A 72,089-nucleotide genomic window follows, 5' to 3' on the forward strand; every position below is an offset into this window, starting at 1 on the left:
AATTTATTTGTTCAAAAAATATATTAAAATTAAACTTTGAATAAAAACAAAGAAGAAACCATTTATAACAATTCTCAAGAACTTATTGAAAATAAAAATTAGGGGATAAGTATTGTTTTGGTCCCTAATATTAAGAGTTAGAATTGAAACCGTCCCCAACATAATTTTTGATTTAGAATCATCCTTAACGTTTTTTTTCTGTATTAAAATCATCCTTTTAATTTTTTCTGGACAAAAATTCCCTCCACTACCATCAGCACCTTTACCTCCACCACCAGCAGTAGCTTTACCTCCACCACCCCCACCAACACATTTACCTCCACCACCAAGAAAAACAAAATCAATAAAATCAACACAAATTCAACAAATTCAGAAATAAAAAATTCAACAAATCAACACAAATTCAACAACCAAATCAACACACAACAACAATAAAATTAGAAAATAATAAATCAAAATCAGAAGTAGAGGCAGTCACAGAAGTAGAAGCAGAAACTCAAGCAGAAGCAACTGCAGAAGAAGAAGAAACAGATGCAGAAGCCGAAGCAGAAGAAGAAGCAGAAGAAGAAGTAGATTCAGAAGAAGAAGCAGATGCAGAACCACCGGTGCTTGGCCACCCATCACCAGCGGCGACGACGGAGCGTGCGAGGACCAGCGACGCACTCCACCCTCGGATCCCTCTCTCTCCTCGGCCACCTATCACCCGCGGACCGGTGACGGAGCGTGCGCGGACCAGCTCAGTCTCGGATCCCTCTCTCTCTCTCCTTCGCGCGCCGCCCTCTGTGCGTCGGGCTCCTCTTCCCGGCGACGCACTCTACGGCGGCAGAAACATGCATGAACGGTCCTTCCTTCCACCGGTGCTCCTTCTCTCTTTCCCCTCTTCTCTTCTCCCCCATCGCAGCCCCTCTCCTTTCTTCTTTCTTTCGGTGATGGCGACGGCAGCTCCAAGCTTCGCCGACGCCATCCCTTCCCCCTCCCCTTCCCCTTCCCTTTCCCCCTCTTCCTTTCCCCTTTCCCCTCTCCCTCCCCTCCACCCTTTGCGTTTCCTTTCGGCCCCCACCCCAAAACGTGTTTCCTCCCCCCCCAAATGCGTTCTTTTCTTTTTTAAAAAAAGTATATTTTTTTATTAAAGTAGGGGTATTTTAGGAATAAAATTAAAACTTTTATTAAAAAAGGACGATTTAAATACGAAAAAAAAATGTTAAGGATGATTCTAAATAAAAAATTACGTTTGGGGACGGTTTCGATTCTGACCCCAACATTAGGGACCAAAACAATACTTATCCCTAAAAATTGGTTAAGAATTAAAATATCTTATTATCTAAAATTCACTAAGGACTAATTTAAATAATTTACTTTAGAGGTATTCACGCGTCAAGTTGATTCAAATTTAAGGTGAAATGAGAATCAAACTAACTAAATTATAATTGGCTCGGTTTTGCATTTTTTTATATGTATACCTGAACCAAACCAAACCATTAAGAACGGATTGGTTCGCTTTGAGTAATTGGGTACCCAGTGAAATAGGAATTTAGAAAAAAATTGAAAAAAGGAGTTTTTTTTCAAATTCTATAAATATAGTAAACATGTAGTATCAATAAACAACTCGATAATGTTATAACAATAACAAAATACCCATAATAATTCAAACACATTAAAAACTACAAATAAAAGTGCAACAACAATAAGTCTTCAAAAGCTTCACTCCATAATTCTTCATTCCATCAACCAAGTATATTCAAGAGAAGAGTTGTGACCTTCAAAAAATCAGCCTATAATTAGCCAATGCCAACATATAAATTGATTAATTAAAAGTAATTTAGTAAACAAATCATTAGTAAAAAAATGTTAACCTTAAATTGTTCTAAACAATATAAACTCCAACAGCTTCATTAGATATTGATAAAACTAAAAACTCTACAATCACAAGAATTAAATTATAATTAAAAACTCAACAATAACAACAATACATAATGATTTTAAAAAATATAAGTAAAAAATAGTTACCTAATTCAAGTTATTTTTTTTCCTCAAGTTCTTTCTTTAATCATGCATCTTCTCTCGAGCCCTCAACCAATTTTGTGTGCAAATTAGAGACTCAACAGTAGAATAACTCAAAGAGCCTCTAAATGGGTCAAGCACACGACCACTAGTAGTAAATGTTGACTCAGGAGACACGGTAAAGACAGAAATAGCTAACAAATCCCTAGTCATGTGAGAAAGAGCATAATACTTTATAGATTTCATTTTTCATCAACGCACAATGTCAAAACTGAGAATGTTATCCTCCACATTATCTTCCATGTATCTTTCAACTCATTCCTTTTGACCTTATCTTATTTTTTTAATCCTTCAATTTAAACTCATCCTCATAGCCATCTTCGATCTCTTTCTCATTTGTATTTTTACCACCAAGGCCATGATTATGAGAGGCAATGCTACTAGAGTTGAAACTACTAGAAGAACTACCATCCGGAAGGAAATATATCATGGAGTAATACTCAAATAGCTTATGAATGATGTCCTTCAACTTATAACGAGAATCAAGAAAAACAACCATAAAAAAGTAATTTATGCTATCATTCTCTCAATATTTGTCGAATTTCACTTTCATTCGTGTAGCCATTTTTGGCAAACCAACATCATTACTCTTTCTCTACTTATTCAAAGTTTTTTGAATGTCATACAATTTATTGAAAAAATTATTAAATGTAATATTCAAAGAACTGGAGAAAGAAAGAGTAGCATCATAAAATATCTTCAAAAACTTCATAAACACAGGTGCCATTTTTCAATCATTAGCATCAAGAGATCTTCTTTCAAACTCAAGCACCAACAAATAGAAGGAGTCTTGATAATTAAACCGACTAAAAGCTGACTCAAACTTTTCAGTAGCATTTATCATCAAATAAGTGAAGTTCCACCCAATAGGCACATCTAACACTACCATAGCCTTATAAGTTATATTTGCCTCTTGAACACACATCTTAAAGTCATACAATCTCTAGCAATTGTGATATGTGAGAAAACTCTAAACTTAGGTCGTGCTTCACTCATAAACTCTATAAAGTTTTGAGCTTTGACAAATTTAAAATGAAGTCATCAACAATTATCATCTTCGTAAGGGCAAGATGAGTTTGCTCTTGATTAAAATCAACAAGCTTCATACTAAAAACATTAGGGTCGTCCTCAAATTGGCTCCTAAGTGAAATGGTCTTTTGCCCCTTTTCAACTTGCTTATGAAAATTTTTAGTGCAAATTCTCAAATATTTATGCACATTTGTGGCACCATGACTAGCATTATCGCATGCATATTTTTTTTACAATAGTTACAAGTGACTTCATTAGGAGAACTTTTAGAAAAATGAGCCCAAACACCGCTAAATGTCCAGTTGGATTTACGTTTTACCTCTTTTGGAGGCTTAGCAGTAGCTCTAGTAGCTTCAGTATGTGTTTGTAATTGTGCATTAGGTTTTGATGGAGGATTTAAGGCAGGCAGTAGTGGGGGAGTTGGACTCTATGAAGTTCCACCAGAAATACCATCATGAATGGAAGTGAGAGTGACTGCACTTGGAGAAGATGTGCTTCCAACAACAATGTCACTAACAAGATTAGTGTTTGCCATTTTTTAAACTACAAAAAAGCATAACAAAACTGTCAAAACATCAACCACTCAGAATTTTTACACATTTTACAAGAACTTAGAATTTGTCATTAACATGGATTTCAACAAGAATTCTAAACTCAGAATTTTAAAACAAATGAATTGAACAAAAAATTTAATAGATATTAAAAAGAACAGCCTCCAATTCTTATAACGAACCAATTAACAGAGTATATAAAAAAAAATTAACAACACTTAACCCTAAAAAAATGGATTCTTACTTAACTGAAGAAGACTATCACCATAGATCGGAGGAGAATGACGTTGTTGACAACTGGACGATGCTGTTGATGACTACACAATGCATGCTGGAGATGATGACATCTCTGCCTTGAGAAGGTGACACTGACACACCCTCGACTGGACGACACACGTTGTCATGCTGGAGAGGACGTCGCTGCTGAAGAGGACGATGTTGCTGTAGTGTTGTGAGTGACACGACGATGTTGCTATAGCCTTCCTTAAGTGAGTTAGTGATTGTCATAAATGAGGGAGTAAGCTTGCCTTCAACCTTCAGCCACCGCTGTAAGCGAGTGATTCCATACTCGCCATTAGTGACAAAGGTGAGTAAGGGTGTGAAGAGGCTTTGACCTCTGCTAGGGTTTTCTTGAATTTTGATTTCGGTGGTAGGGAATGGGGAGAGAAAATAATAATACAATGGGTGGGGGTGGCTATTGTGTTTGGTACTTTGGTTTTAAAGTTAGGTATTTCAGCAAAAATAATATATATTTTTTAACTTTATACTTTTTATTTAATGAAAAGGGGTTCAGGTCTACGGGTTGGTTTGGATTCCATTCCCCCAGAATCATTACCTAGACCAATTATGATCGAGTGCATCGAGTTGAGTCTAATTATACTCGATTAGCTACTGGTTCTAAAACTAATTTAATCGGATCCACTACAAAAACAAAGGTCTATGGTCATGGTTAGCTAGTAAAAAGGGTGACTGTAGGTCTATAGTCACAGTTTTTGACCTATGGTCACGGTTTTTCCACTGTGGCCAATTTTGTTGTATCCATAGGTCTATGGTCATAATTTTTTTTATCTCTAGTCATGGTTTTTATGGTCACGGTTACAGTGCTTAAATTCTGATATTTTAGGCCACGTTTTTTTACCGTGACCATAGCCTAATCTATGGTCGCCGTTTTGTAAAACCGTGACCACAGCTTATCTATGGTCACCCTATTTTAAATGTGTGACCATAGATTAGGCTATCGTCACCCTTTTGTAAAGTCGTGACTATAGGCTGATTTATGGTCATGGTTTTAACGTAATCATAGCTTACTTTTAGTCACCCTATTTTAAAACTGTGACCATAGCTCACTCTTTGGTCACCCTTTTGAAAAATCGTGACTATAACCTTATTTATAGTCATGGTAAAATACTGTGACCATAGCTTATCTATGGTCACCCTATTTTAAAGTCGTGACTATAGCTTATTCTATGGTCACTCCTTTAAAATGTCTCGTAAAAACTGAAATTTGGTTAGTTGCAATGAAAATGGATTGTGACTTAAAGCAAGCTTTAACTAAAATGTTAGTGATTTGAACACTGGATTTTTTTGCTTTAGGGAAGTCTTTGTCTGATAATTATGACTATTCAGTTCTGTTCCGTTCTGTTCTGTTCTGACATTTGTTGCTTAAGTTTGAAGATATTGTGTGTTTGTTTCTTGATCCTCACTTCTGTTTCCCTTCTTTTTTTGGTTTAATGCATTCGGTTGCTTTTCGTTGCATACTTTGTCTTTTGAATATATTCTCTGCTCTCTCTTTAACTGAATGGTTCTATTTTAAGTTTTTTGAAACCACAAATTGCTTTGTCCTTCTTTGTTATTTTGTGTTCTTTCTAATTGGAATTTAGTTAACTAACTAAGCACCTTTTTCTCTTCTTGTTTAATTTAAAATGTTCTCTTTTCTATTGTTCAGTTAATCATTACTTTTTTCGAGGGTGGTAATTCAATTTGAAGATAAACATTCTGTTCAAAACAGTAGGGACCAGATTAAAAGCTTTTAAATTTCTAATGCTAACATTATGGGATTGCTAATGCTAATGCTAACATTATGGGATTGCATGTCCCATTTTGTTTCATATCTGGTTCTCCCGTTGGCCTCTTCGTCTCTTTGTTTCTCTGTCCCTCTTTGTCTTTTTTCTTTTCTGCTTTGCAGCTCTAATTTTCTACAATTGTTGCTTCACATATTCTTGTTTACTGTGGCATTAATGAAAGAAGTTCTCCATCTAATACCTTACTCTCAATAATACGAGATTTCCTGGTTGACAAAAAAAAATTATTTTTTTAATGCACTGTGGTTTTTAGTTTCTAGTTTTTTCTGTTTAGTCAATCTTATTTGTAACTAAAGAGGTTGACCTTTCTTTATTCCTTGTAATTCTTATGGCTTGACTTCGTGGATCTTGCATGTCTTCTTTTGGTTGTCTAATCTTTCTTGGTTATTCTTAAGATTCCATATATAAAATTGATCATGTTTTGAACAAAGTGAGCATATCATGGCTGATGTATGTTGCTGGTTATTATGCTCACAATTTATGAAAGTCTCAGTCTTGAAATTGATTACATCTTTTTTATGTTTTGCCCCTTTAAAATCTTTTTTAATGAGTTGAAAGTAATTTATTTGTAGTTGTTGATAACAGCTTTTAATTATGCAATGTAGGATTCAATCGCAAATGGAATCCCTTTGGAAGATTTTGGACATGGTCATCCTGATCCTAATCTAACGTGAGTTTAGCTCTTTATTTTATAAAATTGTCTTTTCACCCGAGATAAATATATTTGATGGATTGTTCATTGGACAGATATGCAAAGGATCTTGTCAACATTTTGTATGCTAAAAATGGTCCTGATTTTGGAGCTCCATTACTATAAATATATCTTAAAATTTTTAGAATTCTGAAAAACAATGTTGACCGTTTAGAATGGTAATGTCTACGTGTTCTCCAAGAAAAGAAAAATTGTTGTGTATCTTGTGTTTACAGGGCTGTTTTAGCTTGGCTTTTTATTATTACGCACCGCAACAAAGACAAGAAGGCAGGGGAGAAACTGATCTCTGTGGCTGATGTTGTGAAGGAACATTGGGCAACTTATGGAAGAAATTTCTTTTCTAGATATGAATATGAGGTAGGTGTCATCATGGCTGCAATTGAAGTTTCATTTGTAACATGATCTTGGTATTTCAGCTTTATATTTTGATTTTCTTAGTAAAATGAGCATGGTTAAGTGTAATGGTTTATTTTACAAATCCATCTCCTTCATGTAGGAATGTGAATCTGAAGGTGCCAATAAAATGGTAGCATACCTACGAGAGACTGCATCAAAGAGCAAGATTGGTGATAAGTTCTAATGATAATTTTGATAGTTCTAATGATCTCCTAAGTTCTAATGATGAACTTATTTTGTCCTAATTCAATTATTAGTTTTGTTAAAGTATTGTAATTTTTTAATTACAATTTTAGCATGTAAATAATTCATGTAAATCAATAAAAAATCAATTTTTTATACTTTCTAATTTTGTCCTTTTGTTTAATTTGACAAAGGAATAGGCCACGCTTTCAAAAGATTTTAACTGGCAAGCCACGCTTTTGAAGTGTGATTGTATGTGCTTTATCGATACGCTTTGAAAGTGTACTAAAAACCAACCTAATCGGCACACTTCAAAAGCGTGGCGATATGGCCACGCTTTTTAAGCGTGGCAAGAGTGAAAGCGTGCCAGTAGAAAAAGCATGCCGGTAGATCCACAAAAGTGTGGCGATGAGCAACCGGCACGCTGGCAGATGTGACCCTTTCAAAAGCGTGCCGATAGCTCAAAAAGTGTGGCAAAAAGCTATTGGCACGCTTTTTTTTCACTTTTCGGCACGCTTTTAAAGCGTGGCAGAAAGCTTATTTTCTTGTAGTGCCCTTTTGAAAAATCGTGACCATAGCTTATCTACGGTCACCCTATTTTAAAACCGCAACCATAACTTATTCTATTTTCTTATATTTATTTATTTTTAAAGCATAATCACATTCCAAAATTATTATAATCATAAAATAAGTCTAAAAAGAAAAAATCCAAGAAATATAAATCATAAAATTTACATTATAAGCTAGATATGTTTAGTCCAAACAACACAAATTAAAATAGTGCGTAATTTATCCATTACATGTAATACCGAGTAGAGCCTCTTAAAAAAAGTACAAAAGACATGAAAATATTACATTTAGAAAACTAAAGTATATATGAGACCCATCCCATCCCATCTCATATTTCTATGAAAAATAATATTTTCTTCACATCAAGTCCTCCTGCTAGCAAAAGAAATAAACATGTTAGAATGGAATAAAAATGTTTTCGATGACACAGTACAGTTGAGTAATGAATATGTGACGCGTGTTTAGTAAGTCAATCAACATTAGAAAGGACTATATTAATAAGTCAATCAACAATAGAAAGGTACCCATAAAAAAATTTCAATGACAATTAAGGGAAAAAAGGTGATGCTAATCACAATCAACAACACATCTAAATGAAAGTTCCAAGACAAAACTATCAAAGAGTTTTGAACATCATGCATCGTATAATCCCACAAACTAGGCTATTTTACTCATATGATTGTAAAGGCACTCATTCAGACAACGCAATATAAATAATGCCAAATCAACTTTAAGATTAAACTCAGTATACATATTCTGTAAAGAATGATTGACAACCCACCATCAATTCATTCATACCAACTAGTCAACTACAAACGTAATCAATAAGTACTCAGCTAGCATTAACTTGCATACACATGAAACTTTGATTTGTTTTTTATTTATGAATGATAATTATAAGTTTATAGAAATAAAACTTTGATTTGCTTTTTATTTATGAATTATGATTTTTTAAATTAAATTAAGAAGCTTATCTACAATTTAATAGTTTTTAATCTTTTTTATTTTTTAATATTGATGTTTATGTAACTTACGATACGCGTACAGAAATTAAACTTCTCGATATAAGATATGTATCTTGATCACATTGTTCTATTTTTCTGCATATTTTTAAATTTGGAACTCTCTTTAATTTCTTAAATTATTATGACAACATCTAGAATATATCAGAACTACAATAAAAAAATATGGCAGCAAGTGCTTGATGAGCGGATAATTTGTACGCTTTTTGGCATTGTTTTTAGTATGTTTTTAGTATGATCTAGTTAGTTTTTAGTATATTTTTATTAGTTTTTAGTTAAAATTCACTTTTCTGGACTTTACTATGAGTTTGTGTGTTTTTCTGTGATTTCAGGTATTTTCTGGCTGAAATTGAGGGACCTGAGCAAAAATCTGATTCAGAGACCAAAAAGGACTGCAGATGCTGTTGGATTCTGACCTCCCTGCACTCGAAGTGGATTTTCTGGAGCTACACGATGCATGGTTGATCGCCTGACAACCGAGCGCTCGCCTGACAACCGAGCCAGCCATTCCGTGAGATCAGAGTCTTCGTGGTATAGGCTAGAACTGATGGCGGCATTCAAGAGAATCCGGAAGGTCTAACCTTGTCTGTGGTATTCTGAGTAGGATTCAATGATTGAATGACTGTGACGTGCTTCAAACTCTTGAGGGCGGGGCGTTAGTGACAGACGCAAAAGAATCACTGGATTCTATTCCGGCCTGATTGAGAACCGACAGATGGATAGCCGTGCCGTGACAGGGTGCGTTGAACATTTCCACTGAGAGGATGGGAGGTAGCCACTGACAACGGTGAAACCCTTGCTTAAGCTTGCCATGGAAAGGAGGAAGAAGGATTGGATGAAGACAGTAGGAAAGCAGAGAGACGGAAGGGAAGGCATCTTCATACGCTTATCTGAAAGTCCTACCAATGAATTACATAAGTATCTCTATCTTTATCTTTATGTTTTATGCGTTTATCACCATACCCATTTGAGTTTGCCTGACTAAGATTTACAAGGTGACCATAGCTTGCTTCATACCAACAATCTCTGTGGGATCGACCCTTACTCACGTAAGGTTTATTACTTGGACGACCCAGTACACTTGCTGGTTAGTTGTGCGAAGTTGTGTTTATGCCATGGTATTGAACACCAAGTTTTTGGATTCATCACCGGGGATTATTTGTGTTGTGAAAAGTATTGATCACAATTTCGCGCTACCAAGTTTTTGGCGCCGTTGCCGGGGATTTTTGAGTTTGGACAACTGACGGTTCATCTTGTTGCTTAGATTAGGTATTTTTTTTTCTTCAGAGTTCTTAAGAATGAATTCTAGAGTTTCATGATGATCTGTTGAAATCTGGCTGGCTGTGAAGCCATGTCTAATTTCATTGGACCGAGGTTTCAACTTATCATCACAAGAGCTTGTTGATTTCTATCAATCTTGCTTTTGGAGCAATGATCTGCTAAGGCTTGGCTGGCCATTGGCCATGTCTAGTGTTTTGGACCGAAGCTTTCCTTGAAAGCTTGGCTGGCTGTGAAACCATGTCTAATTCCTGGACCGGAGTCTTAGACTAGCATTGCACTGATTCCTGGAATTCTCATTAAGAACTTTGATACCTTTTTCTACTTAATTTTCGAAAAAGCACAAAAAAAAATTTTACAAAGTCATAAAATCCAAAAATATTTCTTGTTTGAGTCTAGTGTTTCATTTTAAGTTTGGTGTCAATTGCATACATTCATTCATGTGTCTTAAGGATCTTCAAGTAATTCTTGATGATTTCTTACTCTGATCTTTGAATTCTTTTGACTTGAGTGTTTATGTGTCTCATATGCATTCTCATTAGTGTCAGTAGTATACAAACTGCTAAGTTTGGTATCTTGCATGCATTGTTATTTGATTCTTGTTGCACTTTGATTATTCCTTATTATTAAAAATCCAAAAATATTTTTAATTTGTGTCTTTTCAAGTCAATAATACAGAGAATTGAAGATTCAGAACATACTGCAGAGGAATTGCACAGAAAAGCTGGGCGTTCAAAACGCCCAGTGAAGAAGGACAGACTGGCGTTTAAACGCCAGCCAGGGTACCTGGTTGGGCGTTTAACGCCCAAAAGGGTAGTATTTTGGGCGTTAAACGCCAGAATGTGCACCATTCTGGGCGTTTAACGCCAGGATGGCACAAGAGGGAAGATTTTGTTTTCAATGCAAATTTTTTTCAAGTTTTCAAAGTTTTTCAAGATCAAATCCTTTTCAAATCATATCTTTTCAATCATATGTTTTCAAAATCAATTTCTTTCTATTTTTAAAAATACTTGCTATCAATTAATGATTTGATTCAACATTTCAAGTATGTTGCCTTTTCTGTTGAGAAAGGTTTAATGCTTGAATCATATCTTTTCTTGTTAGCCAAGTTTTTAATTTTCAAAATCAAATCTTTTTAAAATGTTTTTCAAATCATATCTTCTCAATCACATCTTTTTAAAACCAATCATATCTTCTTAACCACATCTTTTTCAAAATAATTTTCAATCAAATCTTTTTGATTTCTAATTTCAAAATCTTTTTCAAAAATCACTTGATTTCTTTTCCACTCTTGGTTTTCGAAAATCAATTTAGTGTTTTTCAAAATGTTTTCAAAATCTTTTACTTGATTTTCGAAAATTACTTCCCCTCTTCTCACATCCTTCTATTCATGGACTAACAATATTCCTTAATGCAAAATTCGAACTCATTCTTCTTTGATAAGTTCGAATTTTCTACTTCTACCTTCCATTTTTCTTTTCCTCTGACACCTAAAGGAATCTCTATACTGTGACATAGAGGATTCCACATTTTCTTGTTCCCTTCTCTTTCTTATGAGCAGGAGAAAGGACAAAAGCATTCTTGTTGAGGCTGATCCTGAACCTGAAAGGACCTTGAAGCGAAAGCTAAGAGAAGCCAAGGCACAACTCCCTGTAGAGGACCTAACCGAATTCTTCAAAGAAGAAGAACACATGGAAGCCGAAAACAACAATAATGCCAACAATGCAAGGAAGGTGCTGGGTGACTTTACTGCACCTACTCCCGACTTCTATGGGAGAAGCATCTCTATCCCTGCCATTGGAGCAAACAACTTTGAGCTTAAGCCTCAATTAGTTTCTCTAATGCAACAGAATTGCAAGTTCCATGGACTTCCATTGGAAGATCCTCATCAGTTTTTAGCTGAATTCTTGCAAATCTGTGACACAGTCAAGACTAATGGGGTTGACCCTGAGGTCTACAGACTTATGCTATTCCCTTTTGCTGTAAGAGACAGAGCTAGGACAGGGTTGGACTCACAACCTAAAGAAAGCCTGGACTCTTGGGAAAAGCTAGTCAATGCCTTCTTGGCAAAGTTCTTTCCACCTCAAAAATTGAGTAAGCTTAGAGTGGAAGTCCAAACCTTAAGACAGAAGGAAGGAGAATCCCTCTATGAAGCTTGGGAAAGATACAAACAATTAATCAGAAAGTGTCCTTCTGATATGCTTTCTGAATGGAGCATCATAGGTATTTTCTATGATGGTCTCTCTGAACTATCCAAGATGTCTTTGGATAGCTCTGCTGGAGGATCTCTTCATCTGAAGAAGACGCCTACAGAAGCTCAAGAGCTGATTGAAATGGTTGCAAATAACCAATTCATGTACACTTCTGAAAGAAATCCTGTGAACAATGGGACTAGTCAGAAGAAAGGAGTTCTTGAGATTGACACTCTGAATGCCATATTGGCTCAGAACAAAATATTGACTCAACAAGTCAATATGATTTCTCAAAGTCTGTCTGGAATGCAAAATGCACCAAGCAGTACTAAGGAGGCTTCCTCTGAGGAAGAAGCTTATGATCCTGAGAACCCTTCAATGGAAGAGGTGAATTACATGGGAGAACCCTATGGAAACACCTATAACCCTTCATGGAGAAATCATCCAAATCTCTCATGGAAGGATCAATAGAGACCTCAACAAGGTTTCAACAACAATAATGGTGGAAGAAACAGGTTTAGCAATAGCAAGCCTTTTCCATCATCTTCTCAGCAACAGACAGAGAGTTCTAAGCAGGATAACTCTGACTTAGCAACCATGGTCTCTGATCTAATCAAAACCACTCAAAGTTTCATGACTGAAACAAGGTCCTCCATTAGAAATTTGGAGGGACAAGTGGGACAGCTGAGCAAGAAAATTACTGAACTCCCTCCTAGTACTCTTCCAAGCAATACAGAAGAAAATCCAAAAGGAGAGTGCAAGGCCATCAACATGGCCGAATTTTGGGAGGAAGGAGAGGAAGTGAACGCCACTGAGGAAGACCTCAATGGACGTCCACTGGCCTCCAATGAGTTCCCCAATGAGGAACCATGGGAATCTGAGGCTCAAAATGAGACCATAGAGATTCCATTGGACTTACTTCTGCCATTCATGAGCTCTAATGAGTATTCTTCCTCTGAAGAGGATGAGTATGTCACTGAAGAGCAAGTTGCTAAATACCTTGGAGCTATCATGAAGCTAAATGACAAGTTATTTGGAAATGAGACTTCGGAGGATGAACCTCCTTTGCTCACCAAAGAACTGGATGACTTGTCTAGGCAGAAACTGCCTCAAAAGAGACAGGATCCTGGGAAGTTTTCAATACCTTGTACCATAGGCACCATGACCTTCAACAAGGCCTTGTGTGACTTAGGGTCAAGTGTAAACCTCATGCCTCTCTCTGTAATGGAGAAGTTAGGGATCTCTGAGGTGCAAGCTGCAAAAATCTCACTAGAGATGGCAGATAATTCAAGAAAACAAGCCTATGGACTTGTAGAGGATGTTCTGGTTAAAGTTGAAGACCATTACATCCCTACTGATTTCATAGTCCTAGAGACTGGGAAGTGCATGGATGAATCCATCATCCTTGGCAGACCCTTCCTAGCCACAGCAAGGGCTGTGATTGATGTTGATAGAGGAGAGTTGCTCATTCAAGTGAACGAAGAATCCTTGGTGTTTAAGGCTCAAGGATATCCCTCTGTCATCATGGAGAGGAAGCATGAAGAGCTTCTCTCAAAACAGAGCCAAACAGAGCCCCCACAGTCAAACTCTAAGTTTGGTGTTGGGAGGCCACAACCAACTTCTAAGTTTGGTGTTGAAACCCCACATTCAAACTCTAAGTTTGGTGTTGGGAGGTTCCAACATTCGCTCTGAGCATTTCTGAGGCTCCATGAGAGTCTTCTGTCAAGCTAATGACACTAAAGAAGCGCTTGTTGGGAGGCAACCCAATGTTTTATAATTAACTATTTTCTTTTGTTATTTTATGTCTTTTGTAGGTTGATGATCATGAGAAGTCACAAAATCAATGAGAAAAGCAAAAACAGAATGAAAAACAGAAAGAAAAACAGCACACCCTGGAGGAAGAACCCACTGGCGTTTAAACGCCAGTGAAGCTAGCTGTTGGGCGTTTAACGCCCAGTCTGGCACCATTCTGGGCGTTTAACGCCAGAAAGGGGCACCAGACTGGCGTTAAACGCCAGAAAAGGGCAAGAAGCTGGCGTTAAACGCCAGAAATGGGCACCAGCCCGGCGTTTAATGCCAGAAATGGCTAAAAACGCAATTTTGCTTGCCATTTGGTGCAGGGATGACTTTTCCTTGACACCTCAGGATCTGTGGACCCCACAGGATCCCCACCTACCCCACCACTCTCTCTCTTCTTCACCCATTCACCAATCACCTCAACACCTCTTCCCCAAAAACCCTTCCCCTATCAAATCCCATCTTTCTCTTCACCACTCACATCCATCCTTCATAAAACCCCACCTACCTCACCATTCAAATTCAAACCACTTTCCCACCTAAACCCACCCTCACTTGACCGAACCTTACCCTTCCCCCTCTCCTATATAAACCCATTTTCACTCCTTCATTTTCACACAACCTACACACCACTTCTTCCCATTCTTGGCCGAAAACAATAGCCATTCCCATCTCCTTCATTTCTTCTTCTTCTACTCTCTTCTTTCTTCTTTTGCTCGAGGACGAGCAAACATTTTCAGTTTGGTGTGGTAAAAGCATTGCTTTTTGTTTTTCCATAACCATTTATGGCATCCAAGGCTAGAGAAACCTCTAGAAAGAGGAAAGGGAAGGCAAAAGCTTCCACCTCCGAGTCATGAGAGATGGAGAGATTCATCTCAAGGGTGCATCAAGACCACTTCTATGAAGTTGTGGCCTTGAAGAAGGTGATCCCCGAGGTCCCTTTTTCACTCAAAAAGGGTGAATATCCGGAGATCCGACATGAGATTCGAAGAAGAGGTTGGAAAGTTCTTACCAACCCCATTCAACAAGTTGGAATCTTAATGGTTCAAGAGTTCTATGCCAATGCATGGATCACCAAGAACCATGATCAAAGTGTGAACCCGGATCCAAAGAATTATCTTACTATGGTTCGGGGGAAATACTTGGATTTTAGTCCGGAAAGTGTAAGGTTGGCATTCAATTTGCCCAAGATGCAAGGAGATGAACACCCTTACACTAGAAGGGTCAACTTTGATCAAAGGTTGGACCAAGTCCTCACAGTCATATGTGAAGAGGGCGCCCAATGGAAGAGAGATTCAAGAGGGAAGCCGGTTCAATTGAGAAGGCATGACCTCAAACCCGTGGCTAGAGGATGGTTGGAGTTTATCCAACGCTCAATCATCCCCACTAGCAATCGGTTCGAAGTTACCATAGACTGGGCTATCATGATTCATAGCATCATGATTGGAGAAGGAATAGAAGTTCATGAGGTTATAGCTCAAGAGCTTTATAAGGTGGCGGACAAGTCTTCTACCTTGGCAAGGTTAGCCTTCCCTCATCTCATTTGTCACCTCTGTTATTTGGTTGGAGTTGACATAGAGGGAGACATCCCTATTGATGAGGACAAGCCCATCACTAAGAAGAGGATGGAGCACACAAGAGACCCCACTCATCATGAGATCCCTGAGATACCTCAAGGGATGCACTTTCCTCCACAAAACTATTGGGAGCAACTAAACACCTCCCTAGGAGAATTGAGTTCCAACATGGGACAACTAAGGGTGGAGCATCAAGAACACTCCATCATCCTCCATGAAATTAGAGAAGATCAAAGAATCATGAGAGAGGAGCAACAAAGACAAGGAAGAGACATTGAGGAGCTCAAGCACTCCATAGGATCTTCAAGAGGAAGAAAGAGCCGCCATCACTAAGGTGGACCCGTTCCTTAATTTCCTTGTTCTTTATTTTTCTGTTTTTTTTTTTCGAAAATTAATGCTTATGTTTGTTCATGTTTGTGTCTTGTGATCATTAGTGTCTTAGTGTCTATGCCTTAAAGTTATGAATGTCCTATGAATCCATCACCTTTCTTGAATGAAAAATGTGCTTAATTTGAAAAAGAAAAGAATTGCATGAATTTTGAATTTTATAACAGTTTAATTTTCTTGATGTGGTGGCAATGCTTTTGTTTTCTGAATGTATGCCTAAACAGTGCATATGTCTTTTGAATTTGTGGTTCATGAATGTTGGCTCTTGAAAGAATGATGAAAAAGGAGACATGTTACTGAGGATCTGAAAAATCATAAAAATGATTCTTGAAGAAAGAAAAAGCAATGAAAAAAAAGCAGTGAATACAAAAAAAAAAAAAGAGAAAAGAAAAACGAAAAAAAAAAGAAGAAAGAAAAAGAAAGAAATAAAGTTGTGATCCAAGGCAAAAAGAGTGTGCTTAAGAACCCTGGACACCTCTAATTGGGGACTCTAGCAAAGCTGAGTCACAATCTGAAAAGGTTCACCCAATTATGTGTCTGTGGCATGTATGTATCCGGTGGTAATACTGGAAGACAGAGTGCTTTGGGCCACGGCCAAGACTCAATAAATAGCTATGTTCAAGAATCATCATACTTAACTAGGAGAATCAATAACACTATCTGGATTCTAAGTTCCTAAAGAAGCCAATCATTCTGAATTTCAAAGGATAGAGTGAGATGCCAAAACTATTCAGAGGCAAAAAGCTAAAAGCCCCGCTCATCTAATTAATACTGATCTTCATAGATGTTTTTGGAATTCATTGCATATTCTCTTCTTTTTATCTTATTTGATTTTCAGTTGCTTGAGGACAAGCAACAATTTAAGTTTGGTGTTGTGATGAGCGGATAATTTGTACGCTTTTTGGCATTGTTTTTAGTATGATCTAGTTAGTTTTTAGTATATTTTTATTAGTTTTTAGTTAAAATTCACTTTTCTGGACTTTACTATGAGTTTGTGTGTTTTTCTGTGATTTCAGGTATTTTCTGGCTGAAATTGAGGGACCTGAGCAAAAATCTGATTCAGAGACCAAAAAGGACTGCAGATGCTATTGGATTCTGACCTCCCTGCACTCGAAGTGGATTTTCTGGAGCTACAGAAGCCCAATTGGCGCGCTCTCAACGGCGTTGGAAAGTAGACATCCTGGTCTTTCCAGCAATATATGATAGTCCATACTTTGCCCAAGATTTGATGGCCCAAACCGGCGTTCAAAGTCACCCTCAGAAATCCCAGCGTTAAACGCCGGAACTGGCACCAAAATGGGAGTTAAACGCCCAAACTGGCATGAAAGCTGGCGTTTAACTCCAAGAGGAGTCTCTACACGAAAATACTTCAATGCTCAGCCCAAGCACACACCAAGTGGGCCCGGAAGTGGATTTTTATGTCATTTACTCATCTCTGTACACCCTAGGCTACTAGTTCTCTATAAGTAGGACCTTTTACTATTGTATTTTCATCTTTGGATTATTTTAGATCCTTTGATCATCTTTGGACATCTAGTTCTTAGATCAGATCTTGGTTCTTCTGGTTCCCTCTTTGGGGCCGAAGCCAATGATCACACTATCACTTATGTATTTTCAACGGTGGAGTTTCTACACACCATAGATTAAGGTGTGGAGCTCTGCTGTACCTCGAGTATTAATGCAATTACTATTGTTCTTCTATTCAATTCCGCTTGTTCTTATTCTAAGATATCACTTGTTCTTCAACTTGATGAATGTGATGATCCGTGACACTCATCATCATTCTCACCTATGAACGTGTGACTGACAACCACCTCCGTTCTACCTTCGATTGGGTGAATATCTCTTGGATTCCTGATACACGATGCATGGTTGATCGCCTGACAACCGAGCGCTCGCCTGACAACCGAGCGCTCGCCTGACAACCGAGCCAGCCATTCCGTGAGATCAGAGTCTTCGTGGTATAGGCTAGAACTGATGGCGGCATTCAAGAGAATCCGGAAGGTCTAACCTTGTCTGTGGTATTCTGAGTAGGATTCAATGATTGAATGACTGTGACGTGCTTCAAACTCCTGAGGGCGGGGCGTTAGTGACAGACACAAAAGAATCACTGGATTCTATTCCGGCCTGATTGAGAACCGACAGATGGATAGCTGTGCCGTGACAGGGTGCGTTGAACATTTCCACTGAGAGGATGGGAGGTAGCCACTGACAACGGTGAAACCCTTGCTTAAGCTTGCCATGGAAAGGAGGAAGAAGGATTGGATGAAGACAGTAGGAAAGCAGAGAGATGGAAGGGAAGGCATCTTCATACGCTTATCTGAAAGTCCTACCAATAAATTACATAAGTATCTCTATCTTTATCTTTATGTTTTATGCGTTTATCACCATACCCATTTGAGTTTGCCTGACTAAGATTTACAAGGTGACCATAGCTTGCTTCATACCAACAATCTCTGTGGGATCGACCCTTACTCGCGTAAGGTTTATTACTTGGACGACCCAGTACACTTGCTGGTTAGTTGTGCGAAGTTGTGTTTATGCCATGGTATTGAACACCAAGTTTTTGGATTCATCACCGGGGATTATTTATGTTGTGAAAAGTATTGATCACAATTTCGCGCTACCAGTGCTCAAAATGGAGATATATGTATTAATATACAAAGCATATCTATTTTATAGCTAATTGATAGATACATATTCACATTAATTAACCATCATAAACTAGTGAGATCACACAAATTTTAGAATTAGATCATTACAAAAATAAAATATTATATTCTTGGTTATATAGTGAACATTAGTTTACTTTAATCTCTACAAGCACTACAATATTTTTGGTCTAAGGTAACCCTTATTTGAAGCAACATTTAAAAAAGTTACTTTAGATAAAAAAAATACAATATTTTTTAAGAGTTGCCTTTGAATAAGACAAAGATAACAAATTTATTGGTCACCCACAAAAATTGTTGTCTTTAATATCTAAAGCAACACTTAAAAACTATTACAATATAAAACATTTAAGGCAATATTTTTAAATAAAAATATAATATTTTATAAGAGTTATAAAAAAATTAAATAAATAACTTTTATAAAATGTTACCTAAAATCATTCATAGCTAAACATTTTAGAGGGAAACTTTTCATCCTATTCTCCCCAATATTTACTTTCCAATCAAATAACTTAGAAAAAAAAAAGACCTTTAGTTTTCCTTAAATCATTTCTTCTAGTGCGTACTTCAGTAAGTTCATCACTATACCCAGCACCCACCATAAGCCCTAACTTTTCTAATCAACATAAAAGAGGACACAAACGGCAGCAGGAGGTCCCGACGTTCAACTTCTAGTTTCGTTCACGGTGCTGTTGGCGACGGGGCGGTGCTCCTTTTCAAAGGCGTCGGCGCAGTGCTCTCCTTCGCGGTCATCGTCTCCATGGATGCTACTCCACGGCTTCTCCTCCCTTGTCTCGGCTCCAAGTACGTGGTCACCTTCGAGAAACCCTTCTCGTTCTTTCTCTTCTTCCCCTGTCTCACTTCCTCCTCTTCGCAACTTCACTCTCTCCGATCAACGCTTCTGTCATCGTAGCTCACCAAGTAATTAGTTTTCTTCTTGTGCTCTCTATTTTACCTATTTGATTTTCTCTTCCGTTTAATTCAATCGTTCAATCGATTCCAACTAGTGTCTCTGTAGTGGTGCCCATTGGAAAAAAAAACTTATATGAATTAGATCTTTGTACTCACAAATTAGGAGAAGCTGTATTTGATGATAGATATGATGCAGAAGAATGGTTATTTTAATTAATAGATAGAAAATTGCAGAAGCATGGTTCCCATGGATTCAAAGGGTTTTGTAGGCAAACTATTATTATTGGTGTTATCTGATGATCACTACTAATTTCATTTGATTATTGCTATCTTTATATGTTGTTAATTCTTGTTTCTTTTTAATTACATGTCACAAAAAAATATCAGTTATTAATTATTAGAGTGAAATTCGGGTTCTAATTTAATTCTTTGTTGTGGACTATTGATGATAATTATTCTTAGAAATTATTCTTTTTTAATTTGTAGCTATGCAGGATTTGTTTCTTTTGATGTTTATATAGAGACTATATTAATTGGAAGCAATTAAGATGCCACTACTAGAAATAAGGTTTTTTCGAACGAAAATTTCAAATGAATTTTAATCCGTCTAAATGACTTTTTCATTTCGGACAAATTTGAGACAAATGTTGAACAATTTTTAGTGGAGACATTGAAATAATGTATTCTGTCCTAAATTTGTCTAAATTTTGTCCCAAATTTTGGCGCCAAATTTTTTTTAGATGGCGCCAAAAATTTCATACAGATTAGCAACAAATTTTGGACAAAAACTATAATTCGTCCGTATTCCATCTGAATATGCGCAATAACTTCAGACAAATTTAGGACGCATTTTGAAAAATATTAATTCTATCCCAAATTTGTCTATAATTAGTCTTAAATGCTTTTACTATAACTAACCCTTCGAAGGAGACAAAATTTTTTCCCACAAATTTGGGACGAAAATAGCATCATTTGTAAATTTCGTTTGAAAGTTCATCAATTTTCAAACAGATTTCAAATATTTATTGAAAACTTTTAAAATTTAGTATAAAAATATTATTTATATTTTAAATTAGTCTATGATTTGTCCCAAATATTTTTACTATTCTAAAATAAAGTTTCTTTTTCCTAAAATAACCTTAATTATATATAACTTATAAAAAGGTACGGTTTTTGTTTGCACCTTTCAATTCCAAAATCTCTTTATCAAAATATGAAATAATCATCATACCAATTAACATCTTATTTATTATTATACATATTTTTAAAAATTGGATTAATAGATATGTTAGCTCTTATTTATGCAGGCTTTTTTTATATAAATAAATATATAAAATATATTAATTCCCATAATACGCATGCAGAAAGCTTTACAAAAATGTGCAAGGAATTGTTCGCAAAGCACCCGCGAAATGAATTTAGTCGTCATCTCAGGAGGGGTGCACGCCAATTGGAACTTCTGGTGAGAAAGCCATTTTGTGCCTGATGCCAATGAAATGGGTACTTCTGGTGGGGCTACCATGAAATTTAGTTGGTTTATTTTTTAAATATATTTTTTAATATTTTAAAAAATAAAATTATATTTCATTAAATGTATGCTTTTGATTATTTAATTGTTTATTAAATTTATAATTTATTTTTATATAATATCAAATATGAAATAAATTACAATCTTAAAATAATTAATTGAATCATAATAGATGAACCATTAACATAAAAGACTAGTAAATTAATCTATTATTCATCATAACTCTTTTAATTCAGGTAGTACGTACTCAGTACTAAATAAAAAAAAATTTAACAATTATACTTATTCATTCCAAAATTTTAGAACTATAAATTTTAGAACTAAATTGACTATATTTTTATTAGTTTTTTTTCCTATCATTGTATATTATATTTGACTTTTTTTAGTTAAACTTGGGAGACTCTATCTTCTTATTTTTTTTATATACTCTATCTTTTTATTTTTTTATTCTTTTATTTTTATTATATTTAATATTAAATTTCTTATTACAAATTGTTATATACCATCTTATATTTAATTTTGATTTTTTTTAGTTACATCATATTATTTTTTAATTTATTCTTTTAATTATTTACGTTATAATCATTCAAAATTTAATTTTTTAACAAATTTAAGATAAAGTGTATCTAAAAGAATTACATATATAAAAATCTTAAAAATAAATTAGAAGAGTTCTAGGGGTCCAACAAATTTTGTGATTTGTAGCCATCAATTAGCTATCATGTAGTGTTTTTAATGGTGTGAGATTACATCTAATGGTGAAGAATTACTCATTTTTCTTTTGATGGTTAAATGCTGACCAAATTATAATAAAAGTGCTGCCCCTAGACTTTCTCAATAAATTATATCCAATCTTCTAAAAAATAGTCAAAATAAAATATAAAAAAAATTACGTAAAATAAAAAAGTCATATACTTTTTCATAACATTAAGGTATATTAAAAATTTAAAAAAATACAAATAAATACATTTTTAGTGGACTTTTTCATACTATTGATTTTGATCTTTATCCTCATTGTTTTCGTCGTCGTCGTCGTCGTCCTCGTTCTCATCCTCATCCATGTCTTCGTCCTCATCCCCAAGTAGCTCATCATCATCATCATCATTATCATCATCATCATCATCATTATCTTCTTCTTCTTCTTCTTCTTCTTCTTCTTCTTCTTCTTCTTCTTCTTCTTCTTCTTCTTCATATCTTATACTATTGGTATCCAGTAAATCAACAATAATGTCAATATCATTTGAGATATGATTGTTAGATTGATTTGTGCCATCTTCTTGATATGCAAAATCCTCCGTTGTTTCAATCTCAATCTCACCTCTTGCTTTAGTCTTGAATACAAACCACCATTTTGCTTTTTCTTTGGTGTTGCTCATTGGATGAGGTGCAAAATATACTTGAATTGCTTTATGTGCAATGATAAACGGATCATATTTACCATATCGTCGATTCTTTTGAATCTGTATGATTCCATACTCTTTGTTTACTTTTGTTCCTTTGCCGATCGTGGGATCAAACCATTCACATTTAAATAGTACAACTCTTTTTAGTGGTAGCCCAGTATACTCAACTTGAATAATTTATCAAGCTGACCGTAGAAATCATTTTCATATTCACCATAACCTGTGCCTTTGACACATATTCCATAATTATGAGTTGACTTTCCACTCGAGTGAGATCTTGTGTGAAACTTGAAGCCATTGACTTTGTAGATAGGCCAACATTTAACAATTCTCAAAGGACCCCATGCCAAAGAATGAATATTCGAATCTGTCACATTATTTAAAGGATCATGAACCTGTATTAAATAAGAACCAATAATTTAGAATATAATATATCATCTACCAAAAAATGTGTGTACAATAAGATTATCAAATCATATTGACTTACATAATTTTTAAATCATTCTGCAAAATCCGCTTCAATAAATTGATCAACTTGTTCATCACTTAAAGTAATATGATCTTGGCGTATGAAGTCTACAAAGATCCTATAGTACATAAATTTCAAATAAATTAAAATTATTAATATCAGAAAATATTATTAATAGTAAGAATATATATAGGAAGATAAATACTCACTCAATATATGGCTTAATTTCATCACAGTTTATCAGTATATGATTCATGGCTGCATTGAATTCTTTGTCATCTAAATAACGAGTTTTGCATTCACCAGCCAAACAACCAGGCAAATTAAAAATAGACAAATTTTGCTCAATTGAATCATCACTTTCATCATTTTGCTTTGCATCAATGCTAGTTTGGTTAAAATAGTACTCACAAAAGTGAGAAATTTCCTCAACTAGGTATGATTCAACGATAGATCCTTCAACATGTGCTTTGTTCTTGACCTTTTTCTTAAGATGATGGAGAAACCTATCATGAAAAAATTCATAACAAAAATCAAATAACAAATAATTTGCTTCATAAAACAGTAAAAAGAAATTTGAGAATAAATATAGAGGTGTGACTAAAGTACCTCTCAAAAGGATACATCCATCTATATTGCACAGGACCACCGATCAATGCTTCAAATGGCAAATGAATAGGTAGATGTTCCATTGAGTCAAAAAATCCAGGAGGAAAAATACGTTCTAATTTGCATAGCACAATTGGAATATTTTCTTCAAGCTTATTAAGAACATCTTCTCGTAATGATGTTGAGCATAAATCTCGAAAAAATTGAATTAACTCTGTTATTGGCTTCCATATCTGCTTTGGAAATGAACTAAAAGTGATTGGGAGTAAACGTTCCATAAATATATGACAATCATGAGTTTTCATTCCATATAATTTTCCCTCTTTCATGTCAACACATCTCCCTAAATTTGAAACATATCCATCAAGCATCCTTAACTCTTTCACCCATTCACATATTGCCCTCTTTTGCTAGAGGGTAAATGTGTAGTTTGCTTTGGGTTTTATAATTTTACCTCCACTTTGTTCTGGCAGTTCTAAACTTTTTCGCTTGCAGTATAATGACAGATCCATTCTAGCCTTTGCATTATCTTTAGTCTTCTCTTTGATGTCCATGACAGTATTGAATATATTATCAAATACATTCTTCTCAATATGCATTACATCAAGGTTATGACGAATTAAATTATGATGCCAATAAGGCAAATCCCAAAATATGCTTCTTTTGGTCCAATTATGCAGACTTCCATATCCTTCTATCTCAAGTTGCTCAACATCACTTATCTTATCATAATTCTGAACTATATCCCATATTTGCTCTCCAGTCAATCTCGGCGGAGGTTCTGATCTCTCAATTCTATTCTTATAGAATGCATCCTTGTTTCTTCTAAACATGTGATTATCAGGCAAGAATTGTCTGTGGCAATCAAACCATGATGGCATCCCCTCATTTTTTAATTGGAATGCCTTTGTTCGTTCCATACAGTATGGGCATGCTAACCTGCCTGCTGTCATCCATCCAGACAACATTCCATATGCAGGAAAATCATTAATAGTCCACAACAATGCAGCTCGCATTATAAAATTTGACTTCGAATGAATATCATAAGTTAAAATGCCATCTTTCCATAGTAGTTTTAGCTCAGCAATCAATGGCTGCAGGTATACATCAATCCTAGTTTTGGGATTACGAGGACCAGGGATAATCATGGATAAAAACATGTAAGGAGTTTTCATGCACATAGAAGGAGGTAGGTTATAAGGAGTGACAATTATTGGCCAACATGAATATTGTTTACCAGATTGACCAAAAGGGGTGAATCCATCAGCACATAATCCTAGTCTGACATTGCGTGGTTCTTGAGAAAATTGTGGATATTTTCTATCAAAATATTTCCATGCTTTTGAATTCGATGGATGCTCAAGAATTCCTTTAAACTCGTGATCAAAATGCCATCGCATGTGAGGTGCTGTGTTCATTGAAGCATAAAGTCTTCTTAAATGAGGTATAAGCGGTAAATATTGCATTCGTTTCAAAGACACTTGTTTACCCTTTTTACCTATCTTATACCTTGGAGAATGACAAAATTTACATTCCTTTCTTGGTATATCATCCTCATTGTAATACAGCATACAACCATTAATGCAACAATCAATTTTATTACTTTTCATGCCAAGTTTCGATACTAGCTTCTTTGCTTCATAAAAATTGGAGACAAGTAAGTTATCCTTCGACATCACTTCTTTCATAGCTTTCACGAAATCATCAAAGATTTGTTGAGATACATTCCCTTTAGCTTTTATACTCAACATTTTAACTGCCATTGATAATTCTGAATGATCAATACATCCCTCAAATAATGGGCGCTGAGCAGACTGTAATAAATCATAAAATTTTTTAGCTTCTGCATTCGGAAGCTCCTCCATGTGTTCTTCAAATTGACTCATAAATTCTGGTCCAACAGCATCAACCACCATAGATTCATACGAATTTCTTATTGGCACATTAGCATGCAGAGAAGAACATGTACCTTCTTGATTATCATGATCTACATTCTGTTGCAAAGGACTCTCTCCATGTGAATCCCAACACCAGTATCTTGGCATGAATCCATATTTATATAAATCTAGTGAAACCTCATCCGGAGTTGAGAAAATCTTATTTTTATGTTTGTTGCAAGGACATCTAAGTACACCGCCTTCAAGTACAAATTGAGGTTGTTTTGTAACTGTATCAATAAATTGTCGAACACCATTGATAAATTCCTGTCGTAATCCTCCTCGGTTTGGCAAATTTCTATTGTACATCCACTTTTGATGATCTGAAATTTTCATATCTACATATAAAGCATATTCAAATTTTCATAATCAATAATTTTTTTTATATAAATTAACAATGATGTTGCCAAGCGTTTAAATAAAGTGGCCGACACTAAACAATTTTTGGGAGTTTCATAAGCATATAAAAATATATGTTCTTGTAATTATACAGGATTACATTATTTTTTGGATTATTTTTTAATATTATTATATATTTTAAGGGATTTGGTAAACAAATATCTGAAAAATATTGTTAGAAAACACAAAATAAAAGAAATTAAGATTATATATTATATACACACAAAAATTTGACTTTTGATTTCTTATAGCATTTATAACCAAACCATATAATAATTTTGATCTATGAAAACTTTCATATATGTTTCCTTTTGTTTGCAAAATATATATCTTATAATACGCTAGCATGCATACTAGTTAAGTTCTAATTATTCTTCATATGAAAACTCAGATGAATGACAGCGCATAATAGTAACTGATAACATTAGACATGTATTTAGTTGGTTTTAGGTTTGAATTGGTTTTGTTTTGCATTGTACGTGAGAAATGGATCAGTAACTGTTGATGAATGGTGAGTAACAGACATCAACTTTATAGAATAATGATTTAAGTTGAATTGTTTTTCTTTTAATGCAAATGGTTGTACTATAGTTGTGTAGGTTTACTATTATTATTATAGCAATAAATATGAACACACATGAATCTTTCCAAAGATTTGTGACCACTTGATGATAGTGATAGAGTACATGCACCAGCAAATAGGACAAACATGCCTTCCTATGCAAAAACCAAACAGAACCCATAAGTGCATTACAAGTCTAATCTAATGCCTTGGTGCTGTGTGTGTATGTGTTTTGTATAGATAATATACTTTTTATAATGTTATCCAATTCCAAATCCACTAATTTGATTTACATATATCTTCATGACTTTATGCATTTATTCATGTAATTGCTTTTTCTATCACTCTTTAACAATTTCTCCACTAATTCTGATTCATGTAATTGCTTTTTCTATGATAAAAACTGAAAAGTGCTAATGACCTACTATTATTTTGGTTGATGGATACTTCTCTTTTCTATGTTCTAACTATAATAAAGCTTTTAATTTGTTTACATTGTTAAGGAACTACACAGTTAACAACATAATTTTAATTTTACATTTTACCTAAAAGTAATATAATCTGTCACATTGAAAGTAAATTCTAACTATAGAGGAATTTTATTTATTTAATTATTATACTGCTTGGAATCTTGTGATATATACCTTCACCTGAGTTACCATTATGTTCCCTGCTGAATTTATCATTTGTTTTGGTTTTAATCATGACATGAATTGGTATTTCGCATTTGTATTTGTGTTTGTATGTGAAGTAATGGAGGCAGCAATTAACCGTAGTTTTAGTGTGTTTTAGAACTATTTATAGTGTCTAATTTGAAGCACTTTCTCTGCTTCTCTGTGTCTCATGTCTTAAAAGTGGTTTTAAAAGTGGATTTTTTGTTAAAAAATCTGGTTTGGTAATTGGATTTTTAAAAACTAGTTTTAAAACTAGATTTTTGATTGAAAAAATTGGTTTTAAAATTGGATTTTCAAAAACTGGTTTTAAATTTGGATTTTTTGTTAAAAAATCAGGTTTTAAAACTAGTTTTTCAAAAAAAAAAAACAAAAATTAAATACTCATATAGTTTTTTTTTTGTTGAAACACATGGCTACTTCTATTAGTCAATAGAATGACTTATGTCACTCTTTTTTCTGTGGTCAAAGCCCTATAAGTACTTACTTTTGCTTAAAAATTTATGTCTTCACAAAAACATGGTCAGGAATTTAATATCTTTAGAATATACACACCTAAAAAAGCATTAGAATTCAGGTGTATAACTTTTAAAGTTAAAGTGATTAATTTATTTTTAATGTAAAGTAAAAAATTATTAATTTTTGTAATTAGCTGAGTTAACAAGTTCATATAGAATCGATTGTTATTTTTCAATTGATTGTTCTATGGCATTTGATTGAGTTAAATTATTTATAAAGAATAATGTAAATTTGATACTTTACTCTTTTATAGAGAAAGATTGCTTCAGAGGAGTTTAAGAAACATTGGTGGACATTCTAGAACTTGAAGATTGCAATTTGTTGAGCCATGACTCTGTAAGTTTTTCTATCTTGCTTATACTTGTAGGTTTTCATATGTATATTATGACCTTTGTGTAGTTTTTTTTTCATGTTGAATGTCTTTTGACATTTAGTCTACCTTTAGATAAGCAATATAATTATTTCTTAATTTTAATAATAATATTGTTGTGTGCCTTTTTGATGGATTTATGTACTTAATATGCATGAATATTATTATTTGCATGCTTGGTTAAATAGTAGTAACAATATATTAATAATTAGGTTTTTGCAAGACATAGAAAAGGATTGGATGAGTTTACCGAGAGATAAAGTTGAATTTAGTAACGGTGTCAATGACTTCTTAGACTTTGCTTACTTTATCAGAAGCCCGCAAGGAGAGGAAATTTTATGCCCTTGTGCAAAGTGTTGTAATTTCTTGTGGCACAAAAGACAAAAAATACATTTGATTGCCTTCGGATTTGTTAATGATTATACGAGATGGATTCATCATGGGAAAAGCGTAGTTGGCATGGATGTTGATAGCGATAGCAATAGTGATATTGATAGTGAGATTGAGACTAACTCGTATGACGACATGGACGCCTTATTGAACGATAGATTTAGGGATGTGGCACAAGCGAAAAGGATAAAAGAAGGTATGAATGAAGAAGCAAAGAAATTCTATAACTTGGTTGAAGAGGCTAGCAAAGAACTATACCCCGGTTGAAAGGGATTTTCTACGTTATCTTTCACCATCCAATTATACTTGTTAAAGTGTCAACATGGGTGGAGTAATGCCTCTTTTACTTCTCTCTTAGAGTTGCTAAAAGAGGCTGTTCCTAATTTAAATATTCCTACAACTTTCAATAAAGCCAAGACTATGGTGAGAGACTTAGGTCTTGACTATAAGAAGATTGACGCATGTCCAAACGATTGCATGTTGTATTGGAAAGAGCATGAGAATGACACATTTTGTCATGAATGTGGCACTTCTCGTTGGATTGTGCATCCTGTAGTTGAAGCTGATATTTTGCCTTCAAAAAAATCTCACAATGTTGCTGTAAAGATGTTGTGACACTTTCCCCTAATTCCCAAGCTTCAAAGACTATTCATGGCTCAGAAACAGCTAAAAGCATGAGGTGGCATGACGAAGAACGCAGAAAAGATGAGAAGTTAAGGCATCCCACTGACGGCCAGTCATGAAAGGACTTTGACAATCGTCATACAAATTTTGCTCTCGATCCTCGTAATGTAGAGACTTGGCTTGTCAAGTGATGGATTCAATCCATATCGAACAATGAGCATATCTCATAACACGCCTGTTGTTTTAATGGCTTATAATTTGCCGCCATGGATGTCTATGAAACAGGAATACTTTATGTTGTCGTTGTTAATCCCTGGACCAAAGTCACCAGAAAATGATATAGACATTTACTTGCAACCTTTGATTGAGGAGTTAAAGGAGTTGTGGGAGGTCGGGGTGGAAACATATGATGCATCAAAAAATGAAACATTCCCAATGTATGCAACTCTCCTGTGGATAATAAGTGATTTTCCAGCATACGCAATGCTATCTGGTTGGAGTACAAAAGGGAAGCTAGCTTGCCCTTGTTGTAACCATGGGACTTGTTCTAACTATCTTACATATAGTCACAAGATGTGCTACATGGGTCATCGTGCCTTTTTGCCTGAGGATCATCCATGGAGAGCTAACAAGAGATCTTTCAATGGAAAAGTAGAACATAGGCAAGCTCCACCATTATTGTCGGGTACTGAAGCTTTAAGTCAGTTGGAGTATGTGGATAATTCATTTGGGAAACTAAAACCAAAGAAAGATGGTCCATGGAAGAAGAGGTCAATATTCTTTGATTTACCTTATTGGCAGTATAACACATCACGACACAATCTAGATGTGATGCATATAGAAAAGAACATAGTTGATAGTATTCTTGGATCTCTCTTGGATATTTCTGGCAAGACAAAAGATCACACAAATGCTCGATATAACTTGCAAGAAATGGGCATTCGAAAGAACCTTCACCCCAAGAAAACAAATGGTAGCAAAAAGGTGAAGCTGGAAAAGGCATGCTACTCAATGACCAATGCTGAAAAGTTAATTTTTTGTGACGTCTTGAAGACAGCAAAGTTGCCAGATGGCTCTGCTTCAAATATTTCTCGGTGTGTGAACCTTTTAGAGAGAAGAATATCTGGTTATAAGACTCATGATGCTCATTTCATGCTTCACTATTTGTTACAAATTCCTATCAAAGGAATACTTCCAGATCAAGTTGTAGTTCCTTTGATTCGACTTGGCTCATTTTTTCATCAATTGTGTCAAAAGTCTATCACATTACAAGAGATAGATCAATTAGAAGAGGATATTATCACAATATTATACCAATTAGAGAGGATCTTTCCTCCTTCTTTCTTCGACATAATGATTCATTTGCCTATTCATTTGGCTAATGAAGTGAGATTGGGAGGCCCAGTTCAATTTCGGTGGATGTATCCTCCAGAAAGATACATGTGTATTTTGAAGTCCTATGTTCGAAACAGAAGTCGTCCTGAAGGATCTATTGCAGAGGCATATTTGGTTGAAGAATGTTTGACATTTTGCTCGCGTTACTTACATTCTGGTGTTCAAACAAAATTGAATAGACAACCCAAAAATAATGATGAACCTAATAATTCTATGATGGAAACTATAGATGCATTTTCGAATCTATTTCCAAAAAGAGGCGTTCCTTTGGGTGAAAAGAAAGGTGAACCTTTTTTCCTTGACGACAATTCTCGAGAGCAAGTTCATAGCTACATATTATTGAATTGTCACAAAATAGACGACTATGTTAGGTAAATCATACTAATTCTACTATATTTTGGTATTTTAATTAGAAATTTTGATAGGTCTATTTTATACTTACAAATATTATACTTTTAGGTTTTAGTGAGCATGAGACTTATCAACAAGGAACAAGATGGATGAGAGCTAAAAACTATAGCAAAAACTTTCCTACATGGTTTAAAACACGTGCCTTGCGGCATCATGTTCCAAATTGGATAAAAGAGCTCTCTAGAGGACCAACCCAATGTGCAAAAATATATTCTGGTTACTTTATCAACGGATATATATTTCACACTAGGCAACGTGAGGTAAGACGGAAGACACAAAATAGTGGTGTTACTTTAGTTGCATTGACGACAAGCTTTGCAAGCACAAAGGATGAAAATCCAATTCATGAAAATATTTCTTATTATGGTAGAGTGAATGACATCATTGAGTTGGACTACTATGAAAATTTTAAGGTTACATTGTTCAAATGTGATTGGTATGAGGCTAGGGAGGATGCTTATGGCTCGACATATGTGCATTTTAACAAAAAGTGCTATCAGGAAGAGCCTTTGTATTGGCATGTCAAGTGCACCAATGCTTCTATGTGCAAAATGCATTTGATAAAAATAAACATTATGTAATGAAGACTGTTCCAAGGGACCTATTTAGCATAAGTGATCAAGTTGACATTGATGCTGAAGATACTTATGAAAATGAGCCATTTGATAATTCGACGGTTCCTTCTATACCTAATGATGATGGTGAAGTAGACTTGATAAGGAATGATTTGAATGAAGTTCTCGTCGATGTTGCAAAAGAAGTCTATTTTTCCCAAGAGTATAACACAGGATTGGATGAAGAATATGATTCCGAAGACTTTTGAGTGACTTGTTTCCCTCTTTTATGGTATATAAGTCAGATTTATTACTTTATGTTAGCAGTTTTGAACTTGATTTCTTGAACATTTTGTGATATAGAATTTGGCAATTGTTTGTTATGGTTCACTACTTGATTTACTCCTCATTTTGTTTTGCATATTTGTGGTTCTCTTGTAACCTCTTTCCCTTATTAGATGCGTATGAAATTGTATTTTATGGTTGTTTTATATTTTTATACAGCAACTTAATGGAAAACGGAGCAACTTCAAAGAGGAAAAAGCTGGTAAAAAAGTATCAAGCTCATGCAAAAGTTAAAGAATTTGAAATGAAGGAAATTTTATTGTTTTAGATGCTATTTTATGGCTGTCATGGATGCTATTTTCTTTGCTATTTTATGGTTATCGTGATTGTTGTTATAGTATCTACTTTGTGGCTGTTTTATGGCTGTTTCATGGCTGTTTTGTGGCTGATTTAGTTGCTATTTTATGGCTGATTTAGTTACTGTTTTATGGCTATGTTATGCCTATTTTATGGCTGTCATGGCAGCTATTTTATGGCTATTTTATGGCTGTCATGGATTGTTATTTTAATTGCTATTTTATGGTTATTTTATGGCTATCGTGGTTGTTGTTTTAGTATCTACTTTATGGCTGTTTTATGGGTGTCATGGTTGCTGTTTTATGGCTATTTTATGGTTGCTTACTGACTGATTTAATTGTTGTTCTATGCCTATTTTATGCCTGTGTTATGGCTATCATGGACTGCTAATTTATGGCTATTTTATGGCTATCATAGTTACTATTTTATGGCTATTTCATGGCTGCTTTATGACTGATTTAGTTGCTGTTCTATGCCTATTTTATGCCTGTTTTATGGCTATCATGGACTGCTATTTTATGGCTGTTTGTGTTTATAGGATAAACTTGATGATCTCTAAGATGCTAGAGAAACTCTTACTAATGCATTTCAAAAAATTTTTGGTAAAGAGAATCCAGGAAGAGTACGATATTTTGGAAGAACTGTTACAAAAGCTTCTCTTAAAAAAAATAAAGAAATAGATGAAATAAAAAAAAGTGAAGAGAAGGTAACAGCTTTAAAAACTGAATTAGATGACCATAAGCAATGACTGCAAGGATTGGAAGATATTGTGAAACTTATGCTGCAACAAATTTCTCCTAGTATGAATGTTGATGAAGCGCTTTCTCTCTTGCGATCTAAGCAATCGTCTGCAAATAGTGCACAAGATCCAATTTAGTTCCTCGGCATTCTCCTCCATCGACTCATATTCCAAATCATGATTAGGTATATGTGTGCTAAATTGTTGTAACACTTGAGTATACATGTTATTGTATAGCTAATGTTTTGACTATAATTTTTTTTTCATTTAAATTTGACTGCACCTTTCTTATTGTTGGATGAAGTTTTCTGAAGACATAAAGGCAATTCTTGGCGCAATGGTGAAGCACCAAGTCTTTTTGGTTTCAAGTCGAAAACTTAGTTTCTTTTTTGTTTAAGTTCATCATCAGAAAAACATGTATTTTGCTTACTTATGTTTATTATTTATTTGACTTAGTAATTTGGCAAGTATGTTAATTGGCACTTGGTAGACCTTTCTATATATATGCAATATATATTATTAGCTTATTCAAATGTGAGTGTTATATATCCTTTAAATGTCATATAAATATAACAAAGGTAAAAAATATATTGTTTTAGATATTAAAAAAGAGAATCTAAGAGAAACTCAATAAGGTGTTGCTTTAGGTATTAAAAAAAGACAACTGCAAATACACTTACATAAGTGTTGCATTAGGTCTATAAAAAAGGCAATTTAAAAAAATCTGGACAAGTGTTGCTTTAGGTATATGAAAAAGGCAACTTAAAAATATTTGGCCACGGGTTGCTTTAGGTATATGAAAAAACAACTAGAAAAAGTTTGCACAAGTGTTGCTTTAGGTATATGAAAAGGCAACTTAAAAGACTCAGTACAAATGTTGCTTTATGTATTAGAAAATACAACTCGTAAAAAGTGTTGCCATAACGTCTCATCTCAAGCGTTGTGTTTGGGTGCTCTAAGGCAATCCTTTTGCGGAGTTGCTTTATTTGTAGAAAAGGCAACGTTTATTGAAGGTTGCCCTAAAAAGGGTTCCCTTTAATGCACAAAAACGTTGCCTTAGACCAAAGGTAATGGCCGTATAACCAACCCCCAAAAAGCGTTGCTTTTTGTCGAAAAGTTTTGCCTTTTATCAAAGGCAACACTTTTCCTTATCATAGGCAACATTTTTAAAGGGTTGCCTCAACCCGAATTTGTTGTAGTGAAGTAACAAGTTATTATATATAAAATTATTGGTTATATAGTCGAAAGAATTATACTGTTCAGTGATGTTGTCCAGCAACAAAATTTAACTCAATATTCAATAATGTTATCCAGCAACAAGAAACTAAAACTCCGTGATATGTTGAGCAACAGTTTAACATATGACAACAAATTCATCTCAGTCATAATTTATAACAACAAATTCAACTATGAAAATTTTCAAATCTCTAGATTCAGCAAAACAAAATTAGCTAAATCATAATTTTAGCAACAAACTCAACTTTCAACAACAAATTCAAGATATACTAATGATTTACAGTAATGAAATTGAAAGAGAAATAATAGAGCTGAAACTCACCTCAACTCAATGATACCACATGCATTAATCAAGGACTGTCTTGCAAGTCCATTGATATTCTTGGTGTCGCGGTAGTAAGGTTTTAGAAGTTTGTGAATAGGATGGAGCACACTATGATGTCTGTATGTTGCAATGATAAATGGCTCTATTGTAGCATGAGTATTCAACCTTTAATTGATTACATAAAAAGAAAAAAAATTAGGAATGACTACTCAAATAAGAATATTAATTAGTGAAAGTTGGAAAAAGAAAAAGAGAGTTATACCAGTGGCTCATGAGTTGATGATAGCATGAGTCATTGACAACGAGATAAACCTTGGCAAGAAGCCAAATAGTACCTTTAGCACTTTATTTAGCAGGCAAGACAACTATGCTAACAGCACCAAATATGTCCCCACCAGGATGTGGCACACTTAATTCAATGGCCAATGGTGTCAATATTCCATCATTTTTCAGCAATAATTTAACATATGACAATAAATTCATCTTAATCATAATTTGCAACAACAAATTTAACTATGATAATTTTCAAATTCCTATTATTCAGTAAAACAAAATTAGCTAAATCATAATTTTAGCAACAAACTCAACTTTCAACAACAAATTCAAGATGTACTAATGATTTAAAGAAATAAAATTGAAAGAGAAATAACAAGGCCGAAGCTGAAACTCACTTGCCCAACAACAACAAGAGTTTCGGAGCGAGAATAACTTATTGTAACAAAGAAGACTGATAGAATGGAGCAGCATCTCCGATATCACGGCTCCCTCCGGTGACTACCCAAACAGCGGCGATGGCGAGGGAGCAATAGCGACGAGATGCACTATCGGCGGTAACTCCTCCCTTGGGACACTGGCATACGTTCTCTTCTCCCTCTCTTCTTCAATGGCGACGCGACGACGACACTGGACGACGACGGTGATCTTGAGGGCAGCACCGACGTGCAACGATCCTTCCAGCGGCGGCGTGGATTGTTGCAGCCCCCTCTCTCTCGCGCGTTTGGCTCGACGGCGTCCCTCTCTCTCAACGTCTCCTCTATCGCCTTCTCGGTTTTGACAATGACAACGGCACCCATCCCCGCCGACGCTGTCACTTCCCTCTCTTCCTCTCCCTACTCCCTCTTTTTCTATTTTCTTTCTTTCTTTCTTTCTTTCTAACCGTAAGTAAGGTGTAAGGTGGCAAAGGTGAGTGACGGATAGGGTTGTGGGGGTTAATCTGTGTTTTGAATTTTAAGGTTAGGGTTTGATAATTTTAATTAAATTAGGATATAGAGAATTAATTTAAGATCTAATTTAATCATATAAAAATTATTTTAAAAATATTATTTAATTATTAATTTGCTAATTAATTTTTAATCAAGTATTTTAATTTAAAATTTTAATAATTAAATTAAATTATATAAATTTTTTATTAGTTTTCAATTATTAAAATTTTTAAATTTTAAATATATGAAATACCTAAAATCATAAAAAATATATAAGAACCTTAATTAATTTAAATTCAAATTATCAAAACCCGGTTTAGTTACAAAAATATTCTTGAATAGTAATTAGGATTACGGTTAGGATTAGGACTAGAGTAGTGTAGAAATTTTAATAAAATTAGAAGGAAGAATAGTAATTAAAAATCAACCATAATTTACTTAAACTATTTTAAAAATATAACATTTATTTGTCAACTTACTAATTAGTTTTATGTTTTAAACAATTTTTCAATTTAAAGTTAATAGTATTCTACTTAATTTTTTACTTACAAAAGTAGATTTAAAATTTTAATATTTAAAGTAAATTATATAAAATTCTCATTAGTTATTATTAAAATTTTTAAATTTTAAATATATAAAACCTAAAATCATAAAAAATATATAAAAATCTTAATTAATTTAAATTCAAATGATCTAAACCTGATTTAGTTATAAAAATATTCTTGAATAGTAATTAGGGTTAGGGTTAGGATTAGGACTAAGATAGTGTAAAAATTTTAATAAAATTAGAAGATAGAAGAGTAATTAAAAATCAACAATAATTTACTTATATTATTTTAAAAATATAATATTTATTTATCAACTTACTAATTAGTTTTAAATTTTAAATAATTTTTTAATTTAAAATTAATAGTATTCTACTTAATCTTTTATTTATAAAAGTAGATTTAAAATTTTAATATTTAAAATAAATTATAAAAATACTCAAAATCATAAAAAATATATAAGAAACTTAATTAATTTAAATTCAAATGATCAAAATTTGATTTAGTTACAAAAATATTCTTAAATAATAATTAGGGTTAGGGTTAGGACTTGGGTAGTGTAAAAAGTTTAATAAAATTAGAAAGTAGAATAATAATTGAAATCAACCATAATTTACTTAAATTATTTTAAAAATATAATATTTATTTGTCAACTTATTAATTAATTTTAAAATTTAAATATTTTTTAATTTAAAGTTAATAGTATTCTATTTAATTTTTTATTTATAAAATTAGATTTAAAATTTTAATATTTAAAGTAAATGATATAAAATTCTCATTAGTTTTTAACTATTAAAATTTTTAAATTTTAAATATATGAAATACCCAAAATCATATAAAAATCTTAATTAATTTAAACTCAAATAATTGAAACTTAATTTAGTTAAAAAAAAGTTCTTGAATAATAATTAGGATTAGAGTTAGGATTATGATTAGAATAGTGTGAAAATTTTAATAAAATTAAAAGGTAGAATAATAATTAAAAATTAATCATAATTTATTTAAATTATTTTAAAAATATAATATGTATTTATCAACTTACTAATTTGTTTTAAGTTTTAAATAATTTTTTAAATTTAAAGTATTTCACTTAATTTTTTATTTATAAAATTAAATTTTAAATTTTAATATTTAAATTAAATCATATAAAATTCACATTAGTTTTCAATTATTAAAACTTTTAAATTTTAAATATATGAAATATTGAAAATCATAAAATATATATAAGAATCTTAATTAATTTAAACTCAAATGATCAAAACCTGATTTAGTTAAAAAAATTACTCTAAAAAACTGTAACTATAAATCCCTTTTAAGTCACTCTTTTGTAAAATCGTGACCATAAATCTTTTTAAGTCAGCCACTAAAATTGTGACTATAGACCTCTTTAGGTTACTCTCTAAAATCGTGACCATAAATCCTTTTAGGTCGTCTTTTTTTTTTGAAAAACTATGATCATAGACCCTTTTAGGTCACCCTCCAAAACCGTGATCATAAATACTTTTAGGTCACTCTCCAAAACCATGACCATAGACTCCTTTAAGTCAACCATCAAAACCGTGACCATAGACCCTTATAGGTCACCCTCCAAAACCGTGACCATAGATACCTTTAAGTCACCCCCTAAAACTGTGACCATAGACCCTTTTAGGTCACCCTCCAAAACTGTGACTATAGACTCCTTTAGGCCCCCTTAAACCGTGACCATAGACCTATTTTAGGTCACCCTTTTGAAAAGCCGTGACCATAGACCCTTTTAGGTCACCCACTAAAACCATGATCATATATACCTTTAGGTTACCCCACAAAACTGTGATTATAGACCCTTTTAGGTCATTTTTTTTTTTTGAAAAACTGTGACTACAGACCCTTTTAGGTCACTCCTAAAACCGTGACTATAGACCTCTTTAGGTCACTCCCCAAAATCATGACCATAGACTCTTTTAGAACATTCTTTTTTTGAAAAAATGTGACCATAGACTCTTTTTTATCACGGTAAAAAATCGTGATCATAGATTTCTTTAGGCTACTTTCTAAAATCGTGATTATAGACTCTTTTAAGTCATTTTTTTAAAAATTGTGACCATAGAGTATCTATAGTCACCATTTTTTTTAAAAACCGTGACAAAAAAAATTGTGACCATAAACCCAAAATGTTGTAGTAATCGGATGGATTATTCGAACTCGTAAATACCCTAGTTTACTATATTATTTAATATAATAGGTGTAGGTGTTGAATATTATAACTTATATACAGGACAACATCATCAATTATTTATATCTATTTATATCTAACTAATTCACATAATCATAATAAAAAGAATACATATGGTTCCTTAAAGAAACAGAGAAGGGGGAGAGGAGAAAGGGGGTGTTTAGAGAAACAAAGAATATTGAAGTAATAATTCAAATCAAAGTATCAAAGCATTATCCTTAATTACACCACCACCTTTTGAACATTCTTATAGGAATATTGTCTAGCAAAGAAGACAAACAGAAACAAATTCAATGTGGTCATAACCGCCAACATCCAATAGAATTTGTCCAAGCGACTATTGTTCAAGTCCTTACCAAACCAACTCTTTCCAATCTTGCTTGTCACATGATCAACAATTGTAATGATCAAACTACTAAGAAAACTTCCAGCTCCAATTACACTAAGATAAAGTGCTATCCCTAAGCTTCTCATTGAATCCGGAACTTGGTCATAGAAATATTCTTGCAACCCTACAAGTGTAAAACCGTCACCAAAACCAACAATTAGAAATTGTGGAACCAACCAAGACACATTCATTTTAAGGTGAACCATTTTAAGTCTCTTTCTTTCAACCAATGCTGCTACCACCATTGAAATGATTGAAAAGAGCATTCCGGTACCGATCCTCTGAAGGATGTTCATTCCTCTTTCGTTTGCCGTCAGCTTTTTTAGCAACGGTACAAGGATCTGGTCATAAATTGCGACGGAAAGTATCATTCCGGTGGCGGTAAGGGCGAAAATTGAAGCTGGAGGGATCTCAAAGTTATTGCTTATTTTTCTATCCATGATTGCACCTTGTTTGATAAAGAAAGTGGTTGTTTGTGCCATGCATATTCCAAATGGTAAAGTGAATACCCAAATAGGTATCATGTTGATAATAAGCTTCACCTCTTCAACCTTGGTTACAGTAGCAAGCTTCCAAGGACTCTGTTTCTTTGCTATGTTTCCATCATCATCACTTTCAAGGATAGCTGCCTTGTCAAGAAATCTGAAATACATGCATACTAATATTTTAATTATTATAAATTATAGATGACGAATAATTTAACATCCTCAAAATACTTCTAAACATCTTAGATAATAAATGCAGTAAAAGATTAGATACGTTCAATGTTTCTACCGAATCAACATGTTCCTTTTCTTTTGTGAAAGAAAAATGAAAGTGATGTTATTAGTTAAAAAAATGTTGGTCATCTAGACTATATTATCTGTAAAAAGTGGTATTAAGAGAGAAATAATCAATATATGAAATATACTATATGGGAAATAAAATTTTAACACCAACAAAAGATAATAGATAATTCTAGTTAATAGTTAAAATAGTCCATTAAAAATTACCTGTTCATCAATTCGGTCATCAAAAAATTAAATATCTTGAATTTGTTCTTGAAAGATATAATATTAAATTATATTGGTCCTTTTGTTAGTTAGACGATGACGTACCTTACAAAATTTATGGCATGTATCATCATCTAACTTATAAAAGGATGACCAATTTAATTCACAGCAGCATCTTTCCGACACTAGTTCAAAACTGGTGTACACTTGATCTTTTAGAAAAAAAATTTTGACTATTAACCCTAATTAATTCTTAGTTATATTATACTAGTACTATACATACTTGAGTTTTTCTGTGTGGCATAGAAATCTTCCATTGCAACTCTGAAAATTAGAAGCTTCATATAGTTCACTAGGATTGGAAGGATATGGAAGCTTTCTTTTGGAAATGGCTGCAACTAGAACTTGAAACATTGGTGTCAAGGGGCTCCCACTTGGTACCCTATAACGATAAGATTTTCTTCCCAACAAGAATATGATCAATGAAAAGGCCATAACCCCTATGAGGATGATATCAGCAACTCCCCAATTAACATGATCTTGTACATAAACAATTAGGGTTACTCCTAGAATGACTCCACTACAAACACCACAACTCCACCAATTAAAGAATGACATTTTCTTCCTCCTTTCAGAAACATGATCATCATCAAATTGATCAGCTCCAAAGCTTTGTAAAGAAGGTTTATGCCCTCCAGTTCCAAAGGATATTAAGTACATGGCTATGAAGAACACTACTTCATGTACCCTCCTAGCTTTGGTGCATGTGTTATTAATGTTATGATGATCACATGGCCTTAATGCTGGCAAGAACCATGATAGAGAAAGAAGAACCAAACCCTGTATTTTCATAAGAAACTAATGATAGCTGTTTTTAGATTTGTGTAAATTTTGCATATTTTTTATCAAAAAAATTTTGATATAATAATGCTACAAAATTACTTGTCCCAAAATCTTAAACTAATAAAAAGACTTACATGAATAAATATATCTCTAACAACACTAATTAAGCTAACATGCATGTGTATAATCAAACAATATAAGAGAGACAAATGCAATACTTAAAAACAGAGGAGTAACATTTGTAATATTCAAAGACTCAGGGGAAGACTCTTTAATTTTCTCAATTTAAATGATTAGAAATATCTTGGATTAATGTGATAATTAACGAAACAAAACTCGCTTATACTTCAATAGAGGAATCTTAGAACTTTTTGAGTATAGCTAATGTTCTAATTCTTTTCAATTACCATGAGATAAACAATGGATGATATAATGATAGTAATGTAGCGACTGAAATATGCATCAGCTATGAATCCTCCCAACAACGGCATCAATGTGGTGACACCAATCCAATAGTTCACATTTTTAGCTGCCATTTTTAGGTCTTGATGAATAATCTTTGTAAGATAAAGGACCAAGCTGGTTGCTACTCCAAAGTAGCTTAACCTCTCACTAAATTCAAACACTACAAACGAACAAGCATAAAACTAAGTGTTACATGGCTACCAATAAGGGTATAAATATATAATATCTATACATACACCGGATATACAAGCATGTAGATTAACTACCAAAAATGAACAAAAAGGTACGGTTTACTATTATAATGAAAAAGTAACTAAATAAAAAGCATAATTTTAATAATGTTTAAGCAAACGCATATAAAATTATTATTATTATTATTATTATTATTATTATTATTATTATTATTATTATTATTATTATTATTATTATTATTATTATAAAAGTTATATTTAAATAATTTTCTTTAGTTACAATTAAGGGCGGCGGAGGGCCACAGCTCACTACATCTACCCGTTTAACATGATAAAAAGGATAAATTACTTAAATAAACTAATTGAGGGTAAAAATTATCAAATTATTCTAAATAAAAAAGATAATATTTTTGTTTTTTTATTTTTTTTTATATGAGTGAATATTCAATTCCGTCTTTGATAATTTATTTGAAAGAATATCAGATTTTTAAATAAAAAATATATTTTTTTTATCTTTGATATTTAATTTTGTGAAATTGGTTAACCTCTTTGTTAATAATCTCTTTTCAAAACATATTTATATGACACGTTAATTGTTAATATATCTTTTATTTGATTTTTATAAATAAAAATAATTTAAAAATTACTAATATTTTTTAGTTTTATACAATAAATTTAGCTAATTTAGCTAATGTATTTAAAAAAGGTATACTAAACGGCCTTGATAATTATCTTTAAAAGACAACAAGACTCCCAACAAAAAAGAATTTGTTAATCTTAATTAGTTCTTAATAGATAAATTAATAGTTTAACATGACATATAGGCTTATTCTGTTAATACAAAGAGAAAATATTGACAGAGGGACTAATCAGTCTCATAAAAATAAAAATCAGGGATCAAAAAAATTTTTTTATTGAGAACTTCGTTGTCTTTTGAAGTAATTGTCAGGAGCATTTAAGATTTTTCTCTTTTTATATAAATCACGAGTTTATTATAAGTTTTCAAAAAATTATATAAAACCATATAAATACCACAATTCATGTACTGATAGTGTGCAGTGGCCAAATTCTCCTTTTGAGCATAAATTATGGCATCAACCTGGGTTTTATGTCAAGAAAGAGTAAAATATGAAAGATTCTCATGATTTGTGTACGAGACCAAAAACCAAAGGAAAACCCATGATTTTACGTGAAAAAAAAACTATGTTGGAGAGTGAAATTAGCAATAATACATTTATCTAACATTCACTAATTATACAAGTATGAAATTAGTAACCGTATATTTATCTAACATTCACTGATTATACAAATATAAAATTAGTAATAATATATTTATTTAAATTTTTAATTTAAAAAATATGAATACGTTAATTGAAAAAAAATATAAGTATGTTCATTTAAAATTTTTAATTTAAAAAACACTATTACATTAATTTAAAATAATACAAATATATTTATTTAAAATTTTTAATTTAAAAAAATACGAATACATCAATTTAAACTAATACAAGTATATTTATTTAAAATTATAGAATTGCTTATGTGGCAGAAAATATAAATAAAGAGGTTAAAAATATCAAAAAAAAATTATTACTGTCTTGACTATAATAAATATCATGATAATATAAACTTTTATGCAGAAAAAACTTGTATTAGAATTATTTTTAAATAAAAACATATAAATAAATATATTTATATTAGTTTAAATTAACGGTGTTTTTTAAATTAAAAATTTAGATAAACATATTTGTATTATTTTATTTTTAATTTTAAAAAAATCTTTCTAATAAGCAAGCCCACACCAAAAAGCGGAGCGAGATGCATTTTAGGATCGCATATTATATTGCCGTCTTAATAATGACAAATTAGGTGGAAAAAGGTCAGCTGACTTAACAAAAACTTATAGTTTGATCTGTTATAAAATAGTAATAAGCTTAGATTTTTATAAAAGTGTTATTATTATGTTAATAAGTTAGGTTAAGGTTTACTAATTAATTTTATTGATCTGTTAAGTCTGTCTGGACTTATTAATACATAATTATATATATAAATAATTATTTTTATTAATAAAATTATGAGATATTTTAAATTTATTATATTTAATTATAAATAATTTTATATATTTTAAATATTTTAAAATTTAAAATTTTTTATAAATATTAAATATGATATATTATATATAAATATTTTTATTAAAAATAATTTTTTTTAAATGATATTTTTATTTTTATAAAAAAAAATTATCAGATCTTTTAATAAATTTCAGGCCAGATTAAATTGAATAACAGGCCAAACTCAAACCAATTGACTACATAATAGGCTAAAAATAAAATCTGACCTGACCTAATCTATTTCCACCTTATGTGTGTGGTGAGACAATTAGAAATAAAAATGTGCAAGAAAAAAACACATAAATGTTTTACATAAAACACGCAATAATTTAAGGATACACGTACTATTCTTGAAGAGAAACTTGATAAGAAAGAAAATACAAAAATTCAATCACAATAAACATATCTTTTTAATGAGAAATAAATGAAAAAAACACAGAATTTTTTGAAGAAAATAAAGGAAGAAAAGACAATTTTAGTGTTATGTAATTAAAATTTATGTATTTTTCAAAAAAAAAATATGTTATTTTTTGTTATTTAACTAAAAATTGCACAATTAAAAACAATTTATGTGTTATACGATTAAAAATTATGTGTTGTTTAGTTGTTATCCAATTAAAAAATTTCTACAATTTAAAATCATTTATATATTATATCATTAAAATTTTTATATTTTTTAACTAAAATTTTTGTTTCGATGTTCTTCTTTTTGTTGTTTCACACTTTCAAGAAAAAAAAAAATAAGAAGACAAGAAAAAATGCAAACAAATCACTTTTAGATTTTTTTGTGGTTTACATATATATATTGTGTGAGTAATTTTTATTATATTTAATTTAATTGGATTTGATTATAAAAAATATTTAGTAATTTAACATGACTAATATTGTATCTATGTATGTATAAAATTATTATTAGTGTATCAAAATTTAATTATAAAAATTATTATAAAATTATGACTTTGTATAATTGAATTGATTTTATAAATTCTTTGCATTATTATTTGAATTAGTACTAATTAAGACCATTATTTTTTGGTTAAGTATGTAGTTTAGAGAGTTTTATAATTTCAAGATAGATTTTAAACTTATTTGGCAGTAGTCTTATAAAGACATAATTATTTATGTATTTTTTTATCAAATTAAATTTAAAAAATAAACTAATATCATGATATAATATTCGAATTTTTATAATTTAAAATTTTTAAATTTTGATCTTTTGTGATCTAAAAAATGAAAAACAAAACAGCTAAAGCAAAAAAAAAAAGTATATACAACAATTTAAGCAAATTCAAAAGAGACTTTTATTTAAAAAAATATGTTATATAATCAGTCATATATTTTTTCTTATTAATTTAAGTTTTTGAAAAATTGGTATCATAACAGTTTATTATTATTATTATTATTATTATTATTATTATTATTATTATTATTATTATTTAATTGACTTTACTTATAAAATGTAATTAAATCCCCTCTATATTATTATTGTGAGTTATGTATGTAAGTAATGTAAGTAGAGTTATTCTTATTTATTATATGATTTTCTTTTACCAATTTCGTCATTTTTTTTCTCCATTCTTTTCTTTTTTTATTTTATTAAAATAAATAAGAGCAATGCTAGGAGCCAACAATTTTTGTGATTGTTAGCCATCAACTAGTCATCAATGATGATTTGATGGTGTGAGATTGGTGTGAGATTTTATCCAATGGCTCACTTTTCTCTGCTGGTTACATGCTGGCCAAAATTTAATAAAACTGCTGTCTCCTAGACTTTTCTAATAAATAAATGAAATTTCTATATGGATCGGAGCACAACATCTGGAATCATGAAAAAATGCCTCAAACCTACAGAGGACGGAGCCATGCATAAATTAGAATCAGCTTAGTTCGGATTTCTATTTCAAAATTGAATACATAAATGTTTTGAAAAGAAAACAACTTAACCCATTGATCCATGGAATTTCAAAATTTCCCCAAAAAGAAGGAAAAAAAAAAGGCAGAGATAACTACAATAAAAATAAACAGATAAAGCAGTTTAGTTAACGATAAGGAAGTTTTAGTTTAACCAAAAAGAAGTGTTGTCGTTATTACTTACCAATAATGAAGAGAGAAGTTTTCCAAGAACCAGTTGAATCTCGGAGTGGAACTCGTCCCTTATAATCAACTGAAGAATCATGAACCCATTTCATCTCATTATTTTCAATCTCTGCAGTTTTTGCATCAATTGTGTTCTTCTCCATGCGGCTAAGGTTGTGCTGTAGTAGAAATTCACTAGCTTTAATTATTAATTAGTGGAGCTACACAAATAATTAACTATACTCTATACATGAGAAGTGAGAACCTCCTTATATAGAGCTGAGAGAGGATAATCATATATATGTTAGAGGAAGATATTATTCACTAATGAAAATTTTCTGTCTCAATCACATAAAGGCAATCGTTTTTTAACTTTTCTTTCTTTCTAAAAGATATATTAAAAAAGAAATAGACAGAAAAGCAGAGGTTGGACCTTATGGCAATTAATTAAAGTTATTATACAATATTAATACGATAATATTAGAGAAACAAAAAATAATTAATCCAAAAATAATTTAAATTTATTTTATTTAATATTTATTTATTACAGAATATATTAAATAAAGTTAAAAATAATAAATTTTAACATTTTTAGCTAATTTTTTTATTTTTAAATATTTATGATGTTGATATATCAGAGGAAGATATTTGTACTAATGAAAATCGTTTTGTCTGAAACACACAAGGGCAATCATTTTTTTCCTTTAGAAAGGAAAAAAAAGTGAAAGAAAGCAAAGCTACTGAAAGTTATTATACCAATTTGTTGACAATTTGCCAAGTTTTGTTTAAAAATACAAGAAATTAAGCTGATATTTCTCAATTCTAAAAGTTAATTCCAAGGTAAAAGTTGTTTTATATTTATAAAAAAAATTGAATCTTTATTTTTAGATAATGTGAAACTTTAAGACACCCTCTCATGTTTAGCACTGGGCAAGAACTTCAAGCGCTAAATTTGATGACCCCGACTTGTGTAACGATTTTACAATCAAGCCAAATTTTATACTATATAATATATAAATTAGTGATCATAACTAAAATTCAAAAGTTAGCATAACACATATAAAATTATAAATGGTATCAAGCCTTAACCATGAAATCCAATATAAGTGATAGTTGTTTAAACTGTTTAAACATCATATTTCATATTCCATTTTTTTGAATGGTGCGAATAAAACAATTTTTTTGGTAAACATTTTATTAAGTCCCGCATTCTCTACACAAGTGAAAATTTGATAGTCCTTATAAATATAGATAATCTTTACTTCTTGAGCTATTTTTTAGCTTAAATTAAGTCCACTTATTTTTTATATGATATCAAAAAAAAAAAAGGAAAAGTATGAGACAACCCTTATCTATTAACTAAAAGGCTGAACAGGAATTAAAGCTAGCTCAACAAAGACTTGAAGAGCAATATTTAATAATTAAAAAATTTTTAAGTGTATCAATATACTGATATTTTAATAATTTTTAACCGTTGATTTTAATTATAAAAAATATATATAATTAAGATCAAAGATTAAAATTCACTAAAACACCAATGTACTAATATACTTAAAAGCTTTTTTAATGATGATAAAGCTGCTACTAACAATTAGAATTACAGTGTGATACCATAAGAAAATTCTAACTAGACATTTCTCTTAAGAGTTAAGAGTATATGTTAAGATTATTATTTATAATTTTTTTTAATTTTTCTTCTAATAATAAAACAAGACATTGAAAATTTAAATATTGTAATTTTTCTATATGTAAGTTTTTTAATTGATAATCTTAATATGTGAAGAGCCCATGTTAATTAATTAATTCTTAAATAATTAAGTCAAGCTAATCAAAAGATTAGGGTCACCTCAATATCACTTTTGTTTCTAGAAAAAGTTTGAAAATTTTATAGTAATTAAACCTAAAGTGCTTGAAATTGGGTTGTGTAATTCATGATTCTCAACACTAGCAAGACAAACTCTGTTTTAAGTTGGTCCGTCATTGTAAAAATGTTTTACATATGTAGAATTATATAATATATTATATAAATAAAAATAATTATTTTTCACACTTACTACATCAATCATGTCAATAATTAAAAAAACAAATTTGATAAAAAAATAGTCATGTCATGTTAATGTTTTAATTTACACAATAAAAAACTCATCATAAATATTAAGTAAACAAGTTATTTTTATAATTAAATTTAACTAAGTTTTTTTTCTTTTTTTCAATGTATCTTTTTTTCTTACACTAATTTTTATTATGTTAATAAATTATTGAACTAACTTAATTGAAGTTATTAGTTACTAAAATAATTTAATCATATAACATTATCGAAAATTAAACATTTAATCAGGATCTATTTTCTTTTGGAGTGTCAAAATGGTAATTATAGGTACATGTGGATCGGAGCTTCAATAATATATATATAGTATTTAAGAATTAATTAGGATTAATTGTGTGGCTAACAAGTATCAAGAATTTAAATTTTATTTTGTATACACGATTAATTTGTTGAGTAGTGATGATATATTCATAAATAGAATTTAAATTCATAATGAATTAATTCTTAATCAGTTGAAATAGAAGATAATGTTAAAAAAAAAATGTTGCGCATTTCCACTTAATAAGCACGTCTTCATCACACCCTTCCATAGATCATGTTATCTAACATCCAATTATGACTATATCCTATGTTTATGTGTGGCCATAATTGACGATCCTCTTTGAATGTTTAGTTATATATATTAATCAAACTTTCACTAATGAATCAAGCATATGTAACTTTTTTGCATTACTCATTATGTGAATTAGATTAACTGGGAGAAAGCAGCATATATGTGTCGACATTTGATTGATATTCCACAACCTAATCCAAATATGCTAAAACAAAAAAATTAAAAATTATGACCAGAGTTTTAAGGTGCGATCTTTCAAAAGTGCATCAAATCTAGCAACAATGTATTCGGTAATGACACAGATACCTTGATATTGATTAAATAAAATAAGAAAGCACTAAAACAGTTCATATAGTTGGGGAGAAAGGAGAGCAGGTAAGGACGAATTAAAAGTGATCATCGACAAAGGGAGGTGGACCATTAGAGGGAAAAGTTGGTATACTAATGCAGTCACACTTGCATGTTTAACAAAAATTTGGTGTGATAGACATTGGTCGTGAGTAAATAATCAAATTAGTATTTGAAAGATTATTTATTTTTTTAAATTAGTTTTTGAACTTTTTTTTAACTAAATTTATTTTTTAAAATTTTAAATTAGTCATGTTAGTCTTTTTGTTATTTTTTTGTTGATAGTATCAAAATTTGCTAATATATCACGTTAAATGACACAACAACATATTTCTAAGAATTTTAATTGACTATTAACATAATATATTTATGAAATTAGATCAAATCAAAATCTAATTGAAAAAAAAATTTGAGGTATTGAAATTTCTTAATTTGGAATTGATTTAATCTAATTTTATAAACTAATTATATTAATAATCAATTAGGACTACTAAATGTATGTTGTGATGTTATTTATCGTATCATATTAACAAATTTTGACACCATTAACAATGAAAGTGATTGAAGGATTAACATGACTAGCTAATTTAAAATTTTAAAGGATGAATTTGATTAAAAAAAATTTCGAAGACCAATTTAGAGAGTGAATAATCTTTTAGGAACTAATTTAACTATTTACTCTATTGATGGTACTATAAAAATTTATGTACAAAATCTAACCGGACCGGTTAATTGTCCAATTTGACTGAAAAATCAATAAAAAAATGGTTTAACTAATATGTGCTGTAAGAATACATGATAAATTTATCGTGGAAGATTTTAAATAATATTTTCAGTTAAGTACAAAATAAACGTATTAAAAATTTAAATTTTTATAGTTTTTAATTTATAATTTTAATATGTATTTTAAAGACACAAGATAGATAAATAAAATATATATATAAATCTATGAATATTATGGGACACTGATGAGACAGAAACAACATAAAGTTGTGTTTGGACTGATGAGACATGGATAGAGATATTATGTCTAAAAATATTAAATTAGTATATTTTGTATCTATCATAATAAAAAAAATATAAAAATACTAATAAGAGACACAACTTATTTTTTATTTTTTATTACTTTTGTTAATTTGTTATAATTATATTTTTTATTATTATATTTTTTTCAAATTTTTTAAATAAAAAAATAAATTAGATTTTCATAAATTATTTTAATTTATCACTAAATAAAATACATAAACACTAATTTTTATGTCTTTATCTTTTATATTTTATTCTCAATATTTTCTTTTTCTGTTCTCAAAATTAAACCCAGCCTAAATTTCAAGACATGGTGTAGGGTCTAAGACACATTGTGAAAATAGAAGCTTTTTAATTCAATAAAATATACATATACATGTATGTTCTTAAAAATGCTTTTAATATTTTTCTTTATAATTATAATAATACTTTTTAATTTTGATATGGAGAAAATAATTATATAGAACAGTGTTATGGAGTACATGGGTGCTTTATGCGAATGAGGTGTCAGAATTAAACAAATCAGACGGTACGATTTATGGCTAAGTAATCAAATGGTCCGATTTAAGGGACATAAATCGAACCATCCGATTTGCGTCCTCCCAGCCACATATTGCGTATGCGTTGTGCTCCCACAACGATGCCCCTTATACAAGTATGCCCTTTTTCTGAACCCCATTCTCTCTCTCTAAAGTCGCTTTCTTCCTTACCCACCCGGCCACTATTTTCTCTCTTCTTTTTCTTCACCATTTTAATTTTTTCTTCTTCTTTAGTTAAAAAAAAATTACAATGCCAAAAAACAAAAATGTAAAGATGTGAATCATTTTAAATTTTATATTATCAATTTTTTCTGCTATTTTGATTATGTAAGTTTGTATTTTAAATTTGTTTATATTTCAGAATTATTATTATATATTGTTAGAAATTTAAGAATATATGTTCAAATGATATATGTTACAGAATTATTATTATTATTATTATTATTATTATTATTATTATTATTATTATTATTATTATTATTATTATTATTATTATTATTATTAGAAATTTAGGAATATATATGTTAAATAATTATTAATATTGTTAGAAATTTAGGAATATATGTTTAAATAATAGTTAGAAATATATATGTTTAGATTTAGTTAGTGAATATTTTAATCAATGATAATGTTTAAATTAGACTAATATAATAGATTAATAAAAAATATATGTTTAGAATTTTTTGTAATAATTTTGAGAATTATAATTAATTAACTTTAGAGTTATATTAATTGTTGTATAACTTTTTGTAATAATTTTGAAAAATATGATTAATAATTAGATTTTGTAAAATATAATATATTTTTCTCCGATAATAATTATTTATTTATTGTTAGATATTTAATTGACATAAATATATTATTGTAGTTGAAATTTTAATAAAATAGAACATTATTAGTTAAATAAGAATTGAATTTATTTATTAGCTATTATTAATAGTAAGTTAGTATTTATTATTAATGATATAGGAATTATTATCCGGTAAACTATGAATAAATAAATAAATAATTACGTAAGAAACACGATTGAATAAAAATTTAGGAAAAGTTGAATTATTAATATTTTGGAATTAAATTATTAGTATTATTAATAATTATTATTATTCTGGATGTAAACAGTTGATTTATTAGTATTATTAATAAAATTTAGAATTGAAGTTAAATGAGTATTATTGTGGAGTTTAGTAAATTGGATTTAGTAAAGTCAATTTTTTTAGTATTTTTAATAATTAATGATTATTGTTAGATACTTAAGTAACATGGTTTGTGTAGTGAAATTTGAAAATTTTTTAATAATAATAGTTAAATAATTAGTAAATTAGTTGTATTTATGCATGCATGCTAGTTATTAAATTAGCTAAATCTATAATATGTTTAGCATTAGTCTAATAAATTAGTTACTATTATTAAAAAATTATTAATTTTTAGTAATAAATTAGTAATTATTATTAATTTACTAATAATTTATTATGTTTTTGTATAATTTACCGAATATGACATATAATAACCTACTGTCTTCGAATCGGTATAATATTCATATGTCGAATGAATGTTCACAATATTAATATTTATTTTAATATTAATATAAAAAATCAATACTCACTACGTTAATATTAATATAAAAAAATTTACATCAAGTTATTATCTCAGTTTTAACAAAATAAAAATATAAACACATAAATAAATACTAATTAATATTTAACTAAATCAATAACTATCTAAAAAGATCATTATCTTAAATTTAACTAAATAAACACATAAACAAATGCTAATTAAGTATATTTTTACACATCACGTAATTACTTAGTCCATCGATCAATATAAATTATTACAAAATTTTAATTCTTCGTATAAATATAGGCAATTACGTACCTACATTCATATATTCTGAAAACTCCGAAGTATGCATGGCTTCTAAATCCAAAGTTCGCATGAAAGATGGCTCCTCAAACGAATATTCGTTTGCGAGTACATTTGTCACGTCTATCACATTTTCCTCCATATATAGTGCCGTTACTTTGATATTCGTCTCCGTCTGGACCAACAACTTCATAATTGCTTTCAAACTCTTCCTCACTATCACTATGTAATCTTCTCGTTCAATATTTTAGTCGGCTTTAAATTGTTCGAACTCAATATACAACTCAATGAACGATATCTGAGCGCGACTTTCAATGTACATCAAAAACATCTCTTGCCTGCTCGCTTCATCAGTTATATATTTGGTTTGAAATTAAACGAATCCACCAAATACCGGTATAGGATACCTATATAAAATATATGATATTTTTCTTAATCTTTCATAATCTATCTTCTCACAAATCACACCTTTTAATTCTTCGAATGAGATTGTGAATGGAATAACAATATCTAATGAATTTTTACAAATAGATTTTACTCCTTTAAATGTTTGTAAAAAAATTTGACCAAAATAATATACTTTTAATAGGATTCTATCATCCATTTTTCTCACTCACATGAATAAGAATTTCATTGTCAATTTTTTTTACCTCATACAAAATGATAGAGATAGATCTGGATGGAGAAGCTGAGGAAAGAAAAAGAAGAAGAAGGAGAAAAGATCTGGTCATTCGTATACGACTTATACACACTTATATATATATATATATATATATATATATATATATATATATATATATATATATATGATGGTTATCAGTGGCTAAGAGAAGGGGGGTTGAATCTTAGCTTCTTTTTCGCTTAGTGACGCTTGCTGCCTTTCAGGATTCTTTGATGAGATATTTCTTGTTTTTTGTCTCGTGCCTAGTCAAGAGACTTTTTCTTTTTGTCCTCGTAATCAGCCAAGAGATATTTTTCAATTTTGTCTCCTTCGAACAGAAACTAATATGGACTAGGAGAGAGAGAGAGAATCACACCAAGAAGTATCCTGGTTCAGCTGCTAAGTGCAATGCAGCCTACATCCAGTCTCCATAACAACAATGATGAAATTTCACTATAATCATCTTGATTACAAACACAAATTCTCCCTGGGAACTACCCTTCCTATCTGGGACAAGTCCAAAATCTATCCCCAGTCCTGAACTTGACTTGGTCAACTACCAAACTTTCAACTGCTAAGTGCTAACCCAACTTACAAGGAGATTCCCACAGAATCATAAAACACAACACAGATGTACAAAGGACCTCTAGGACATCTATGGCTTTTTCTTTTAATTTTGTATACTCTGCCTTTTTCCGCTCTATGGTTTTTTATACAAACCTCACTGCTTATCTTTTTTCATGAGACTCAAGACAGACAAAACTAAATAGAAAAATACAACATGAAATACATTGAATGAGAAGGACTTCTGTTAGCTTGGGTAGCTATAAGAACTATGTGCTTTCACTCTTTTCTCCTTGTCTCAAACCTTGGCTGTTCACCCTTATTATAGAAGGGGAAGCCTCCAAGGTTGAAACGGTTGAACCGAGCCAGCTTCTTCTTCTTCAATACCAAAATCGGTTCGACCAGAGAGAGAGGAGAGGGAACTGAATGCAAAATTCAACATGCAATTACCTCTTCATCATCCCTTATCACCAAGCTTTATAAATTCGGGCCTTCCATCTTAACTTGCTCTCCAAGAAGGATTCTTGACCCTTGACGAGTGCTTGATGCTTGACAGCTCCATCTGCTCTATCTTCTGCCTCTTCCTTCACGTAGCTACAGTAGCTACCTCCTGTGATGGATGATCAGAAAGTAGAGATGAGCCATACCCAAGGGATCTTCTTTCTCTGACCGAAATGGATTTTTTCCATTTTTAGATATGGAGAGCTTAAGATTTCTTCACCACATCTCAGCCACACCATACTGTTAATTTTCTTTTTGCTAAGGACATTATCACCTTAGCCCTTTTCTTGTTTTAGCTTCACTGCTACAGTGCCTCATTTATAATAACTTACTTATTCTTCTTCTTCTCTGTGACATGAACAAAACAATAAGAGAGAAGAGAGAAGAGAGAGAAGAGAGAAAACTTTCAATGTAATTGAAGAATGGAATAAAAAATGAATTAATTTCCCACTTCCCCTTACTTAGTAACGTGTGAAGCAATAATAGCAATCAAATCAATTTCAAACTTTCTCTTTTCAGGTACCAAGGCAAGCATTAACTCCATTTAATCACATTTGAATTCCATCAAAGAGAGTGGGTAACCGAACCACTTTTCTTTCCTTTCTTTTCTTTTCAAATTCGGACCAACCACTTTGTTGGATCTAAGGGCAAATGTTTTGGGCTTCAACTTGGTTTTCCTGGCCCATATGACATAAAACTCAGCCAAATATTGTATAGCCTTTATGCACAAGGCTGAATATTAAAATCATACTGGGCTTGTTTTAATTTTCAGCCCAAATACACAATCTACACAACAAAATTGTTAATCAACTGATGTGAATTAAAATTCAACTTAATAATTTTGTAATTAATCATTTTAATAATGTTTGATCATCATCAAATTAATTTGGAGTTTTTCAAACTCATCAATCTCCCCTTTGATGACAAACATGATTAAAAATTGAAATGAAAAGAGTAAGGATTAAGAGTACTCCCTTTAAAGATTTGGAATCCTTCCCCTTTCCATCTGTTACATAGCTCCCCCTTAATATATGCCATTTTATTAAAGGAAGAATTACCTGTAACATTCTTAAACCAAGCTTAAAGCCACAATGTATTCAACATATGGAATATTAAATCATATTAAACAGCTTGATTTATGAGCAGAAGTGAAATGATAATCAAAACCTTATTTGTTATCATATAAATGATTTTTTGCTCAATAGTAAACATAAAGTATGCTCGAGTACAGAGTACATTGCAACCAAACTCAGCATGTGTTTAAAACAAATAATTTCCAAAGAATTTTGCTGTCAAAGCATTTGATCAAATGGACAGAATTATCCAACATTCATTCAACATATCAGAAGAAAAAAAATTATCAGATCATAACTAAATTCCAATCATGATAATGTAGAAAATAGAGTGTAGACTAGAAATCAGATCATAAATCATAAAACATGCAAAATAAGATTGGAACACACGCACAGGGGTAATCATTAATCAGATTGATTTCAGCCCCTGTTTTTCAATTTTTTCTCAACTTTTCTCCCTCTTTTGTCAACAATGGGGAAACCTGCAAAACAAATGAGAATAACATACCAAAAGCAGAATATTTATTTTTCCCAAAACACAATGGTCCAGAGTATCCAAGTACAGTTAACTATCAGTTAAAAAATGCCAAACAAACAAACAAAAATAGAGTTCAAAGAGCAGCTAATAGCATATCAATCATCAGAGAGATTAAAATCTGAGCCCAGGGATTCATTGTCCTCATCTGCAGCAGCCATATCTTTTTCAAAACTATTAAGCAGCAGGTTAACTCTTTCCTTGCATTTAGTCCATGCTTTCTCATTTTCATATGTCTGCTTGTGAGCTGCTTTGTATGATTGTACTATCAGATTTGACATGTTGGAAAATTCAGTTAGAACATCCTTGAAAGATTCAGCAAACTTCGTAGGCTCAGAAGGACGACTTTCAAGATCACTTTCTGATGATACAGAGGGCACAAAACGTTTTCCTTTGTTACTTTTCACGGGTCCAGAGACTCCTCCATCTTTGATGGTGGAAACTTTGTTTTCTACATGCTCATTAGTTAAATCAACATAAAAATATTCAAATATGCATGTAAGAAAAATTTCATAAGGCAAATTAGCCTTTTTGTCACTGCGAACACATTTCCACATGTGACGCACCATTAAACAAGCAAAAGAAATAGGAGAAGAAGTAAGGATTGCAAAAAGAACTAAGGCATCACAAATAGTTACTCTTTGGTAGGAACCACTCTGAGGCATCACAATATGATTGATGATTCTGTGAAGTAGCGGTCTTATAGGACCAAGAGCCTTATGCGTCAAAATCGTTCCATCCAGTGCAGAGAAATTTTCACAAGTTTGATTCAGGGCAATCTGATAGGAGATCCCAACTTGAGAATCCCATTTTCCAGTTATTTAGGCAGTTGCTCCTTCATCAACATATCCTAATGCAGCGCTGATAGTTTCTCTGTTTAGATATAAGTGAACCCTCTTGACATATGAGTGGATTGCTCCATCAAGATACCTCATGTTCGCATAGAACTCGTGAACCAGGGATGGATACACAGGTTTTTGAATGTTGAATAAAGGAGTCCACTTCAGATGATCAAACAGAGTGGCAAAGTTGATGCCTTTTGCAGTTAGTGTCTCCAAATTCACTATGTGAGAGGCACATAAGTGACGTTTAGCCAGAACCTGATTGTGAAACTCATATGCAGCACAAGAGTTGAATCTGTCTAGATCAAAATGAGAATGGCCCTTGTTGAACTTGTTTTTGAAATCCAGAGATTCCAAGTTTGGCGGTTCTCTAGTGTTGTGGAGAACATAGCCTTTTACACGCTGAGAAATGCAACCAGAAGCATGTGGAGTTGATTTCCTTGGTGGTGAATTGAGTGGAGAGGATTGCGACTCTTCTTCTTCTTCTATCACAGGTTCTTTTTCTTTTCCAAATTTCTTGTGAGATGAAGACCTTTGATGAATAACCTTTTGCCTCATGGCTTTTATTGAGTAGGAAGAAGGGGATGAAGATGAAGTAGAATGTATGTGAATGTGAGTGTGTGTTTGAGGAGTAGAAGAAAATGAAAGATTTTTGGAATGAGGGGTTCGGCTACTTTTTTCTAGGTGCTACTTTCTTTTTCATGATATGAAAGTGAAGAGGGGAGAGGGAAGATGAAAGAGTGGCCGAAGAGATTGGAGAGAGGTGGGAGGTTACAATAGCATTTAATGTTGAGTGGAGAGAGAATTAAGTGAGTAATGGACCATTAATGACACAGTTATCAATCAAGGGAGGTTTTTAAATTAAAAATGAGAAATTTGTTCCTTGAATCAAGGGATGAGGTAGGGAAAAAGATTTTGATTTGACAACAACTCCTTCCTATAAGATATGATATGAGAACTTCCCAAAAAGTATTATTAAAAATGAGGAACTCAAAAACGGGCCAGAGTCATGGATAAGGTCAAAGAAGATTTGGTTGGGCCCATGATTATTAACATCAGAATCAGTCTCCCCCTGTATCATGGCCTGTTCATCACGTCCTCAAATTTGTCTCCTGCTTTCCTACGAGACAAAACCAACAAATTTATCAAAATTCACAATTTATCAACAGAAATCAAATCCAACATACCCAAGTTGTTCCTTAATGAATAGAATCTATCCTCACATAAAGGTTTAGTGAATATATCAGCAAGTTGTTCTTCGGATTTCACAAATTGAATATCAATAGTATCTTTTGCACATGTTCTCTAATAAAATGATATCTAATTTCAATGTGTTTAGTTCTAGAGTGCAGAACAGAATTTTTAGAGATATTTATGGCACTCATATTATCACAAAACAAAGGTATGCTATTGATTTTCAATTTATAATCCTCTAACTGAGTTTTTAACCAAATTAATTGAAAACAACAAGCAGAGGCAGATATGTATTTAGCTTCAGCTGTGGATAGAGCAATTGTGGCTTGTTTCTTGCTTGACCACATGTTTAGTGAGCTTCCAAGGAAGCAACACATTCCAGATGTGCTCCTTCTATCCACCCGATCTCCCGCATAATCTGCATCACAAAAATCTACTGCACAAAAGTCATCAGATTTAGGATACCATAAGCCATAATCACATGTTTCCTTAATATATCTAATGATTCTTTTGACGGCTGAAAGGTGGGATTCTTTTGGGTGAGATTTAAACCTTGAACATACACCCACACTTTGAACAATGTTCAGTCTAGAGGAGGTAAGATATATGAGTGAACCTATCATTCTTCTATACCGTGTTTCATCCACATCTTTGCCATCATCATCCTTTTCAAGCTTAGTGTTTGGATGCATTGGTGTTCCCATAAGTTTGAAATTTTCAAGGCCAAATTTCTTGATTAATTCTTTAGCATATTTTCCTTGGTGAATAAAAGTGTCACTAGGAGTTTGTTTAATTTGGAGACCAAGAAAGAATGTTAGTTCTCCCGTTAAACTCATTTCAAACTCACTAGTAATGAGTTTTCCAAACTCTTCACACAAGGATTCATTGGCCGATCCAAATATTATATCATCCATATAAACTTAAACAAGAAGAATATCATCATTAGATACTTTAATAAATAAAGTAGTATCGGTGGTACCCCTTTGAAAGTGATTTTCCAATAAGAATGCACTAAGCCTTTCATACCAAGCTATTGAAGCTTGCCTAAGGCTATAAAGGGCATTTGAAAGTTTGAAAACATGATTTAGAAAATCTTTATTTTCAAAATCGGGGGGGGGGGGTTGTGCCACAAACACTTCTCTATCTATAAAGCCATTAAGGAAAGCACATTTAATATCCATTTGGAACATTCTAAAACCATTATGGGCAACATAGGCAAGAGCAACCTAATTGCTTCCATTCTTGCTACCGGAGCAAAAGACTCATCAAAATCAATACCTTCTTCTTAATCGTAACCTTGGGCCACTAATCTAGCCTTGTTACAAACAACCTTACCATCCTCTCTAAATTTATTTTTGAAAACCCACTTAGTACCCGCTACCTTCTTACCATTCGGATTAGGTACTAGTGTCCAAACCTTATTCTTGTCAAATTGAGCTAGCTCTTCTTCCATGGCTTTGACCCAAGAGGGGTCTTCAAGAGCTTACTTCACATTGATAGGCTCCATTTGAGACAATAAAGCAAAATTGCTTTATTTGGCTTGCTTCTTGGTTGAGGATCTTGTTGTTACACCTTGGGAAGGATCACCAAAATCTTGAGGATAACCCTTCATGGACTTCCATTCTCTTGGTTTTCGGAGTAAGGTTGAGCTTTGATGAACTTCAGCAGACTGATTTGTTCCGGAATCTCTGATTGGTTCAGGAGACAAAACTGAAATGTCTCCTCCATCTTGATGAGACAAATCTGGACAGACAGGTTCTTCACTCGGGACAACATTGGGACTTTCTTAACTTGGTTGATGGTTTATGTCTGCTTCACTACCTATATCATCATCTAAAAGGGCACTGGGAATTGAATTAGTATCACAAAAGGACACATGTATGGATTCCTCTATGGTTCTATGTTCCTTAAGGTAATTCTAAATGCTTTGCAAGTGGTAGAGTATCCAACAAACATTCCTTCATAGGATTTTGGATCAAATTTACCAAGATTCTCTTTATTGTTAAGTACAAAATATTTGCATCCAATAATGTGGAAATACATAAGATTTGGTGGGGTTCCTTTCCATAGCTCATAAGGAGTTTTCTTTAAACCCTTCCTAATGATGGTCCTATTCAAAATATAACAAGCTGTATTTATAGCTTCAGCCCACAAAAATTTTGGAATATTATTTTCACAAAGCATAGCCCTAGTCATCTCTTGAAGGCTTCTATTCCTTTTTTCAACTACCCCATTTTGTTGAGGAGTTATAGGGCATGAAACGTTATGTGCAATTCCAAAATCATCACAAAATTTCTCAAAATCTTGAGTTTTAAATTCTTTTCCATGATCACTTCTTAAGTGGGAAATTTTCAAATCTTTTTCATTTTGAATTCTTTTACAAAGGGTTGAAAAAGCATGGAAAGCATCATTTTTATGAGCTAGGAAGATTACCTAACCGAATCTAGAGTAATAATCTACCACCACCAAACCATAGTGTTTACCTCCTAAACTTTGAGTTCTTGTGGGACCAAAAAGATTAATGTGCAACATTTCTAATGGCCTCTTGGTAGAAATTTCATCTTTTGGTTTAAAAGAGGATTTTACTTGTTTGCCTAATTGACAAGCATCACAAGTAATATCCTTATCAAATTTAATGTTTGGAATTCCTCTTACCAAGTTTTTCTTAACAAGCTTAGAAATTTGGTACATGCTTGCATGACCTAATTTCTTATGCCAAAGCCATTTTTCAGATTCAAGTGATATAAAACATGTCACCTTTTGATCTTTTAAATCCTCAAGAGTCAATCCATACACATTGTTACACCGTTTAGCTTCAAACAAAATATTCCCAGATTTTTCACAAATAACTAAACAATCCAATTTCCTAAAAATGACTTCATATCCAAGATCACATAATTGGCTAATGCTTAGTAAATTGTGTTTTAGCCTATCAACAAGTAGAACATCATTTATGAAAGAAGAAAAGCTTTTACCAACTTTGCCTATTGCTACTATCTTTCCTTTGCCATTGTCACCGAAAGTGACAAACCCTCCATCATATTCATCAAGCTTAATGAAGAAGGTTGCCTTTTCGGTCATATACCTAGAGTATCCACTATCCATGTACCACAAATTGTCCTTCTGCTTGGATGCTAGGCACACCTACAAAATAAGCTCAAGTGACCTTAGGTATCCAAATCTTTTTGGATCCTTTGACGTTAAACCATCTCCTTTGTCCTAAGCCATTGTAATCACAAACAACTTTACAAACTTTGTTTTCAATCATTCTTTCAATAAAAAGGCATTGAATGGGAAAATGACCACTCTGATTGCACAATCTACAAAACCTTGGAGTTACTATTTTGCTAAAGTTTTTTGGGTTTTGAAACCTTGTATCATTTGAAGTGGATGCCAAATTGGTAAAACAAGGTTTTTCAACAGATTTTAAGGCTTTATGAAAACCCAAACCAGCTTTATCATAAAGAGGTTTTTGACTAGTCAAGAGTTGATTTAGATTTTCAAAACTTTGAGTAAACTTGGCTAAGTCTTCTTTAACCTTCTTATCTCTTTATGCAGCCAATCATTTTCTTTAAAGTAGTTTAGATTTGCGGTCACAGAATGGTGGTATTCACAGCTTTTAAGTTGAGCTTTTAACTGCTTGTTCTCTTCAACAAGTTCAACAGTAGTTTCAATCTCCCTTAATTTATCTTTGAGAAAACTATTTTCAGCTTTAAGAATGGTGATTTGTGATTCAAGATCTTGGTTTTTACTTAGGAAGCATCTAATCTTTTCAGAAAGCTGATCTATCATGAGATAAAGATCTTCAGTGTTAGTGTTATGAAATACTACCTATTCAACGTGATCTGCCATGAGGCATGGTTAGGACTTGGTTTCTGATTCTTCATCTTCTTTTGAGTCATTTTTCAAGTCTTCCCAAGAAGTCATCAGTCTTTTCTTCTTTTTCTTCTTTGGCTTCTCCTCCTTCTTCAACTTAGGGCAATTGGATTTGAAATGCCCAGTCTCATTGCAGTTGTAGCAGATCACTTTGCTGAAGTCTTTCTTTTGTTTCCTTGAGCTGTTTCTCTTGCTTCTTTCCTTCAGTTTTACTATTTTCCTAAATTTTTTGGCAAACAAAACAAATTCATTTTCAGAAGAGTCATCACTGGATTCATCATCCAGAGGGTTAGAAACAGATGTGAGAGATATTCCTTTTCTTTTTGAGTCTTTTTTCAAATATGTGTTTTCAAAAGTAAGTAAATTTCCTCTCAAGTCATCATATGCATAGAATCAAGACCACTACTCTCAGATATTACTATTGCCTTAGTTTCCCACTCTTTTGTGAGACTTCTCAAAATTCTCCTCACAAGCACAGATTCAGGATACTTGATTCCCATAGCATCCAAGCCAATGATGATGATGTTGAATCTTTCAAACAGTTCATTTATAGATTCTCCTTTCTTCATTGAGAACATTTCATACTCTCTGTTCAGCATGTCTATCCTGGTCTTCTTCACTATGGTTGTGCCTTCATGAGTGACTTGAAGTTTGTCCCAGATTTTTTTTGCCGTTGTGCATCATGATACCCGTCGGTATTTCTCAAAACTGATTGCACAGTTGAGCAGGTTGATAGCCTTGGCGTTGAGCTCCACCTTTTTTCTGTCTTCTTCAGTCTAACTGGCTTCGACTTTGAGAGAAACTACTCCTTCAGCACTTGTAGTGGTTGAAAATTGAGGACCTTCTAGGATGATCTTACAGAGTCTGTAATCTACTGCTTGATCAAAAATCTTCATTCTTTTCTTCCAATAAGTGTAGTTCTTCCCATTAAAGAGAGGAGGTCTGTTGCTTGACTGTCCTTCTGTCAGATTGTAGGACACCAGATTTGAGCCATTGTTCCCTGCCATTTGGATCTTTTCTCCAAGCTGCAAAGCTTCATCTCTTTGAGACCAAGTTCAGATACCAATTGATGGTTATCAGTGGCTAAGAGAATGGGGGTTGAATCTTAGCCCCTTTTTCGCTTAATGACGCTTGCTGCCTTTCAGGATTCTTTGAGGAGATATTTCTTTTTTTTTTTGTCTCGTGCCTAGTTAAGAGACTTTTTCTTTTCGTCTTGTAACTAGTCAAGAGATATTTTTCAATTTTGTCTCCATCGAACAGAAACTCATTTGGACTAGAAGAGAGAGAGAAAGAGAGAATCACACCAAGAAGTATCCTGGTTCAGCTGTTAAGTGCAATGTAGCCTACATCCAGTCTCCATCACAACAATGAAACACAACACAAATGTACAAAGGACTTCTAGGATATCTATGGCTTTTTCTTTTAATTTTGTATAATTTGCTTTTTTTCGCTCTATGGCTTTTTCATACAAACCTCACTGTTTGCCTTTTTCTATGAGACTCAAGACAGACAAAACTAAACAGAAAAATACAATATGAAAAGACATTGAAGAAGAAGAACTTCTGTTAGCTTGGGTAGCTATGAGAACTCTATGCTTTCACTCTTTTCTTCTTATCTCAAGTCTTGGCTGTTCACCTTTATTATAGAAGGGAAAGCCTCCAAGGTTGAAACGGTTGAACCGAGCCATTTTCTTCTTCTTTAATACTAAAACCGGTTCGACCAGAGAGAGGAGAGGAAACTGAATGCAAAATCCAACATGCAATTACCTCTTCGTCATCCCTTCTCACCAAGCTTCATCAATCCGGACCTTTCATCTTGACTTGCTCCCCAAGAAGGATTCTTGACCCTTGATGAGTCCTTCATGCTTGACAGCTCCATCTGCTCTATCTTCTGCCTCTTCCTATACGTAGCTACAGTAGCTATCTCCTGTGATGGATGATCAGAAAGTAGAGACGAACCATATCCAAAGGATATTCTTTCTCTGATCGAAATGGATTTCTTCCCTTTTTGGGCATGGAGAGCTTAAGATTTCTTCAACACATCTTACCATTAGTGGCAAAGATCTCAGCCACACCATACTGTTGATTTTATTTTTACTAAGGATATAATCACCTTAGTCTTTTTCTTGCTTCTAGCTTCACTGCTACAATGCCTCATTTCTGATAAATTGCTTCTTCTTCTTCTCTGTGACATGACCGAAACAATAAGAGAGATGAGAGAGAAGAGAGAAAACTTTCAATATAATTAAAGAATGGAATAAAAAATGAATTAATTTCCCAGTTTCCCTTGCTTTGTAACGTGTGAAGCAATAATAGCAATAAAATCAATTTCAAACTTTCTCTTTCCAATTACCAAAGCAAGCATTAACTCCATTTAATCACATTTGAATTTCATCAAAGAGAGTGGGTAACCGAACCACTTCTCTTTCCTTTCTTTTCAAATTCGGACCAACCACTTTGTTGGATCTAAGAGCAAAGGTTTTGGGCTTCAACTTGGTTTTCCTAGCCCATATGATATAAAACTCAGCCAAATATTGTATAGCCTTTATGCACATGGCTGAATATTAAAATTATATTGGGCTTGTTTTAATTTTCAGTCCAAATACACAATCTACACAACAAAATTATTAATCAACTAATATGAACTAAAATTCAACTTAATAATTTTGTAATTAATCATTTTAATAATGTTTGATCATCATCAAATTAATTTAGAATTTTTCAAACTCATCAAAATATATATATATATATAACAAATCGGACCCAACGATTTGTATTGACTTATTTAAATAAATATATAATAATTAAATCAGATGGTCTGATTTGATTTCTCCCGAAATAACAAAAAATTAAATCTGCATTAAAATCAGACGGTCTAATTGAATACACCAAAATTTAAAATTTTTTCTCCCACACAAATCAGACCGTTCAATTTGTAGGCCTAATTTTTTTAATAAAGAAATTGGATGGTCCAATTTCTTCAACCCATAGTTTAAAAAAGGTTAAATTACACAGTCAGTCCCTACATTTTTAGTGAAATTGTAAATTAGTCCCTACACTTTAAAGTTTGTAATTAAGTCCTTAAAAAGAATTAAAATTTGTAATTTAGTCTCCATCGGTCAAAAAATGTTGATTTAACAGAATATTCTCAGAATATACTGAAAATATTCTTTTAAAATAGAGAATGTACTGAGAATATTTTGTTAAATCAAACTCTTTTTAAACAACGGGGACTAAATTGTAAATTTTAATTATCTTTAGAGACTCAATTATAAACTTTTAAAATATAGAGACCAATTTGTAATTTCACTAAAAATGTAGGAACCAACAATATAATTTAACCTTTAAAAAAAATTGTCTCATATCCATATCTAACACTTTTATTCTCTATAACTATGCACAACACACCGACTTTGCATATAAAAAAAATAAGCCTTATAATAATACTATTCTCGTAAGTGTGTATTTATCTCTTGTATCATTTCTAAATGTTAATCAATTAAATTAAGTGATAAATTATGAATATTTTTAGAACATATGTAAAATATACAATTAATTATACACAATCCAATATTATTTATACGTGAAGTATCCCTTCTACAATATCACCTAGCTAGATAGTTTAAGATTTTATTTTATTTGATTCAATAATTAAGAAAACTTAAAATTGAAGATCATGAAATACCAGGTGTCAATGTGTCATGGTTATGCCTCGATAAACGAATCCAACCACATGATTAATTTGATTAATAATAATTGAGTTTATCTATTTTATAATTTTAAAATGTAGGTTAAATTTATAAAATTAAAATTATTTTATTAAAAATATAAAAAAATTAACATATTTATTAAATAAAAATATTTTAAAATTTTTTATTAATAATAAACTTATCATTTGTCCTAATATTAGCCAAACGCCTAGACCCATAAAAATTGTGTCAGTTGGTGTGCAGATAACTGTGCTTCATGGGTTCTATTTTCTCAATAATATTATTAAAGTTTAATTACTCTGTTAATTCCTATAGTTTCGTGAAATTTTCAATTAGGTCCCTATACTTTTTTTCTTTTCAATTGGATCCCTATTCATTATTTTTTTTTTTCAATTAAACCCTTACCGTGACAAAAACGTCTAAAATAACAGAATATTCTTTTAAAAAAACGAATATTCTTTTTTCTAAGATAGCATAACACTCTTATATTTCAAAAATTCCAAAAACACCCTTCCTTCTCACTTGACCCAACCCAAAAGAGTCACATATCCTTAGCCCTAACCTCAAGCTCTCTCAGAATCTGCCGCGGTGCCCTCTCGTCGCGCCTCCTCCTCTCAGCGTCCCTGTCGTGTCTCATCCCTTATATTCTACTCATCCCTTGTATTTCGCTGCGCCTCTGTCCCTCTCTCCCTCGCCTACGTGCCTCTGTTCTTCCATGCTTCCTTCGCCTCGTCGCGCCGTGCCTCCGTCCCTCCCTCACCGCACCGCCCCTCCGTCCTTCGCGCCTGGTTTCGCTGCCTCGCGCCTACTCCCGTGGCTTCCGTTTCAGACAGAGCCCAGGACTAGGTTGGATGCAGGGACTTGGGAGGGTTGGCCTTGGTTATTGCATTTCGGCTGTAGTGGCTTGTCCCTCCCTCACCGAGCCGCGCCTCACCGTGCTGCGCCTCGATCTGCCTGCACTCGATTTGTCAAAACAGGTGACATTAAATTTTTTTTCATTTTTTCGATGTTGATGAAATGTGTTTATGCATATGTCAATATTTTCGAAGATGATTAAAATTGGTTTGCTCTAATTTTAGTGTTTGATGTTCATATAGATATTGTTTTGAAGTAACACTTTTTAGGATAATTCTTGCTTAGATACTATTGTTCGTTTCTTGCTTAAAGTGATTGGGTCAAACCTAGTTGTTGTAGTTGTGAACAAAATTGTGGCTAGCCATTGATTTGAAGTCCTATCTCTAGTCTTATGTTTCTGTTTGGGAGATTCATAAACTTAGAAAGGTATTGATTTTAAGCTTTGCCCTGCCTCTGACATAATCTGAAGAACTATAATTACTCTGATCCTAAATGTGGCATGAATACACTGTTTTCAATTAAGATTTAAATGTTTCTTGTTAAGTTCAAAAATCTGTTCTCTGCCTTTGTTTCAGAATACTTTGGTGTTGCTTTGGTGTAAACTTTTGCTAGGTTAAGAGAAGATGGTTTGATACCTCAACTTAAGTTGTAAGACATAAAACTTATGTGTGTTTTGCAGAAATGGCCATCCCTCCAAGAAAATGATTTTCACAGAACTTTCTTTTTAAACTATACCACTAACAAATCTTTTACTTTCTTCCTTCTAGATTTAAAGGTTTTACATCTAATTTGTATCTAGGTTGATCTATGAAAACAACGACTGTTACTACTACTAATAATAATCTTTGTTTAGCTATGTGGAATTGGCTAGGTGAATCAAACCATGCCATAGTTATATAGTCTTGTCATTATCTAGTTTAATTTTAAACTAGAATAAATGAGTATAAAAGCGTGCCTTTTCAATATTAAGTTTTGCATATTCTGTTATTAGAAGTGCTAGCAGTTGTTTTATTGTATCTTAACGTTTTTTGAAATAGCTTCCAATGGGCAAGGATCTAAGGGCAACATGACCAAAAAAGTCAAGGTATTGCTTGTGCATTACTATACATGGATAATGATCTTGTAGTTAATTTTCAAGTTGAGCTTCTCTTCTTGATTTCTTCATGCTCATAAGAAAAGTGAAACTCTAGCTGCAGAAGTGGATGCAACAACTCAGAGGGACAATGTTGAACTTGTAGCTGAAAATGATCGGAGTACCCTTATATCTGCAGACCAACCAAATAAGGAGCAACCTGTGGATTCAACGTCTCCCTTGTCCGGCACTTCATTATCATAAAAGCCAACTGATGATGTTGGTAAACATGCCACAGATGATGTGAAAGTTTTAGCAGTTGAAACTGTTTCTGAAATTGCCACTATATCTACAAATGGTGAGTCTGTCAAAGAAAATGCTTTTGAGGAGGATCCTCCCCAAACTTCCAAAGGAATTGAAGCCCCAAGTGATGAACTCACTAATATTGGCCAAACTAACAAGCCTAGGGATCTGGATGCGAATCAAAATGTGAATCAAGAGAGATCAGAATCTGTGGGTGCTTATATTGTTCCTGGACCTAAAGATGGTGATGTAAAGACACAAATTACATAGCCTTGTAGTTTTTTATTGTGTACCATTATATGATAAAGACACAAATTATATTCTATGAATCCACACAAATGTAAAATGTTACATTATCATAATGAATACTTGAAGGATGAAAACTAAATTTTATATATATACTTATTACTATTATTTCTATTTTATTTTATTCATTCTTTTTTTTAGGTTCTTGAGATAAGGTATTTTGAAAGTCAAAAAAACAAAAGAGAATGTATTTTTGGTACAATTTGTATATAAATAAGCAAAAGAATAATAGTGACAAAATAAAAGGAATATTTTTCATGTCTTAGAATCATTGAATATGGATCATAGGAATATTTTTCATTGAATATTTATAGTTTTACTAAATTTTTAATTAAGTCCCTATATTTTTTTTTCTTTTCAATTAGGCCCCTAAGGGTATAAAAGTAATTTCACAATTCACTAACATTTTTTTGACGTTTAACGTTAATAAGGACTAAATTAAAAAAAAATTAATGTATAAGGACCCAATTAAAAGGAAAAAATGTATAGGGACCTAATTGAAAAATTCGCAAAACTATAGGGACCAACAGAATAATTAAACCTATTATTAATTGACAGAGGAAGAAGATGCCACAAGAAACCAGCTCGTGTATTAGTGAGGACAAAGCTGAGTTGATATTCAAAATAGCATCTGAAATTTGACTATCGATTTAATTTAGCCTTCAAGATTTCAATTGATTCTAATTGTACCCTGAAATTTTGATTCGCGTTTCAATTTGGCCCTTCCGTCGTTTTTCTTCATCGAAGAGCTGACTTGACAAATTTGGTTGACACATGGCACTATCAAAACGACTTCGTTTAACTCTTGGCACCCGAATTGTTTAGAAACGACGTCTTTTGACATGAGAAATTGGTTAATACCAAAACCCAAACGTTAACCACTTGAAAATGAAATTCCCAACTGATCCTCCTTCTTCCTCCTCCTCCCCTTGTATACGTACCTTCAGAGAAGAACCATGGGTGTAACTAAAGCTTAAAGCTTTTCTTACTTGTTTCATCCCCCCATTGTGAAGACTAATTGTCTGGGAATCACCATCTCTTCAAAAACAGGTTAGTAACAAAATCGTTGCTCTCAACATCAATGCTCTATTTTCTGCAAAATATTGTATGAGGTCTGTTCTTCATTTTTTCGCTCTATTTCATCAGTGAAATTTTGGGAGTCTTTGGTTAATTACGGTTGTTGATGATAGTAGAATTCTTGTATGCTAGGGTTTAATTTTTTTGTATGCATGTGGCTGTGATCAACTGAATCCTATATTTTTTGTAACTCAGTCATTGATTCTTCATATTCCATTTTAAAATAGCAATCTTACTCTTTCATATTCCATTTTAATTAAGAATTGATTCTATTATTTGTTGCAAAATATTAACTTTTAATTTGACATTCTAACTACGCAGTTCTGGTTAATTTGTTTATTTGTTCTTTTTAATTGATTTTTCATTGAAAAACTATGTAATTTTTATGGTAGACTCATGCTGTATGTCATTCAATATGTTCTTGTTACCTTTTGATCATTTTAAATCTAATAGATACAATAATCTATGCGGTAAAATTTATGAGATGTGGTATAGAATAACCGAACAACTTTTGTATATCTTTGAGAAATTAGATTGATCTATGAAAATACATGTGAGATTCGGTGAGGTGATTGGAAATGCTCTATTAGCACCACATCTTGTTGTTGATGATGTACAAGCTTCAGAGATTATACTTACCCAATCCACTTACTCACAGTCAGAAAATCAAGAACAGGTAGTGATTGGTTTCTAATATTTGATGAACTGTTGACTAGTTTTTAATCGCTTATCATACACGGTTAAATATTTTTTGGATCCAATTGATTGATGTTATTTGGTTATCTTCAAGAGATTCTTGCGATTTGGAAAATTTGGGTAATTTTTAGGGGCTAAATTGATGCCTTCAAATATTTCGCCACGTCATCTAACTGCTTTACTGCCATGTATCAACCAAAATTGCCAGGTCAGTTTTCCGATGATGGAAAATGACGAAAGGGCCAACTTGAGGCGCGAGTCAAAATTTTAGGGTACAATTAGAGTCAATTGAAACTTTGGGGCTAAATTGAGTTGGAAGTCAAATTTCAGAGGCCATTTTGAGTATTAACTCGACAAAGCCAGAGGTAAGAAAATCTGAGAGCAGTTTTGTTGAGGTTCCTCCAGAAGGTTGTTTCTTGAAATAAAGTTCCTTGATGACGAGCATTAATTAATTAAATAAAAAATATAAAAATTTAACTTTTAATTAATCAACATTAATAAAAAAAATTTTAATTTTAAAAATTACCATTTTTTGAAGAATTTAAAATAAAAAATTTATAATTTAAAATTTAAAATTTTAAATAAATAAAATAATTTAAAAATTTGTGACATTAGTTGAAAAAGTTGTCTCTCTAATAATAATAATAATAATAATAATAATAATAATAATAATAATATAAGCTAGTAATAGTAATCTGATGTTGATAAATTTAGATAGTATACATGGAGTTTTAGCTTTTAAACTACAACAACAATTTTGACAGATAGCAGCGGTTGATTTATGGCGGTTGTAGAAATCCGTTGCTGAATAAAGAATAGCGGCGGTTAATACAATGGTTAGTCGTTGGAGTTGCTGTCCGTTTCACATCTAGCGGCGGTTAGGATCAACCGTTGCTAAATGTAATAAAATTGCACACATAGTTGCTAAACCAATACTTTCTTTTAGCGGCAGTTTTGTTCCAACTGTCGCCAAATTTGCTTAGTTCCTCACTCTCATATTTGGATGTAGTCTCGTATTTTTAAACTAAGAGAATATAAATTACTTTATTTCTCATTAGTTTCATCAATGTTGTTCTGAATTAATGTTGTCTTTTGCAAATTTAGAAATTTTTATTGGTAAATAATTTGGGTTTGTCCATATTTGATTTTTTGATATAGTCTAATTAGTTAATTTTGATCAATTTGTTTGAGTCACTGTTACTTAAATCGTGACACCAATTTCTGAATTTGTTTTATGTATAAAAGATTAATAACTTTAAAAAGAAATTTTATTTCACTCATGTGAACAAATTTACAAATTAGATTTTCTCATTTACTATAAGATATTATAAGGTTGCATTCAAGCATAAATGGAAAAGAAATATGTTAGAAATGTATCAGTTAATGCTAGCTTTAATCAATCATAAATTAAACTAGGGCTTTTTTGAAAATATTCTTTATTCAACCCGAATCTTGAAATTCCAAAAGTAGTCACATATGTAATACTGCAACCAAAACCATTAAACTAAGTGGACGCGACCTAATTCTTAAAATACAAGGTAAAAATTTCTCTTCAACATTGTATTGACCTAGGTAAAAATACTCTGTCAAGAATTTATGACTTTCACGTGTTACAGGATTTAATATCTCATCTCCATACCATGGCATTTTGTTTAAATCGAAGCCCCTACTTGCAACATGTACATGATCTTGTATTTACTGGTTATCCAAAGTTTCTTTTTCTTCTTCCGAAACCTTTTTGAGATTAGACTGCATGGAGATGTCAATTCCAACAGAAAAAATTTCATCTAAATTTTCTTCTGAATCAGTCTCTATCCCATCTAGACTGTCATTAACTACTTCGCCTGAATATTCAGGTAACACTGAAAATATGAACATCATACAACAAGAAGGACATTCGTCAGAAATTAATTTAGTAAAAACATGGTATGTTAATATCGTTAGAAACTTTTAGAACAAATAAAAAATAAACAATAGTTGCCATCTCCCTTATTAGTACTCTAGGCATATCTCTTAGATAGAAGATCTGTAATGTGCAATTCTATATACTTTATTTCCTCCTTTGATGCAATATCCAACTCAACAACATGGTTGTTTCTGAAGCGCGTCTACATAATACCAGATATAGTTTATACTATTTTTTTTGTAAAATACACCACTTATTTACAATGAGATTTTTGTATTAGGAATTTATTCTTTTACCTTCAATTCAGCAAGTATTTCAGAAGAACTCTTTCAAGATGCACATGTCACAAAAATATACCCAAACTTCTTTTCGTACATTGATCCCCATTTGTGAAGTTCATACACGTTTAAATGTTAATATAACAAATATTATTCCAATATATTTGGTTCTCGTATATAAACTTAACATATACATTATTCAATTAATCAATAACTGTATACCTAAGGAACGAACCTGCATGGTATAATTGTTTGCCGTTTTTAAGTATTCCTTGAAACAAGAGTGTCTTGATATAGCCTCTAACTAACACCTAACATTCACTTTATGAAACTATATGTCTCTAGCAACAGCAATTGCATATTCCAACAAAGAGAATGGCGAGGCTATAGCCATTTCTATAGTAAATGTTGAGCTTGCACAGCATGATGAAAAGTCGTTCATTTTCACTTGCCTTGTTATTCCATCATTTTAAAATAACTAATATTTATTAGTCATAACAACATTGAGATTAGTTAATGATTATTAGATATGTTATCTTTAAATAAAACCGACATTAAGAACAACAACATCAAACAATATAGATACCTCATTCTGGAATAAATATAGATAAACAAAAAATGGAAGAAATGGGAAAAGGCTTTAATTTATTAAAGCTGTTAATCCAGTAAAGAGTTCATTGAAATACAAAAATGCAAATCGTGATGTAACCTGCCAACTATATACAGAAACTAATTTATAACTTATTAAAAACACAAATCTTCTTTAAAAATTATGTTGTACAATCTCATGTTTCATTTTGCAACATCATCAATATTTTGGTATTCTGTATCATCATCCCTTGTCAACTGTAACTCTCCAATGTCCTCTGTCGTTGACATGTTTAACCCTGACTGTGGAGAGAAACCAACTTCAGCTTCTTCATTCTCTTCTCCCATGTCATACAAGTCTCGTGGCTTCACATGAACAACTACGCTCC

The 72,089-nt window shown here is 32.0% G+C and overlaps 3 protein-coding genes and 1 non-coding gene across 5 annotated transcripts; 1 reads left to right on the forward strand and 3 right to left on the reverse strand.

Moving 5' to 3' along the window:
* Positions 1 to 11,979: 11,979 nt before the first annotated feature.
* Positions 11,980 to 12,087, reverse strand: LOC112767424 (small nucleolar RNA R71). The gene has a single exon (XR_003184902.1). It is a non-coding gene; the product is annotated as a small nucleolar RNA R71 (small nucleolar RNA).
* A 7,085-nt stretch (positions 12,088 to 19,172) lies between these two features.
* On the reverse strand, positions 19,173 to 26,989 carry LOC112727293 (uncharacterized). The gene is made up of 8 exons (XM_025776980.2): positions 26,972 to 26,989; positions 26,452 to 26,482; positions 23,884 to 25,704; positions 23,430 to 23,772; positions 23,030 to 23,326; positions 22,887 to 22,938; positions 22,542 to 22,746; positions 19,173 to 19,390 (listed from the first exon to the last, which is right to left on the reverse strand). Exons 1-8 carry the CDS (start codon positions 26,987 to 26,989, stop codon positions 19,173 to 19,175), a joined length of 2,985 nt encoding a protein of 994 aa, XP_025632765.2.
* Positions 26,990 to 28,346: 1,357 nt separating this feature from the next.
* LOC112727300 (uncharacterized) lies at positions 28,347 to 31,530 on the forward strand. The gene is made up of 5 exons (XM_025776987.1): positions 28,347 to 28,473; positions 28,690 to 28,877; positions 29,073 to 30,667; positions 30,958 to 31,180; positions 31,294 to 31,530. Exons 1-5 carry the CDS (start codon positions 28,347 to 28,349, stop codon positions 31,528 to 31,530), a joined length of 2,370 nt encoding a protein of 789 aa, XP_025632772.1.
* Positions 31,531 to 38,324: 6,794 nt separating this feature from the next.
* On the reverse strand, positions 38,325 to 45,516 carry LOC112748707 (protein NRT1/ PTR FAMILY 5.6). 2 transcript variants are annotated; one of them, XM_072219161.1, is made up of 4 exons: positions 45,251 to 45,516; positions 40,796 to 41,013; positions 39,829 to 40,403; positions 38,325 to 39,195 (listed from the first exon to the last, which is right to left on the reverse strand). In XM_072219161.1, exons 1-4 carry the CDS (start codon positions 45,393 to 45,395, stop codon positions 38,388 to 38,390), a joined length of 1,746 nt encoding a protein of 581 aa, XP_072075262.1. In that variant the 5' UTR covers positions 45,396 to 45,516; the 3' UTR covers positions 38,325 to 38,387. The 2 variants fall into 2 exon arrangements, with proteins under 2 accessions (XP_072075262.1, XP_025652738.1); XM_025796953.3 differs by having other exon boundaries at positions 39,829 to 40,385; positions 45,251 to 45,514.
* Positions 45,517 to 72,089: the final 26,573 nt, after the last annotated feature.

Source organism: Arachis hypogaea, chromosome 2 (genome assembly GCF_003086295.3).
Source record: "Arachis hypogaea cultivar Tifrunner chromosome 2, arahy.Tifrunner.gnm2.J5K5, whole genome shotgun sequence".
Lineage (NCBI taxonomy): Eukaryota > Viridiplantae > Streptophyta > Magnoliopsida > Fabales > Fabaceae > Arachis > Arachis hypogaea.

Excerpts from the sequence above, each read along its gene's own strand:
- LOC112727293 (XM_025776980.2), bottom strand. Across the intron at positions 23,327-23,429 it reads TGGATGTATCCTTTTGAGAG|GTTTCTCCATCATCTTAAGA; the intron begins GTACTTTAGTCA and ends TTTTCATGATAG. Across the intron at positions 22,939-23,029 it reads GAAATTAAGCCATATATTGA|GATCTTTGTAGACTTCATAC; the intron begins GTGAGTATTTAT and ends TATGTACTATAG.
- LOC112727300 (XM_025776987.1), top strand. The coding sequence starts at position 28,347 with ATGGATGTTGATAGCGATAGCAATAGTGATATTGATAGTGAGATTGAG. Across the intron at positions 28,474-28,689 it reads AGCGAAAAGGATAAAAGAAG|CCAAGACTATGGTGAGAGAC; the intron begins GTATGAATGAAG and ends CTTTCAATAAAG. Across the intron at positions 31,181-31,293 it reads ATGCTTATGGCTCGACATAT|ACTGTTCCAAGGGACCTATT; the intron begins GTGCATTTTAAC and ends TATGTAATGAAG.
- LOC112748707 (XM_072219161.1), bottom strand. The coding sequence starts at position 45,395 with ATGGAGAAGAACACAATTGATGCAAAAACTGCAGAGATTGAAAATAAT. Across the intron at positions 40,404-40,795 it reads CATCCATTGTTTATCTCATG|TTTCTTATGAAAATACAGGG; the intron begins GTAATTGAAAAG and ends AGCTATCATTAG. Across the intron at positions 39,196-39,828 it reads TGCCACACAGAAAAACTCAA|ATTTCTTGACAAGGCAGCTA; the intron begins GTATGTATAGTA and ends CATGTATTTCAG.